The sequence below is a fragment of the Leopardus geoffroyi genome, chromosome D1, assembly GCF_018350155.1.
Source record: "Leopardus geoffroyi isolate Oge1 chromosome D1, O.geoffroyi_Oge1_pat1.0, whole genome shotgun sequence".
NCBI classification, from domain to species: Eukaryota; Metazoa; Chordata; class Mammalia; order Carnivora; family Felidae; genus Leopardus; species Leopardus geoffroyi.
In genome coordinates, this window is record NC_059329.1 from 92,682,022 (window position 1) to 92,754,110 (window position 72,089).

A 72,089-nucleotide genomic window follows, 5' to 3' on the forward strand; every position below is an offset into this window, starting at 1 on the left:
CGTGACCTGGCTGAAGTCGGACGCCTAACCGACTGTGCCACCCAGGCGCCCCATGATTGGCTTATTCTTGATCACGTGTTGCATACCTGGCGAAAAGAGCCAGCTCCTATGAAACTATAGAGACCACTCCCTACAAACTCAGAAGCTATCCAAAAGAGGGAGAGGAAGCTGTTGCATGGAGTATAGCCTGAAAAGTTCACTCTTGAGAACTTTCTCTGAAAAGATCTTCCCCTTTTAAACAACCAGTTAGAAAATTCTCTCCTTTTTTAAGCCTAACATTATTTGCTCACAGATTCTACCCATGAATCTACCTTCTTCTCTTGTGGATCCACAGAACAGATTGTATCCTTGCCTTTGCTATCTGTGGCTGATGTTTATCAATAGGCTATCTTCTCATAGTTTACTTCCTTGAATAGAAAAAAATTTAGCTTCTGGTATTTTTTTTTTTTTGTAAACTTAAATAAGGATATCTCAAGACAATAAACAGAGAACATTAATATTCAATTTATCTGTTGATTTCCAAGGAAACCTAGTGATTTATGAGAACCTATCTTGACATTTTATAAAGAAAAGGCATTTCTCATATAAGTATTAATCAAAATTCATTAAGTATTCTGTAGCTTATAGGACAGATTATAATGAATGTGACTGGTCTCTTTATTTCTGGATGGGGAAAGGTAGACTTTGTTTAACTTCTTTAATGCCAAGTTAATAGGGGCACATTAGAGCAGCTGAAGTCCTTCGACCTTGAGTGGAATTATTTTAAGGCCCTAATTCTTCACAACAGGAAGTCAGAGAAAGTGTTATCAGATCTCTCTTCAGTTCATTGAAAGACCTTCCCATTCTGCAGGAGCTTAGAGATGTAACTAGATGCTTGCTGCTCCCCAGGACCCCAATGGCATTCCTTTTGGATGCCATTAAATCTTTTAAGATTACCCATCATAGTTTAATCATTCTCTTAAAAGGGTTGTGCCTTTCCCACACCAGCTCTTGTCTCATTTTTCATAGAAAGGAACTATCTCCTTTTTTTTTTTTTTTTGATAGTAGGAGGGGGAATGCTACCTTAAAGGATGTAAGAAACAAGCTTAAATCTAGGAATCTTCTTAGGAGTGTTGCTTTGCATTACCCTGGGTATTAACCACGAGAGAGTATTCAGAATTACACTAGTGATTTTTCTTCATCCCAAATCTGACAAATGAGTTGATAAATGTGACACAAAGCGTTTCGTTTCTAGTAAACAGATGGTGTGTTCCAATTAGATGTTAGTACATGTTGAATTGTGATAGGTCTACTAGAAGGGAAATTTGTGGTGCTTCACCCACGAAAATAAAACTATTCTAAATTGTTTTTTGAATGAAATACTCTTTTTTTTATTCCAACTATGGGACGAATCAGTGATCAAAAATGGCCTTTCATGTATGTGCATGCATGTGCACACGCACACACACACACACACACACACACACACACTCTAGATGTTTTCAATTAAATTGCCAAATTATTGTAGGAATGATTCATAGATTCAAAGATCATATTAGTCACGGCACTTACTAAGAACAGCACTGAAAAACCAAATCACTTAACTTATTAGAGAAGGAAGAAACATTACAAACACGAGTTCTAGGTGTTTAAACTGTCATAATGGGGAATATAAGTGGATACCAGATGAACAAGTTAATCTCTGAAAACAGTTCAATTCAGAATATATTGATAATTGCATTAAGTGGACAGCTTATTGTTATCAGGTTAGAATATGATTATTTAAAAGAAAATTGTGTAGCTATCATATGTCTTTTGAATTATATATTTTAAATTATAGTTTAATTTTGAAAAGAATAGGTAGGATGATGTAATCATCTTTTTCCATTAATGATTAATAATTAACTCAAATATTAAAATTTCATAGTCCTAGAAACATTCTCTATCATTTCTTCCTAATAGTGACAGTGAAATATATATATAATGAAATGAAGGTGTCAGACTCCTGGATGAAAATAACATTCTTTATATTTGTGAGTGTTTAACACCCAAAGTACATTATTTAGACATTCCGTAGCCACAAATTAGCATTTCGTCTAAGAACATGGATTAAAAGGTATGTACAAGAAGTCATGTTTTTAGTATCACGAAACTAAAGATATGTTTCCGAGATTTTTAGCTAACCAATATGGAAAAATCGCATTTTGATGTGTGAATTTACTAGGTGTTATGAATTGAATTGTAGGCTCCAAAAAGATATATTGAAGTATTAACCCCTAGTACCTCAGAAAATTATCCTATTTGGAAGGAGGGTTGTTGCAGCTGTAATTAGTTAAAATAAGGTCATAGTGTATAGGGTGGGCTCTTAACCCAATACTACTGATGTCCTTATAAGGAGATGATTTAGAGACACAGGGGAAGAGTATAACAGTGGGGGCAGAGATTGAAGTTCTGCCCTCACAAGCTAAGGAAAGCCAATGATTGCCTGCAACTGCCACAGAGCTAAAAAGAAGGTAGAGAATAAATTCTCCCCTAGAGTCATTGAGAAATCCTGGTCCTGCAAACACACTGATTTCAGACTTCTGGACTCCAGAACTGTGAGAGAATAAATTTCTGTTGTTTTAAGTCACCCAGTTTGTCATACTTAATTATGGCAGCTCTAACAAACTAATACAGATTTTAAAGCAAGAGAAATTTTTTTGCTTCACAGTTGTTGAGCCTGGAATCCCAAAATCAAGGTTTTGTCAGGGTCACACTTCCTCTAAAACCTCTGGAGAAAGATCTTTCTTTTGCCCCCTCTAGCTTATGGTAGCCCCAGCTGTTTCTTGGCTTTTGAAATCATATTGCCAGTCTGCTTCTATCCATATATGACCTTCTTCCCTCTGTATCTCTGTGTCTTCATGGGGCATTTTCCTCCCTGTGTCTCTCTTTTCTTAGGTGGACACCAGGCATATTGGATTATGACCCACTTTAGTTCAGTATAACCTCACCTTAACATGACTACATTTGCAAATATTCTACTTCCATATAAGGCCACATTAACGGATATGGGGGGCAGGACTTCAACATGTCTTTTGGTGGGCCACAATTCAAGCCATAGCACTAAGCAAAGAAATTTAAGATTGAAATATAGTGGAAATATGTTAGGTTCCAATTATCCATATAATTCTAGTGTATGCTCTTCAACACCCCCTTTTAAAGGTAGCATAACCTAAAATCTATATCATACTTCATGGAATATAAGATAAAATTGATCGCTAGACATGTCTTAGTTTACGTACCATTTGAAAGGAAATAAAACCACTACCAATTAAACTACAATACAGTGCCTTCTCAGCATTTAAGCTGCGTACTTATGAAAGCCTTCTTTTGTACTTAATTAGGCATGGAGATCTTTTCATACATGACTTTTGTGCATACATTAAAAGCAAAATAAAAGCAACATAAATTGGTTAATGAATTCTAAAATTTCTACACCCCCAGAGTCTTATTCTTTTGAATCAGCCAACTCAAGAGTCAAAGATGCTTATTTTTTTCCCCACACAAGACCATCCTCTCCATTATCAGTAGCAGTGGCAAGATAATATTACTCGCCTACTTCAGGAATGTTATTAAACATCTAATCACCATCAAACCTCCTCTTCCCACAACAATTTGATTTCTGGGAGGTAATATTTAGGATTATCTTTCAATCTTGTGACAACTATTCTTCGTTTAACGCTGACGATTTCTAATGATTTGAAATACATGGAAAATAATAATTATAATAGTAATTTTAAAATAATATCACATGAATGAGACATTCCAATTTCAGAGATGTGGTAATGTGAAAAGAAAATATTCCTACATAAAAAATAAGGTGTCTGAACATTTTTAGTGACAGAAAATTTGGGTATCTCAAAAAGTAGTCTATTCCGTCAATAATTATTCCTTTTAGGAGCACCTGGGTGGCTTAGTCGGTGAAATGTCCAACTTCAGCTCAGGTCATGATCTCACCTCTTGTGAGTTCAAGCCCAGTGTCCATCTCTATACTGACAGTTCAGAGCCTGGAGCCTGGATCCTGCCTTGGATTCTGTGTCTCCCTCTGTCTCAGTCCCTCCCTTGCTCATGCTCTGACTCAATCTCTCTCTCTCTCAAAAATAAACATTAAAAAAATTAAAAAAAATAATTATCCTTTTAGAAAGCTTTCCCAAGTGTCAAATAAACTCTGGCCCCATAGCTTTAACTTGTCTCTTGCAGTTCTGTCACTTGGTATTTCACCCGAACAACCTTTCTTCTTCTTCTTCTTTTTTTTTTTTTTTTAAATTTTGTTTTAATGTGTATTCATTCTTTGAGAGAGAGAGACAGACAGACACAGAGTGTGAGCAGGGGAGGGACAGAGAGAGAGGGAGACACAGAATCCAAGGCAGGCTCTAGGCTCTGAGCTCTCAGCACAGAGCCCAACGCAGGGCTCAAACTCACAAATCATGAGACCATAATCTGGCTGAGGATGGACACTTAACCGACTGAGCCACCCAGGCGCCCCGGCAACAATCTTTCTCAAAAGTAAACTCTACTCCCAACAAAGGGCTTGAACTCATGACAGCAAGGTCAAGAGTCACATGCTCTACCGACTGAGCCAGCCAGGCACCCCTTTACCCAAACAACTTAATGGATCTTCTAAAAGAAGGCCTTCCAATTATTTTAAACAATTACTTAATTCCTATCCTCCTCTCTCAAGACTCTTCTCTCAAGGTAAGCATGTTCATTTCTTCAAAAATATTTCTCATATCAGTTCTTGAATAAGCACTTGCTAGATGAGTCATATGCAACAAGGACCATGTTAGACACTGGAGAAGCAAGTCTTGACAAAAGATGGTGTGTGTGTGTGTGTGTGTGTGTGTGTCCATGAATGTGTGCATATAAGTGCTTACATGTACATTTCATCCCCTCAGAAGCACTGAGGTCACAGTGCTGATACTAGGAGCAGAGGGAGTAGAATATTCACAGAAAGAGAAGAGCAAGTTCAAAGTCCATGATGCAACAAGGTGTTGGTGTTCACAAGCAAATAGAAGGTCTTCTGGCACATGCTTATAAGTTTAAGGTTTATTTTTTTTTTATTTTTACTTATTTATTTTTTAACGTTTATTTATTTTTGAGACAGAGAGAGACAGAGCATGAACGGGGGAGGGTCAGAGAGAGGGAGACACAGAATCTGAAACAGGCTCCAGGCTCTGAGCTGTTAGCACAGAGCCCGACGTGGGGCTCGAACTCACAGACCGTGAGATCATGACCTGAGCTGAAGTCCACCGCTTAACCGACTGAGCCACCCAGGCGCCCCGTTTTTTTTAACGTTTATTTATTTTTGAGACAGAGAGAGACAGAGCATGAATGGGGGAGGGTCAGAGAGAGGGAGACACAGAATCTGAAACAGAGTTTAAGGTTTAAACCTAACACCAATGAGATGCCAGCCTCCAGTGACTAGGATTAAGAATGTTTTGGGGCACTGGGTGGCTCAATGGGTTAAGCGTCTGACTCTTGATTTCAGCTCAGGTCATGTTCTCACAGTTCATGGGATTGAGCCCCATGTCAGGCTCTATGCTGATGGTGTGAAGTCTGCTTGGGATTCTCTCTCTCTGCCCCACCCCCCATCTCTGTCTCTCAAAATGAATAAACAGTAAAAAAAAAAAAAAAAAAAAAGAATGAAAGTAGCTTGAAGTCACCTGCCTGTCTTGTGTGTACCCTAGGTAAACTCTTTCAATTGTCTTTTTAAATTGTCCTTTTAAAATATGACATCTAAATCTGAATGCAGGAGTGCCAATACTTTTCCCGGACATGGCAAACAGAATGTAACTCTCACTATCTTGCACTTACAATGGTGGAACCGTGAGCTATCTTGTTGTATTTAGTATGTTCTAGTCTGCCAGAGCAGATACTTAAGATCCTTTTGTATTATGATCCTTTTATTCCTTGCAACCACACCCCCCATCAGCTTCCCACCACCTACTGACTTTTCAAATGTTCAGCTCCTTAATTAAAACAATAAAAGTGGAATGGGAGACAGTTAAGTTCAGGTCTTCAATGTCACTCAAAAATTTCTTGTGTTGTAACATTGATCAGCAATTCAGTATTTTGAGGGCAAGGCCATTCAAAAAGTTGTAAATTAATCAATTTACACTACATACAAAGTCATTTATCTTCATCTTTTTTTCAAAGACATCATAAGGAAACTTCACAGAACTTACCATATGGTATAATTACATTGTTTATTTTGTGAATACGTTTTCCCCAATCCTTTCCACTAAAATGTGAGCCTAATGGAAACTTTAAAAGTTTATGATATGATTCATTTTAGGGAAAAAAAATGTGCTATCTCAGGGAATTTCTTTCAGGGAGCTTCCATAAAACTAAAACTTGCTCAGTCTGATGGCACCAGAGTGGAATGTTGACCTGAGGCAGTCGTGGAGGCATGCTTTGAAGATCTCCTTAAGAGAGGCTGAGATTCCTTGGTGTCTCTCATGCACTGAGGTGATGTTCCCCAGCCATTCACCGAGCATGGCAGGGTCTAGAACTGCACTATTTCTGCTCAACATAGGACTCCTCCAATGGGCAATCTTTACTTGGGGACTCCCTATCCATTATGTCCAAAATTCTCTCAGAGCTGCACTACTATCCTAGGCTCTTTCAACACAAACTTTCCTCTTTCCATCATTTATTTATTTCATAGGCTGGGTCCACACTGAGGGCTGAATTTCTCCCTGCCTCCTAATTTGCCAGCTCTCCTCCTAGGTGCTCTTTCGCATGAAACTCCATCCTGCTGTTTGCTTCTCAGAAGATTCAGACTGATGCAAATATCTTCCAAAAGACTCTCAGGATTTAGACCACCGCCTCCCAGATCTGTTGGCTCTAATCAATTGCCTGAAGGCTAAGTTTCTCCTTTATTCAAGTGTCTGCCAGTAGTTTACTCTCATTCTCTTAATGTGACCAAATAATTTATCCATACATTCCTTTCTTGTAAATCCTTTTAAGATGCTCTCTGGTTTCCTAAAACATGATCATCCAACTCTCCTACATCTCAACCAATTCGCAAAATATTACCATTGTCTCTTTAACCAAAGTGTGACTGCAGCCAGGGAGCACTTCCTTCTTGACCCCCACTTCAAACCCTGTTTACTTTTGTACACAAATTGGCAGGATAATCATATTCTTTGTTCACAATTTGTATTTCAGAACACCAAGCTTCTACTTTATTATAACAAAGCAAAAACTAAGAGCAATAAAACAAAACAAAAAAACCCCTGCTCATCTGATATTCACAGAGATCACTAGAGACACCAGCCTCTTCATCTACAGACTTCCCCACCTCACCTCTTGATTTTAATGAGTGACCCCACTGATCCAATGAAAATTTTAGTTCTCAAACTGGTTCATAGTTGTTTTTTTCCCCCCTGTGAACTCCAGTGATTCTTTCTGGAGCCAAAAACTCCTTTGTGAATAGTCCAGTATTCGTATCAGTTTATTTACTTCCTTATCATCAATCATCGATGACCTTTCCTCTCCCCAACACACGACATTTCAGACACTCAATTCCAAGGGCACGTTTCAGAATTTGTCATCACCAAACTAACCAATGCCAAAATTCTGAAAGCACGCATCCCATTCTATCACAACAATTTCCTATCCATCCTCTATACTTACTCAGGTATTTCTGCTTAAATATTTTTGAACATACAGGACCCATACTTTATTCATATCATCAGTTTTTTACTATCAACAACCTCCTGTCTTCATTTCCCATTTTATTCAGGTTAGTCTATGAGTCATTATTTTAATCACACCCAAATAACATAACCTGGCAAATTGAATTCACACTAAAATCATAATTCTGTGTGTCAAATGGACTCTAAACATAACTTGGTAATCTTAGTTCTGTTGTTTTTTTTTTTAATATTTTTTTATGTTTATTTATTTTTGAGAGAGAGAGAGAGAGAGAGAGAGCACATGAGCAGGGCAGGGGCAGAGAAAGAGGGAGACAAAGAATCCGAAGCAGGCTCCAGGCTCTGAGATGTCAGCACAGCTGACTCGAACTCACAAACCATGAGATCATGACTTGAGCTGAAGTCAGAGGCTTAACCAACTGAGCCACCCAGGTGCCCCTCTTAGTACTGTTTCTTAAGAAAATTTACATTTCTTTCCAGATTCCCCAAATCACCCTGCTTTCTACTCCCTGTCACCATATCAGCTGATGATAATAATTCATATTTTGATGACGTTAAAATATATAACAGGCATACCTCTTCTATTTTCTTATCTTTACCTAAAAATTTATCTGTGCACATCCACACCTTCACCCATCTGTTTGTATCCAACAAAGTGCTTTTTATTTTTTTTTTTTATTTTTTTTTCAACGTTTATTTATTTTTGGGACAGAGAGAGAAAGAGCATGAACGGGGGAGGGGCAGAGAGAGAGGGAGACACAGAATCGGAAACAGGCTCCAGGCTCTGAGCCATCAGCCCAGAGCCCCACGCGGGGCTCGAACTCACGGACCGCGAGATCGTGACCAGGCTGAAGTCGGACGCTTAACCGACTGCACCACCCAGGCGCCCCTTATTTTTTAATGTTTATTTACTTTAAGAGAGAGAAGAGAGCACAAGCATGGGAGGGGCAGATAGAGAGGGAGAGACAGAATTGCAGGCAGGCTCCACACTCAGTGCAGAGCCTGACACAGGGCTCAATCCCAGGAACTGTGAGATCAAGACCTGAGCCAAAATCAAGAGTTGGATGCCCAAGAAACTGAGTCAGCCAGGCACCCCTACAAGGTGTTTTTGCAATCAAAGACCAGTTGCTCAATACTGTAATCTTTCTCCTATTCCCTTTTGCCTTTTTAAGAATTTTGAATGTGAATCTGTACCTTGTTAATCTCACAATCCTTTTAAATATTTTTAATGAGTACATAACTGCCTGCTAATGTCTATCACCCTAAAGAAAAACAAATGAAAACAAATTTGGTAAATGCTTCCAGTTGTCCTCCCTCCATCAGTGCCCATGCTTTCAAGAGTTTTATAGAAACTTGATCCACATTCTCATACCCCACTCATCTTTTGACAAGCTGCAGAGCACCTTCTTTTCCGGACGATAAAGTGAAATGGCTCTTCATTTTACCGATGACCCTTAGGTTTACAATGCCAGGTTTCAAGGCAGGATTCTAGGCTACACAGACAAGTATGGTAGCAGATACATCCGGTTCTTCGTCGTGAGCACAGTGGAGTGTTTGGTGTTCTCACTCTAATGCTATAGATGCCATATTTAGTGAGATGATAGCTAGAGCATATCCAGATGGGTCTGGACATTTTTCTGGTTAATCTCCTTAAGGCTCTTACACATCCAGGCTTAATTTCATTATCCTCCCAAAAATACTGTAAATCACATAACACTTTAAATAAATACCTTTGGCTTTAATAAGCAAGAGGAGGGGCGCCTGGGTGGTGCAGTCGGTTAAGCGTCCGACTTCAGCCAGGTCACGATCTCACGGTCTGTGATTTCGAGCCCGGCGTCGGGCTCTGTGCTGACAGCTCAGAGCCTGGAGCCTGTTTCCGATTCTGTGTCTCCCTCTCTCTCTGCCCCTCCCCCGTTCATGCTCTGTCTCTTCTCTGTCCCAAAAATAAATAAACGTTGAAAAAAAAAATTAAAAAAAAAAAAAAAATAAGCAAGAGGAAATTCATTGATCACCACCTGAGAATCCTAAATATTAGAGATCTTACAATACCATACTCTCCTGATTGTTTTCTTAGAAATAGTCATATTTGGTCTCCTTTCAAATCGCCTTCTCTGCCTCCACTAGAACTATAAATGCTTCCCAGTATGATTTTATAGGTACTTTTCCCTGTCCATAACTTTTCTAGGTGATTTTTGGCCTTTATTGCAGCCTTCCTGTCATCTAGATGGTGTCAGATCATTTAGACCAAACTTCTCCGAGTTCCAGGTTGATATAACAACATACTGTCTCAGAATTTTGCTAACGCCCCCAAATCAGGTAAAGTAGGCAATACACATCTCCATAATATAAAGATATGATAGATAATCTTTCGTAGCCAAAGTTCTATTACATACTACCAGACTCTATTTAAAAGAGGGATTAATTAAAGAAGGAAAGGTGAGTTATGATTGCAGGAACAGCAGATGAGTGTCAAAATGTTTCACCTTCTCCATGTTGAAGAGAAGAGAATAGAGTTTTTCCCTCTTCTTGGCAAATACTTGTCAGAAAAGGAGACTAGCTTTGCCCTCTGGCTGGATATATGCTGAACTGTGAAATTATGGGGAATCAATGTCATCACGGTAGAAAACTAGGGATAAGATTGGAGTGAACACTTTTATCACTCATAGACTTTTTTTTTTTTTTTTTTTTGCTTTTTTTTACCCTGTAGCTACTTTCATAAATACTCCAGTTGTGAATAGTTGGCCCGCAGGTATTTTCATTGTAAATGCTTCCATGTCTATAAAGTGGTGATTGTTTAGCTTGCTAATGCAAATGAAGCAGTTGCTTATAAAATGAAGATAAAGAGAATGACTGCTTTAGAGTGTTTTGTGATTTTTTAGATGTGGAAAGGGAAGATAAAGTGATAAATAGACTCACATTGTATTTGGATGTGAATTTTAAGCAAAGCTAATTTTACACATAACAGTTGTTCCAGAAGGATTCTATTTACAGAGTTTCTGTGGTTAGCAAGAAACTGTCTCAACTCTATCAGCTTACTCAATGAAAATGTACAGTTACAGACGTACTTAACAAACTAATATGATCAGTAATATGTAACGTGTTATATTTTTCAAATAAATGGAACTCTTCCTTTTGAATTTTAATTCTGAGGGTGGCCAAGTGGGAAGCCGTGACTGAGTGAAGACTACTAAAAATCAATAATTTGAATTTCTAAATGTGTATGTCAATTAAAACCCTGGTGAGACAGCGAAAGCCTTCGGACTGATGGAGGATTTTTAGTAAAATTGCTTTGCGTGGCATTCTGCAGTGTCCTATTTATGAGATCAGCCTTTCAGGACGCAAGTTAAGAATAGAGATGGGTTGCCTGGAAGCCAAAGGTGTAAGAACAGCAACAACAACTAAAATCTAAAACTGCCGAGATCACGGTAAGGTTGTGTATAGCAGTGGCTTGAAAGGAAGGAGAATCGGTAAGCTGGGTTTTTCTCTGAGCGTTTGGAATACTCTTCAGACTCAATACCGTCTTCTGAATGAATAGTGCATAGCTTAGGTGGTAGCCATGTAACCCAAATCCATTCCTTTGGGTCGGGATGAAACATTTTGCCATCATCACGGAGGTGCGGATATGGGGAGAAAAATCTTCAATGGATAAAAGCAAACTGTTTTTAGATTGTTGATTCATAGGTGAAGAAGCCTAATAAGGACACTGGTGCAGAATTGAGACCCTCACTTAACTGGGGATGGCTGTAAGTAACATTGCTGAATAAATCATTTTCTGCTAAGAAGCAACACATTTCGAGTGATATTACAGTAGGTTCAAATACTCAATGGCATGGAAGGGATCAGCGAGACTATGTAAACTGTATTTATAAAATATGATTTACACATCAAGCCCAGAAAAAATTCTAAACTCCACACTTTGTAAAATACAGCTGGATTATTTTTTACTGCAAATAGGGGAATCGCTTTTCATGAGGAGGTGCCGGGTCTGCAGTTTTGAAAACTCACCAAAGGTAGGACACAGCATTTTTAATGTCAGAGGGGATTTAGTGGGAGATTTTTGATGAGAGAGGAGTCACCCTACTCAAGGTCTCTTTGTGGGAGACCGCCTTGGTAAATAGCAATCAAAAAGTACCACCTCTCAATGGACATTAGGTCACTGATGTGGCATGAATCATTCATCCAAGGTCTCCAAAGTCCCTGCTGCCCTGGGGTTGCCGGATTTCTTGGTGAATAGGAAATGAAATAAGGCTCATGTCTGATTTTTTTCCTCTAATGCCCCCTAGACTTTTTCTTGAGTAGGTTGAAGCAGTATTGGCTGGATGCCGTTAAAGCAAAACAGAAACTGCTGCTACTCGTACCATTGTTTTCTCCATGAAAACAGAGAACATTTCTTTTCTCTTTGTCAATTTTATATCTTTCAAAAGCATAATAATGATATACAAAAAATAAAATATTTTTGCCGGTACAGAAAAGGAAAAGATAATAAATGCAACCAATAAAAAAGAAAACAGTGGCTTTTGGATATTTTTCTTACCTGTTTTTTTTTTTTTTAATGTTTATTTATTTTTGAGAGAGAGAGAGCGCGCGCACAAGTCGGGGAGGGGCAGAGAGAGAGAGGAAGACAGAATCTGAAGCAGGCTCTGGGCTCTGAGCTGCCAGCACAGGCTGGATGAAGGACTTGAACCCATGAACTGTGAGATCATGAACTGAGCTGAAATCAGATGCTTAACCAACTGAGCCACCCTAGGCGCCCCCCCCCCTTTCTTACCCTTTTTGATGAGTCTATTTTTACAACACATGGTGTCATTTGTTTAAATAAATGACTTGATCAAGCTGAGTTACAACCCATAGTTCCTCACCTTTTGCTTGCTAATCGGCTAATCAGATTCAGTACTTTAATATTAGCCTGGAATTCCTGCTAATACTAGGCACCTTTAGACAAAACAGCAATTTCATGGGATCTCCAGTGGGGTATAGAGATCTTTGTGTGTTAAATGTATATTAGGTCAGTGTTATTCACCAGCTGGCCTAGAAGAGCCTAGGGATCAGAGGGGAGTGCATAGGAAAGAAACTGCTCCTTCTTCCAATTTACCCATGACTTAGGGAGCATGAGTCACCCAGCATGAGCAGTACTCCTGAAGCCTGAGCACCAATTACATTTTATAATAACTATTTATCTAACACATCTGAGCAATGCACACGTAACAATTGAAGAAGAGGAAATTTGCCAAGGAAAACAGATGTTAGATTGCATAATTTATAACAAGTTATGTATTCATTATTCTTAATATGGTAACTTCTAAGTGAATGATGTCTCTTTCATTAACACCATCCCTCATATTCCTTTTATTCATAATTCACCAGTCCTGCCTCTCTATATTTCAAACTTTTCTTGGAATATAATAACTTTTATAAAATGACCACATTTCCAATCCACTAAAATAAATCCAAGTTTAAGAAAATGAAGCAAAAATGCCAAATCCTACTGAATGGATGAGGGATTTATATTTAAAAACCAGATTGGGCACGTAGAGTTCTAAATTCAAGTTACGTTTCACATTCAACTCGTGTCTAAATTCAACTCAGGTCTCAGATTAAACAGGTAAATATATTTATTCGATTTTGAATTTTTTATAAAAGACATGAGAGGATTGTCATGGTGATAAGTATTGTGTTTTGTAGAACAGCAAAAACTGGGAAAATAAGAATTTTGGCTACTTTCCCAAAGAACTCCAAAACAGGATGAAAAAGCTGTAGATGGTTTCACTCTTTAACAACTAGAGGATTTTCCCTTAAAGGATTCTTACCTTCAAAATTAGAACTAAATGCCTAATTTCTGGATATAAATAGGATGAGCATGAAATTACAAATCAATTCTGACATTATTCAAAGATAGTGGTATATAAGATAAAACAGATGATGTTGGAACTGAAGTTCTGATATGATCATATTAATACATTATTCAGCTTATAGTAATGAGAACACACACACACACACACACACACACACACACACACACTATCCTATATAGCTTCCAAAGATGTTGACCATAAATGAGGCAAACGCTTGGTTTTTCAATGGTATGCTGCTTGGCTAGAAGTTAATAATCAAAATATCTACCAGAACATTCTCTACACCAAATCCTCCCAAGGTCTGGTCCCCAGATGCACTTTCTGGAAAATGGCAGAAATCAAGTTGCCTCAGAAACAAGCAAGGCCAGATGGCCTCACTTCTCTGAAGATAAATGGTGGATCCCATCATTTCCCAATAATAATGATCTTACATAGGTCCCTGCCATGCATAAACTCAGACTATTCAGCTACAGAACTCAAACTTTTTATGTGTTCCCCACTCCATGAAAGTCTTCCCTCATTCAGTCTGTGAAAAAGGGAGAAACGTGGGAGGTAGAACGGCATCCTTCTCTTTAAGTCCACTCCTGTGATATATTCAGCTATGTCCAGACCTAAACAAACTTTCCATGGGATGCCAAAAGGAGAGAAAGCACTCTACCCTGCTGACCCTTTTGCCTCTGAGTCCAGCCTATACCAAGTAATGTCCTTGTTTTCCCCTTCGAAAAGATCCTCATTAGTTCAAATTCTGAGGGTGTGAATCTCTTTAAAAGGGATTCATGGCACAGAAGAAAAAAAGGAGCACCACGTAAACGTTACATCACGCAAAACTACTCAAAATTAGGAGGCCCATTAGACCCAATAATTATTCTGAAATTGGTTTTAAATAATTAATGTAGAAATAGATATAAGAGAAACATAGAAAGATTGTATTTTTTAAAAAGTAGAAGTTGGAGAAGAAAATTACTTCAATTAAATAAAAATAAACTTGAGGGGTGCCTGGGTGGCCCAATCAGATAAGTATCTGACTCTTGATTTTGGTTCAGGTCATGATCTCACAGTTCATGGGTTCAAGCCATGCATCAGGCTGTGCCCTAATAGCATGGAGTCTGCTTGGGATCCTCTCTCTCCCTCTCTCTCTGCCCCTTCCCTGCTTGTGCTCTCTCTCAAAATAAATAAATAACTTTAAAAATAAATAAATAAGTAAATAAATAAAATTTGAAATATTTAATTTGTTTACTGCATTCATTTAGCCCTATCCATATAACAGAAACTTCTGGTCACTGAAGGTGAAGAACTAGACAATTATGATAATGAGATCCAATCTAGCCACTGCATTTCTTGTTTTAAAGAATATCTGCTATACTAAAATATATACATATGCATATAGCAAGATACAAATTTATATATTTGCTACTAATCTTGAAACATGTATTCAACAAAATGGAAATTAAATACACCAAGGTATTAACAATGGCAACTCTGGAACTATGTATAACTTTTTTTTTTAAGTTTATTTAAAGTGGGTGAAGGGTAAACAGAGAAGGAGAGAGAGAATCCCAGTTAGATCCCACGTTGCCAGCACAGGGCCTGATGCAGGGCTCAAACTCAGAAACCATGAGATCATAACTCTAGCCGAAAATAAGAGGCACTTAACAGACTGAGCTACCCAGGTGCTCCTTGTATAACTCTTAATTCTAGGTGCTTGTTTGTTTTCCAAATTCCTGGTAATAAGCATCTGTTTCTTTCTAATTTAAAATAAACTTTTAAAAACTGTTAAGGAACATAAAGTTTTCTTGTTAGTTAGTTTGTTCATTTATATCTAAATCTGTGAGTGGCTCCTTTGAGTTTGACAATGGCAGGATAGCCTAATGACTGAGTGTAGATTCTTTATTCTTTGCAGTCTGGGTTCAAATCCCATTTCTTCTGATATTAGCCATGCAACTTTGTGAAATTTAAGTTGGCTTCATAGTATCTTTGTTTCCTCATTTGTAAAACAGGAAAAACTAAAGTATCTAAGTATTAGATATACAGCCTTGAGAATAATAATTGACTATAGTTTTCTCATTTGAAAATAAAGGAAATAAAAGTATTTAAAGTAATTGGATTCTAAAGAGGATTAAATGAGTTGATATTCATAAAGCAGTTAGTTATCGTCTGGCACTAATAAGCCTTCCATACATGTTATGTCTCATTTTTATGGACAAATTTTAAGATATAATTTACCTATATTGTATGTAATATTTAGATACATGTGACTTACCATCACACAAAAATATGCAGGAAGTTCTAAAAACCCAGCCAATTCTACCCTAAAATTTGGTATCATAGCTCTCTCATTTGGGTTTAATTGCCAGAAGTGAATTTTAATAGCAGGTTCTCACCCACAGTGCCAGGACGCCATGTGACATCAAAGAAGAGTTGCTGTGATTTGTGGATATGCTTACTTCCGTCTGTGCATGATAGTACCTAAAATAAGAGAGAAATGCTTCCTTACTCCTTACAGTGAAGGAAAACTTTTACTATAAAATTTAGTGATAAATAAAAGCTATCCACTGGCATATGAAAACTGAGGGAGCATGAGGGAAGCTGAGACTGCACAAACCCCTTTCCCCCTCTGGTGGGTATGTGTGACATTCCTCAGGCATTCCTGGATGTCCTAAAGCTAAGAGAAGGTGTGAAAACAAATGGTTAACTGACAGATCACAGTCATGCAGGACATGAGTCTCCAACAGTTGACAACTGTCTTAGTAAGTTACAAGAAAAAGACAATCTTATCAAGAGCCTAACCTCCAGAAACCCACAGACTCAGGTTCCTGAAGCCTGAACATCATCTCCCCTCAATAGTGATGTGGGGAACAAAGACAAGAAGAAAATGGTAGATAAAATTAAATTTCCTTATAACCTGCAGCCCACTGACAAGTACTTAAGGTAGGGGGAGTGTAATATTTCTCTAGGAACTCCCCACTGTCTTAATGTTAATGCCTTACTAGAGGAAAAAACAACCTTAGCTTGACAATAGAATAGCTAGACCTCCAGGATCTTATGAGTCCTTGTTAGCACATGAAAGTCCTTCTGGAAACCTCCCTTTTGCCTTTACCTCTCCCAATTCCATAGTATATAATTGGTTGCTCTTCACCACCCCAGTGCAGCTCGTTCTCCCCACTGTCCTGTCCCTGTGCTTTAATAAAACCACCTTTTTGCACCAAAGACATCTGAAGAATTCTTTCTTGGCCATTGCCTCTGTACACCATCACTCCAAAATGACATCAAAAATGAGTCTTTGCTATATAGAACCTCAATGAATATTTCTAGAGAAGGGAAACAGCGTCTTCACGTTTATATTGCAAGTGTTTGACTTAATAGGAAAGAAAGCTTTGACATAGTAATGCATACTTATCTGTCCCAAATCATATTGTCACCATGTGTCAAAGCCTAAATTTGAACCTCCATTTCTCTGGTTCTAAGTCACATGATTTCTGTGGTTAATAGCCCACCATTTCTCCATACTGAGGCATATTAATTTTATTGGGAAGCAAGAATTTCTGTCTCCTTCAAAGGCTCTTCTGGCTGAACTAAGTATCAAATTAGGAGACAGGAGACAGATTAACAGGAAAAAAATAAAATTTAATAGCACATTTTGGTGGCTCAGGATTTATTTTTGGTGGTTCAATCTCCATGAAATTATGATTCCCTTTTGGAGAATTCTAACTGCATCTCTGTGGACTGCCTGAGTGAGCCTAACACTGGGTTCCTGATCTGCCCCAGTGATGTTATAGCATATGCATATGACCTAGAGAAACCAATCAAATCCCCCCCCACACACACACTGCTGGAAATTTTATTTATTTATTTTTAATTATTTTTTTAATGTTTATTTTTGAAAGAGAGACAGAGCATGAACAGGGGAGGGTCAGAGAGAGAGGAGACACAGAATCTGAAACAGGCTTTGGGCTCTGAGCTGTCAGCACAGAGCCAGATGCGAGGCTCCAACCCACAGACCGAGAGATCATGACCTGGGCCGAAGTCGGACGCTCAACCGACTGAGCCACCCTGGCGCCCCCGGAAATTTTAATCCTAAACAAAGTTCATCTCCAGAAAGAGGCACACAGAGTGCAACAACAATAGTGGGCACCCACCTGCTATTGAGTGGAGAAAGGTCACTGCTACCCATGCACACTGGGAGAATTATGTAATTCAGGGAGAAAAGACCATTCACTCTGTAGTTTATTTATTCTAAGAGCTTTAAAAGATTTGGCAGTCTTCATAATGATGATTGAAATTATCCAGCATATCCTTATCCTTCTGTATGACATGGGGAATGCTTGTAAGTAGTTATAGTGCTGGGGGGTGGGGAGATTGTATTTATGGACATCCCCATAGACTCAGAGACTGAGTCAGCCAATACTGTCTACACATAGCATTGAAGGCCTGGTAAGATAACTAAAGCACAGTCCTTTCCAACCCTCAGTGAACGATGGGGCGGATTCAATTTAAGAGAAGCCCTCTGCTTGGCCAAACTTCAAATTAAGACCAGGTCTTTAATGCAGAATGCAACACTAGTTTCTTATTCCTTCCTTTAAAATAACTTTTATGGGGGCGCCTGGGTGGCGCAGTCGGTTGAGCGTCCGACTTCAGCCAGGTCACGATCTCGCGGTCCGGGAGTTCGAGCCCCGCGTCGGGCTCTGGGCTGATGGCTCGGAGCCTGGAGCCTCTTTCCAATTCTGTGTCTCCCTCTCTCTCTGCACCTCCCCCATTCATGCTCTGTCTCTCTCTGTCCCAAAAATAAATAAACGTTGAAAAAAAAATTAAAAAAAAATAACTTTTATGTAACTATTTTTATGGTCCTTGTTGTGAAAGCCTGAAATGTCGTATTTTAAAAGGATTTTAAAACTGCGCTTTCATCACACAGTGATAAGTGCATTTATCAGAATATTAATGCTAACAAAGTGTCCCTTTCTCAAAAATAATCAATCCTCAAAAAAAGAAAAAGTTAAAGAAAGCAGCTTCAGCATTCATTTGCCTGTCTTCATTCAAAGGTTCTACTTCAGTCACCTTTCTCTTTGCTTCTCATCTGCTTCCCTTTCTCCATATTCCCATCTCACTCCTTTATGTGGCATGAATATATTGTTCTCTTTTTACTCCTAACAGTCTTTGCTCTTCCTCTCCTCTGTGATTACCAGGCTTCATAAACAGGACTGAAATATGAGTGAAAATGACTTAATAAGGATTTCCTATTCAGAAAAATTTGTCTTCAGTGGTGTTTGATGATTTCTCCCGAGAAAAAGGCATTCAAAGTCTCACCCTAGTCATCTCTGAGCAAAACATTTCAAATTGGCAAAGCAGCTGCATAAAGGAGAGCTAGAAACTGACATGAACAAAAAGATTTCCAGCAGCGGTAAACACAATGATGCTTTTATACAGATAACACTCTGAGGGCAATTCCCGCATTTCTAGCAAAGGCCATTTAAAGTGCAGGTTAACAATGGGAAATCTAGCCCTTTTAAGACAGCATGCATGAATAACATGTTGGTTTGCATTCATCAGTTGGCTTTTAAATTTTTCTATTTTTAAAAACAGAAAGAGTCAGTGTAATTTGTGCCATTTGAAATTCCTATGCATTATAATACATCTTGAAAATGATTATTGGTTTTCCAAGGGAATAAAGTTTTATTTCTTACAAAACATTTTAATTGGTGTATCAGAGAAAACAAATGCTCTAGAAACATTTGTCAAATGTTTTATGCATTATTATTCCAGTGAGAAGAAAGAGTATGTAACCCTTCTGGGCTTTAACCAGGTCGCAAGAAATTCCTTTAAATCTTAAAGATTCAGGGGTGCCTGGGTGGCTCAGCTGGTTAAGTGTCTGACTTGATTTCGGCTCAGATCATGATCTCACGTGAGTTTGGGTCCCCGCGCGTCAGTTGGGCTCTGCGCTGACAGTGAGCGGCCTGTTGGGAAATCTCTCTCTCTCTCTCTGCTTCCCACCTTCCTCTTGCACTCCCGCTTTCTCAAAAAAATACACACTTAAAAAACAAATCTTAAAGACTCATGTGACTTTGCATTTGATTCCTAGCAGTATCAACATTTAATTTAAAAATAAAGTTTTAAATAATTTAGCTCAATTTTCTCTCTCATCTGTAAGAAAAAAATATCTGATCAAAAAAGTATTGTTCAACATTTGGTCACTGGCATCCTACTGGGATGCTAACTCACATCCCAGTATAAGAAGTACAGGCCACTTAGGTCTATTGTTTCAGAACTGGAGGTACAATATACACCCTGGTGAGGGCAGTTATCAATTTATTTTGGAAATGCAACACTGACCACAGATTATTTCAACTAAACATCCCTATCATTTGTGCCTGTGCATGCGCGCGCGCACACACACACACACACACACACACACAGAAGTACAAGACAAAGAACATGCTGTTTCAAGTAATCGAAGAAAAGGTCACACTGCTAGTTTAAACAAGATATAGTCTGTTTTCCTTCATATATTAGATCACGAAATGCACCTTAAAAGATACTCATTTCTTCAGTTAGTCAACAATTATTGACTGAGTGCTTGTTATGGGCGCATTTTGTGGGTGAGGCGGGTCAACAGGACAATTAATGGAGTTGCCCTCGGGGTGCTGAGATTTCATGGAAACTGCAGACAATTAACAATGTAGAAAATAAACAAGTCACTCAACCAACCCACAACAAGGTAGTTACAGATTGCAAGAAGACACTGGAGGAAATAAATGCACAAGATGATGAGATAAAATTCTGGGAAGTAGCCAATTTTGATAATATACAGTGAGAAATGTTTTTGAGATCAGCAACTCCTGGTCACATTTTTTATGGGTAAAAAAGGTGGATTTATTTTATTTAAAAAAATTTTTTTTTAATGTTTTATTTATTTTTGAGACAGAGACAGAGCATGAATGGGGGAGGGTCAGAGAGAGGGAGACACAGAATCTGAAGCAGGCTCCAGGCTCTGAGCTGGCAGCACAGAGCCTGACGCGGGGCTCGAACTCACGGACTGTGAGATCATGTCCTGAGCCGAAGTCGGACATTTAACTGACTGAGCCACCCAGGCGCAGTGGATTTAAAGTGAGATACACTTTTTAAGAAATTGATTATTGGGTCTCTTTTACTTCTTTGCTTAGACATTGGCAGGAAGCGGTTCTCAATTGTGACTGCTATGTTCCAGGTATCTATGCACAAAGCTGGGCTTTCTGCAACTTTCATTCTGTAGATATGTCTCACTCTGGAGGAAGGCACTCTGAGATAACATTTCTGTAAACTTTTTAGAATCGTTTAGTACATGATAGATATGAATCCCATTAGCATGGGCTTTATCAGAGGGTTTATATTTCTGAATCTCCTTATACTTGGTTCTAATACATGCAAATCATTATATGTGTTTTCCTAAGAAAAATATAGAAAGAGACAATGTTGTTTTACCATCCAAAGGACAGAATCCTTTTTTAGTCATTTTAACACAGAGCTAAGTGCACACACACACACACACACATAAACATGTTCACTTTTAGCCATTTTCTTCAAATGGAATTTCAATGTTGCCAAAATGTAGTAACAAAAAATTCTGATTAAATCTAAATTTGGAGGCCAGGTTGCCTCCTGAATAGGTCTTTTCCCACCATGCTTCATACTCCCCACTTTCTTTTTTCCACTAGCAAACCTTGAGCATTTTGACAATTGTAATTGTCCACCTGGGCTCTTGGGAGCATGAAATGAAAATAATTTTCTAGAGTGATACAGAGGTCCATATCAACATTTCCTTTCTTACCCCTATAAATTGAAAGGAAATATATAATATCTATGAAATATTATGAAATCCAATCACATTGCTGCCTTGATGGGAATCGAGATTATTAACGCAGTTTTAATTCTGTTAATAATTTAAGCAATTCATTATAGCAGCACTGTACAAATAACACTTTACCTTATATTGGAAAATTATATTTTTCCAATATAGCTCAAATAAAGTTCAAATTCTAATATCCATTAGCTTAGAATACCTGATACAGAAGGTCACCTTTTCAAAATGTTTAATTATTTCTAACCATTCTTTCAAGACAAAAATCATTTCAATCTTCCAATTCTACCATTTGATGTAACCTAATACCTACAAATAAGTCATCATGTTGTCATTAGCAAAGGTATAAATATAGATTTTAAATATTTTTCTAAATTTACAAGTCTTTCAAAGGAAAAGCTTCTTTCAGAAATGTTGTTTAGGGGCACCTGGGTGGCTCAGTTTGTTCAGTGTCCAACTCCAGCTCAGGTGTGATCTCACGGTTCATAGGTTTGAGCCCCACATCCCTCTCACTGCTGTCAGTGCAGAGCCCACTTTGGATCCTGTCTTCCTGCTCTACCCCTCCCCTGCTCTCGCTCTCTCTCTCTCTCTCTCAAAAACAAATAATAAAAAACATTAAACAAAAAGAAGAGTTTTTTAAACAGTTTTGAGTCCATGATTAAATGTTTCATTTAAAGAAGATAAACTCTGTTATTCCTTGTGTGGGGAGCAAGGGCAGGCTGACCCCAGATGGGCCACTTTGGCAGGAAGATAATTTTGAGTTTAAAAGCCATCAAAACCTAGCAGATTCCGGAAAAGCTCCTACCTCCCCTGCAACCACCTAAAAAGAATTTAGATAGAGGACCTACTCCAGGAAAAGAGCTATCACCATAGATAACTACATTATGATATGAACTAGGTGTGATAGGGAGAACTTAGCAAAACCTGTCTGATCAGTCTTCTATGAGCCATTGTTACCAGTGACTCAGCAAACATTTGTTTACCAAACATTTATTCTTCTTCCTCTTCCTATAAATTGCATTCCTGGGGAGCCTGGGTGGCGCAGTCGGTTGAGCATCCGATTTCAGCCAGGTCACGATCTCATGGTCCGTGAGTTCGAGCCCCGCGTCAGGCTCTGGGCTGATGGCTCGGAGCCTGGAGCCTGTTTCCGATTTCTGTGTCTCCCTCTCTCTCTGCCCCTTCCCCGTTCATGCTCTGTCTCTCTCTGTCCCAAAAAGAAATAAACGTTGAAAAAAAAAATTAAAAAAAAAAAAATTGCATTCCTTCCCTTTGAAGTCCCAGAACCCTACCCCCTTCTCCTCAGTTCAGAATGACATATATACCTCATTTTGCCTGACTATCTCTGGAGTTACCATGTCTGTGTGGATTACCAGTAAGTATGAAATTAATTTTGATTTTCTCCTGTTAATCTGTCTCATGCCAACTTGAGTCTTAGTCCAGCAAAGAAGACCTTAAAGGGGACAGGAACTTCTTGCTCCCGGACAGTTGCATTATTGTACAATGTCTGAAATAGTTTTTACTACGTGGTCTAGCCTACCACCTCCTAATAGACTGTTCCATAAGAATACTGCAGTGGGCACTGGCTATTATCTAAGGCAGCACACTGCATTTAGAGGCATTTCCAGGTGCTTCTGAAGCACACTCAAAATTTAGAGCAGCAGACCTAAACCATGGATTGGCTTATGGTTACTGCAATTAGTCTTATGGAGGAAAAATTATAAACATAAACTACATTCAATAAAAGAGTTTACTCAGATATAGTTATGCGACTTTCTACAATAGGAGGGCTGGTGGCCAGCTTAATTGCCACATCAGAACAGTTTTAAATGATGTGGAATTATATAGAAAATAAAAACTGCTTTTTCAAAGCAGTGGATTTTTGGAGGAAAATTGTACACTAAACATGTTAGCAGCTTCTTGATAATAACCTTATGTGCAATCAGATAATTTTCAACCTGTTATTTAAGGCTGATACCTGCACTTGAAGAATGACTATTAGTTTTCTCCCTTTACCAGGTTCTACTTTTATTTATTTTTTTCAATAAAATTATATACATTTTTCTCAGTGTGGAATAAGAAAACTGTGCATATTCCTTGTAAGTGTAAAAGATGTGAGGCTCAAAACTTTTTTAATGAGTAACTTATTTTGAAAACTGTTTTTCTTTGTTTCTGCAGGATATTCTTTATGATTGTTATTCCATGCACTGTGCACTTTTGGTACACACCCAGTACAAGCGAAAAAGTTTATGTACTTTAAAACATTAAAAGTACTTTAAAATACTTTTCCTCCAAATAATTTTTTGACCTGGTACTTTCAGAAGAGAGTTAAAGGAAAGATCATACGAATGCCCATTGCTAGAGAGAGTGGAACAGAGGGAAAGAATTCTGTAGAACAGGTAAATTCAGTGCAGTTTGTATGATTATTCTTGCTTGCTATGATAATCTGAATAAAGATTTTTATATCAACCTAGGATTCCTGGAGTAAGTGAAGCCATTTGTTCAATACAACTGGAGTATTTTCAAATGTGTAGCAGTTGACTTTTGGGAAAGAGATCACAGTTTAACCAGTAAATGAAGATAATTGTCAATTTTTAATAAACACTTGATTTAAAAAATTCAAACAATTTCCATGGTATTTGAGCACCTGCGATTTTAGTGAGAAAATATTTTTCATTGAAAAGCAAAATATGGATCAACAAAAGAACAGAAATTAGTAAACAACTTGGTCTTAGTGTTTTCCCAAGTCCCTTGTTCATTATTCCAGTAGCTAGAAAGAGCAAAAGAGGTACATAAACCTCATACTCCAAAAGCTTGACCGGGATAGATTAATTAAAAGCAAACTTTTTCTTCAAATATTTGGGACCCTCTGCTGACACAAATAGTCACCTTCAAATTTGACTGTTTCAGGAGAATGCTTCCTTGTTGTTTCCAATGCAATTTCAAATATGCTTGTGTAGTCTAAATAAAACAATTCCTGCTTTTTCATGCATTAATAAAAATAAAGGAAGTTAAAGGGAAAGAGGAAGGAAAAAGGAGAGAGGGATAGAGAAAGGGAGGGCAGAGAAAGGAAGTAATTTGAAAGTACTAAGGAGAGATGAGGGTCTCCAGTGAGGGGCTCGCTCATACTTTTGCATATAATCTTGTTATTTATGATAGAAATATACTAGGAATGGATTCCCATCAAGTCTGTTTTTATAGGACTGGTTTTAGGTTCTCTGTCAATGTATAATTCTGATATACTGAATTTTGTTCTTTACAAAACTTTATACCAATTGCCCAGAAAACCATAAACCTGAATTATCTTCTAAAAAATTTTCTTGGTTTATGTAAAACTCTTCTGGGAAATCAAGATCTGGAACAGAGATAGTGGGAAAAAAACAAAAGGCCTCTAACATAAGAAAAGATTAAGGACTAGCCATAAAAAATATTTAAATATTCAAATTGTGTTTCTGTCTACAATGTATCACACAATCTAAATGAAAAGGAACTGGGGCGCCTGGGTGGCTCAGTCAGTTAAGCATCCAACTCTTGATTTCAGCTCAGGTCATGGTCTTATAGTTTGTGAGATAGAGCCCTGTATTGGGCTCTGCACTGCCAGTGTGGAACCTGTTTGAGACTCTCTCCCTCTCTTCCTGCCCCTACCCCCAGGGCTCTCTCTCTCTCTCTCTCTCTCTCTCTTAAAATAAATAAATAAACATTTAAGACAAAACTAGAATGTTATAAAAAAGGCACTGAGGATACAAGCATCTCCTAACTCCCTAAAACTTCCCTGTGATTCTCCAAAAGGCATTATTTAGAACAAGGTGGAAGCTGATTTCATAAGTGAAAAAGAATATGAATGTAAATAAAGATGGCATTTGAATATAATTCTAAAGCCTAGGGCTGAAGCATTACCAACCACCCAACCATACGGAAAGACTAACGATAAAAATATTTCCCTATACTCTGTCCTTCTAAATATTTCAGCTGGAAATTTTAGCCTTTAAATATGTTTTGGGAAGAAAAAGTATAATTTTATAGATACAGCAGAGGCACATTAAAAAAAATTCAAGTTTATTTAAACAAACATTAATTTCAATAGGGCATCATCAAACTGGAAGTCGTTAGAGGCATTCTGCAGACAGAAGGTAATGGAAAACTTTTATAGAGCAGGCACAGAAGCAAAGTAAGGAAATCATTTGACTGGCTATCACTTGGGAAAACCTAGTTGGTTGGTCGTGACTGATTGCTCTTACATTTCATTTTCTTGGATGCAAGTGTGTTTATAACAGACTTTGGCTTAGGTTTCAAGTGGGCTTATGTAGGCTCCCAACGCATTAAAGCCACCTCAGTCTAACGGCCTCCTTGTTTAATTACTTTCACAATTTTCCCTTTTGGTCATCCTCCCATATGTGAGAGACTGCCCCAAAGTTTGGTACGAGAGTCATTCTCAGTCACCCTCAGGGTTAAGTTATTCGTATCTCATTGTGAAACTCAGGTTGGAATGACAAGTTCATGGAATGTTTTTGGGTTTTTTTTTTGTTTTTGTTGCTGTCCATCTTGTTTCTGTTTCTCTAAGTGCAATGAGAACATCTAATGTGCTACTGATGGCTGTGAACACATATTTAAGACACTTGACAGAATACTGTGTGCTAGGGAGCCTGCAAGGTTCATTACCTGGAGGACACTACCAAGAGACTGGAGTATGCTCCTTAGCCAGGGCCCCCATTGATCAAATCAATTGGTATCAAATAATTCAAAGAATGCACCTAAAGAAGCTTTTGTTTTTGCCATGTGGTTTGTTTGTTAATTTCTTGTATTTGAGTTTCTATAATACCAGAGGTGTTGCTCTAGGTACAGTGGGAAATATTTGCTATGGCATGGACTCCTCTTGATTCAGTCAAGTAATCTAAAGCAATTCTATTACCTAAAGCTACCTTATCAAGAGAGCATAGGGACTTCTGTTGTGCAGCTCTGTCCTTCATTTCAGCAATCGTTATCAGATTTAAGGATAAGATTGTAATCATGTTTTCATTTGCACTTACTCCCAGACAAGGAAAGTGGGGCTCTTCAGTGATGCCCATCCAGAGAGGCTTAACATCTGCCGGAAAGCTTCTTTTGGATTGGTGATACACATTTAGAAGAGTGGACCAAGGATGGGTTTCTGGTTTGTTTTGAAGCTATAATGGTGCTGCTAATATTTCTAATCCACATTGGCCCTATACTTGACAACCCTTGAGACAGGTCAAACCATACATATTTATAACCATTACCACCACAGACAAAAACATGTCCTGGAGGAGCACACATTACCCTTGCTAAAGTGGTAATTTATCGCTTCACTATTTTAGGATGCTATTATTTGTGGTTAATAGCCAAGGGTCAGTGGTATAAGGATCACAGGAGGCCAAGCCACCAAAATTCATCTGTCTTTTAAACTTCTTACATGGTAAGGTTTTGAATCATTGAGTGGGCAATTCATATTGATTTTGGCTTAGTATGAGAAACCCAGCAGTTAGGTAAGTTTCCTGCGGTAGCTGTTGCTTGTGAAATCCTAATTATAGCCTTGTCTTTCTGTGCATTCACAGAGAGAAACGGCAAGGGACAAAAAGTTCAATGATATGGAGGTTTCATACTGGAGATTAAATCTTGATCCCTGATCTTTGAGAGCTGTTTACTTTAAGATGCTTCTGGAAAGGAACCCCCCCCCCCCCACCCCGGCCAGGCTAGTCAGTTTTAATTTCAGATCTCCAGCTGGTGTGCAGTGCCAAGATGGTGGAGGAAGAATTTTCAACTGGGAGATGTGAACCCAAGTTTCAAGGACCTGAGGTCTGGCTCTCATCTGGGTAATGACAACGGCCAAGTATTGTCCCTTTCAAAGAGGCTCAGAGGCAGTCTTTGTTCTTTGTGGTTCTAAGTCAGAAGAGTGAGGCAAAATTAGAAACCTTAATTTGGAGAGTTATGGCCAGATATTTGGGGAAACTAGAAAAATTCAGGATATAGTCCAGGGTACAGATATATAACAAGGCTCAAGAACAATAAACAGGACTAAATTCTGATATCCACAAGGGGATATTATAGTTTTCTACTGAAATTTTTTTTTTCTCTACCATCGCCCTAATTTCTAGCAAAGATAATCACAATAAGACTAATTTGTTTGCAGAATAAGTCTAGTTGCATGAAACTTGGCTGATATTTTACATACATGCGGCAAGAATAATAAATAATGATATGTATTTGTTTTTTAAGCCTGCTTTACTAGAACTTTTCGTAAGGAATCTCAGGTTGGACTTTTAAAAACCTCTTGAGGCTAAAAAGCCAAGCAAAGAACTCAGCATCAGACTTTGCCTGGAAATACCTATAGATTTGGCTGAATTATTCTCTTCTTGGGGGTCCCCCAAATATCCTGAGATTTCTGGGCCTGCCTTACACACCTGGCAAGGCTGCCAAATAGCCTATAGGCAAGGTACCAGATGGCTTTTCCAAGGGATTTTATTGACTCCACAAAGTCAACCTTAGTTCCTTAAAACTGTCTGGTTGTATCTGATTCTATGCACATCATTTTCAAATATTATATTCTTGTTAAAGCTTTGATAATACAATAAATGTTTCCAATTACGTCCTGTTAAAAGGAGAACGGATTCTTATTAAAATTATGCAAATAACTATATTGCCGTGAAAATAAAACACTCACTAAGAATTTTCTAAATTCTGGAGAGCTGAGGTAGGAAGAAAGAAAGAGATGTTTCAATTCTACAAAGCTAGAATTTACCAAATTGCTGTAAGTTAAAGATAATTGAAGAAAAACAAGTTTTTTCTTAAATCTGAAAAACAAAACACTAATGAGCTACCAATGTTTCAAACAAAAAAATCTCATAAAAACTTAATTGCCCCATCAGTTCATTCAGTCCCACATAATCAATTCTTGGGTTAGCAGTTTTATGAATTCCATTTTTCCATTAGAGTTTCTAGAAATTCTTACCCATTCAGTGGTATGATTATTAAAGTTACCAGAAAACTATATTTTTCAGAGTCATTCCCACAAACTTCTTGAAGAAAAAGAAATTTTGTAAAAGTATCAGAGTAAAACTACTGTCTGTAAATGACAAAAGGATTTGATAATGGCCATGGTTAAGGATTGGATGAGGGTTCATTATAATGCAATTAGCAAGAAAATTTGATTATTTCTGTGGCACGCATTTAAAGTTAGTAACTAGAATGATGACCAGTAACATCATACCAGGACCTATCAGATCTTTGGGATTTCATACAATGTCTGGAATACTTTTATTAATGACACATGTCCAAACAAATACACCTAAAGGAGGTTTAATATCACTTCATATACAACAATGGTTGCCACACAATTTAATATATCAAATAAGTTTGGTTCAACATCTCTCTTTATATATGAACAGAATAAATTCATTTGAGTTTTTTCAGGGACCCGTGGAAATATCTCAAAGTTGGTGAGAAATCAAAAAGACCTCATTTAGAATTTGATTTGGGGAAGGTTGTCAAAGATATCAAAAGGTTCAAAACACTTGATTAAATAGGATCATGGATCATTATGAAAAAATACTTGGCTATCCCTTTAACCACAGTAGCAGTTAAAGACTTCAAAGACAAATGCAGAAAGTCACAAAGTTGTAAAAAATGAAACAAAACAAAACCTTAGCTCTTATTAAAAAAAAATACAAATGCTTTTATCTCTTTTAACAGAAAAGACTCAGTTCTCCCCAGTAATCAAAAACTGATAAAGGCAACACGGAGCCCAGGAATCTATTTTGGTAGGGTGCAAAATCTTTGCTTTCCAGGCAGATTACCCAAAAGGTAAAGAAAAATCTTTCACGATCTCTTATCAAAAACAGACCAATAGTCCAAGAAAACTTTATCATTTTAACGGATGAAAGAAAATTAAATTTTAGTTTCACATAGGCACGCTCTAAAAGCTTATCTTAAGGACAAAATTATTCTCTTTTCCCTTAAAATGCAGCTCCATACCCTGTCCTTTCTCTTATCAAAAATATTTCCTTCTTTCCTTGCATAGAGTTGTTTTTCTTATTATTTCTAGAACTTTTAAATACATATATTGATGAGAATTCTTACACTTAGAAATTTTGATTTGTAGTGAAAATTACGCCAGAATGTTACACCAGCATTCTGTAGACTAGCGAATTTATGAATGCATTTTATAATATCTGAAGCATATTCTTCCTCATAGTAAATTTTTTAATGTCACACAAGATATGTTTGCTAACAGCCCCAAATATCTTCAGTTCTTCTACAATAAATAGCCACAAGTAGATAAATCTATGTTCAGTAATTATTATTTTTAGTATATAATCTAGATTTTCAATGAACACTTACCATTTAACTTAGTATAACTTTAATGTTTCAAGTTACCAAAAGCTTTTGGAAACTATTTTTGAATCCTACCATTTCTCTTTTATTTATTATCCGTAACAATGTTTACTTTTGAAAATTTCACAAGACCTTAAACAACTAGTTATTATCTTAAATTATTTTTCTTGCTGATAAATTGTGTAATTTAGGTAACATTCCCTTATTTTATTAGTAATCGTAGGTAAAATAAAACTTGGTCTGCATTGTACTTAATGTTTATAATTCTGAAGACATACCTCTTCTAATTACACCAACAAACATAATCTAGCTTTTATTTACCAAAGATTACCCCAGATCATGTGAACTTGAAAAAAAATTGGGTTAGTTTCTGTATTTCTGAGAGAATACTTAATTTATATAAGTGCTTATTTTTCTTTAGGCCAATTAAATAGAACTCTTTTACAAATTAATTTTGGTAATGCCATCTGGAGGCAGAAAGATTACACATCTATAACACAGATATATAGTCATACAAAAACATATAGAGACAGAGATATTGCAGCGTTCATTTAAAAATTTTTAGCCATGAGACAGATACAATAATACAAAACTGAGTAGTTTATAAAGGAACAGTTGGATCAAAATTGTGTTTCTGGTAAAAGGAATAATAAGATTACCTACTCAGATGGCTAACATTTTTTTTTACTAATATTTGTGGAAATTTTTAAAATATTCCATTTGCCTTTTGTAAGACATATTTTAAAGAGGCAACTTTTTTTTTGCTTCATTAACTCTCAGAAACATTTGCATGTCAGTAAAAAAAACTGCAACCCATTGTTTTGGGGCAGTTTAGGACCCCTTTTTCTCTCAGGTTCCTCATAAATGGATAAATTACGTAGATTAGAATTTCCCCAAAGTGGTCACTATAATTCAAAATTGTCTTTGGTAATGTTAACCCATTTGTTCAGCCAAACATATGTTAGTCTGGGCCTGTAATTTTTCTCATATATTTAGCTGGAGTCTTATTTATTTATTTATTTTTTTAATATATTAAAAAAATTTTTAAGTAGGCTCCACACCCAATGCAGGGCTTTGACTCATGATCCTGAAGTCAACAGTTACATACTGTACCAACTGAGCCAGCCAGGTGCCCCTTAGCTGGAGTTTTAGATGGAGGAGTCTCAGGTCCTTTGGACTTGGAGGAAGACATTTTCCATTTTTCTTTTTTATATTACTTATTTAAAAAAAATTAAAGTTTATCATTTATTTTTGAGAGGGAGAGAGAGATAGACAGAGTGTGAGCAGGGGAGGGGCAGAGAGAGAGGGAGACACAGAATCTGAAGTAGGTTCCAGGCTCTGAGCTGTCAGCACAGAGCCCAACACAGGGCTTGAACTCACAAACCACAAGATCATGACCTCAGCCGAAGCCGGAAGCTTAACCAACTGAGCAGCCCAGGAGCCCCTCCCTTTTTCTTTATTAAAACAAAACTCTCCCTACCTAAGGTCTCACATTGAACGCAGGGGTCAGACTTATGACCTCCAGAACTGTAAGATAATTAAGTTATATTGTTTAATCTATCATATTTGTGGTAATTTGTTATAACAGCAATAGAGCATTGCTAATCTCACAACCTTCACAAATGCAACACACACACATGCACACACACACACACACACACACACACACACTCCTCCACTCCTGATGGGGGAAACAAAGGCAAAAGAAAAAATTAAGTTTCCTTACTATTTACAGTCCATAGACAAGTTGTTGAGACAGACAGAGTGACTCTCCTTTAGGAATTCAACTGCCTCGATGTTAATACTTTGCTGAGGGCAGAATGCAATCTTAATATGATCCCAACCTCCAAGCTTCTGTAAGTCTCCTTTAACATATAAAAATTCCTTTGGAAACTTCCTTTGTCTTTACCCACTCCCCAAGATATATGTTAGCAATCATCCTCCAAGCATATGGCCCACTGATAGACATCTGAAGGGTCTCATGACTAAGGGTTTTACTGGACAGTAATAAAGGACCTTTTCCTAATAACAGCTAGCCCCCAAAGGTCCTGGAAATCTTGCTTCCAAAATTCCTTAAAAACTTATGCTGTCCCTAATCCCCACCCAACTTGAAAGTATCTCACCACTCTCACAACCACAAAGCAGCTCTTTCTTGCCCAGAGGTCCCATCTCATGCTTTAATAAAAGCACCTTTTTGCACCGAAGATATCTCAAGAATTCTTTGTTGGCCCTCGGCTCAGCTCCAAACCGCAATGTTTCCACATCAACTCTCACAAATATAATCTTGGATAATGTTTAGAAATGGATGGAACCTAAATATCTAAGGTAGAAAATGGAGTTGCTTCACTTCAGATAAATAGCCTATTATAAAAAATGAAACAAAGCAAATTCTTGAAGGGATAGAGGTTAATCTGTTTTCGTTACTTCTTTATCTTTGGACAAATAATTTCTAAGGAAGAAAATAAATTAAAAGAATAGAAACCCCAGTCCATACTCTTACCATTTCTTCTTTTGCTCAACTATCTTTATGTAGTGAAAGGGCAACCATTTTATGAAATATTCTAATTGTTTTCATATCTTTGTATTTTGGGAGGCCACAAAGTATTAAGAACATGTAAACATTAAAATAGTTAATTCTTTCATGAGAGGGATAATGACCAACTATTGATAGTTTAGCTAGTTTAATTTTGAATCAAGGATGACTTAGTTATGGCTGATTAAAAGTCTGAACTGAGCTTCCTGGAGATCAGAAAATTTCTGGCCTTACTGGAATTGGAAGCCTTCAAAGGAATAGTGTTAAGTAATTGCGCTTAGCAAAACATACCCAAATTTTCATATTGGCATTTGTGTGCACCACAAGTCCCACAATTATGTGTACCCGGTTTGCCTGCTTCTGCTGTTACATAAACTTGCTTTATATCATTATATAGTGTTTTCTCTTCTAGGGGCCTCCATCTAATGACAAACTCATCCTTAATGGAATGGAGCATTTTACGTCTGTTTTGTTCCCCCACACAATAAACATTCAATATACTGTTGACTAATTTCTCAACGTAGCTAAAGTAGAAACCACCTGCTCGGGGACCAGAATCTTCCTTGAAACCTCAAATCCAGTATTACTTCAGCTAATTGCATTCATACGCTACCTTTATTCCCAGGATATGAAGCCAGCCTACATTGCCGTGAGTCACCTTCACACCTGTCTGATACGCAGGCAGAATGTGTCACACACGATAATAATATGGTTGCCTTACTCAGTAACCCAAATAAAACATTCTTGTACAAAATAAAGAGATCTTTCAAGTACAGGGAGGCAGTGGCTCTCCAACCTGAGTGTGCATAGTAATCTTATGGAATATGCAGATTCCCGTGTCTCCAGATTCAGAATACGGTGTTTCACCACAAGTAGTCAGGGGGCCACACCTTAATGCTGAAGACAAAAACCAGCAAAACCAAAACCAAGTGAGTAGGCTCAACCTGGAAAAAAATAGTTGAGTAAGATGGAAATTTTTTTTCTAGAGTTAAGAGGTAGTATCAGATAACTCCAGGGTAACAGGCTTAATCTCTGATGACTGGGTTTTTTGTTTGTCTGTCTGTGTTGCTGTGCTTTAAACACTATAGAAACACCTAAGACAGCTTTAATTTCCTTCAGGAAAAACCATGTGGCAAATGATTCACCATGATGCCTCTGTGTGGACTAGAACGAACTCAGCTCTGAAAACTTTTGAACTACGAGCATGTCTGAAAGAGGACAAGAGCTCCAGTTGGGCCGATATGAACATATTAGAACCACAGGGCCAGGGGACTAACCCACTGCAGAAGCTGACCTGGGAAGAACAGCCAATGGTTCCGAGACCAGGAGTTCATTATCCCAAAGAAAAAAGGAGAAACTGAATTTTCCTGTGTAGAGACAAATGTGTGTGTGTATTTCTAAACATGGCATGGAGCAGAGTATACCAGCAGAGAGGACCATGTGTGACACCAATAACCACTACCACTTTTTTTTTTTTGAAGCATGTGTGTTTCCAGAATTAAGATGAGTTTACAGACCTCAGCGGTCATCTTATCCTGAATCCACCGCTTTCTAGCAATGAAGTATGTAATCGTTAGCAAATTGCTATAAGCATAATTTTCCCTGTTGTACAAATGAAGATGATAATGAATGAGAAACAATTTAACTGGGTGTCTAAACACTGGAAGCATCGCCAAAATGTAATTGTCTTAAAAAGCTTTGTATAAACATAGTCTTATATATTTAAAAAAATCTTAAAGGTAACAGAGTAATACTGTTTTTTCTCTTCAATTTGCTTCAAAGAGTTTATTAATACAAGAATAATTTTAAATATATGAGCATATGTATAATGTATTAAATTAGAACAGTTTTCTCCTTTAGCTGTGCTGATCTCATTTGAGTTTATAGTTACTGCTCATTATGTACAGCATCTGTTATATTGAATAAATCAATAAATCAATTAGGACCATAGAGCATGAGCTAGCAAAAGAGCAACATTCCAAAGCTTAGGGACGTGCATATGAATCCTTCTGGTTAATTCTAATGAAATGTAGTAGAAAGAGTATTAAATTGGGAAACAAGAGACTTGGGTTCTTTAGCCTAACACCTGTTATGGATTTCTTTGGCAAGTTGCTTTCAAGTAAAATATGAAAAAGCAGTGATACACAAACACTTTCCATTAATTTTTATGCAACAGTATCCCTTCTTCTCTTTCCAAAAGAAATCAAACTCATCTCATCTTTATGAATCAGAAAATGCAGGAACCCTCCTTTATTCAGTCTGGGAGCCAAGGAAGTGCTACCTGCTTGTTTCCTTTTTACTACCCTTCTATTTCTCTATAAAACCTCACCAACCAAACTAAAGAAACATCTGAGATAAATCCATGGGTTTCTAAACATTAAAATTTTTTTTGAAAATTATTGTTAATGTCTTAAACATTGTTCATATCTAACTTTGATGATTCTTTGAACATGTAAGCTCAAATATTTGATATACCATCTAGATAAGTTTATTTATATGTCATAATCTAGATTCATAAAATCATGTATTAGCTTATTCCATACACACACACACACACACACACACACCCTTCCTAATTTACAAAACCTCTACAATGGGGGAGGGGAGGCATATGGACTGTGTTCAGCTCAATTCAGATTTCCTTCTTAGCCTTATAGATATAGGCAGCAATAAGATGGAAAGAGAACTCATGGTTGACTCTGACTCAAGTTCTTTAAAGAGTCCTAAGTCAACTCAAAGTCTTGCTGGTGCTAATATGAAGTGGAAGCAATGGCAAGAGGCCTATTAACCATCTTGAAAACATGCCATGACTTAAAGTTGGAAGTCATGAATTATCAAAGGTAGAACAGATAGGAGGAGAACGGGGCCTACGGAAGGTGAAGCAGGCAAACTTCACACCAAGATCAGATAGCCTATTTCTAGACTTCTTTAATTGAAAAATAAATAAAATTTTATTTAAACCACTGATATTAAGACCCAGCCTAACTTAATCCAGATACTAACATTTTCTAGACCAAATATAAAGTATAGATTACAATGACTACCTCTACCTTTTTTTTTAAATTTGAAATACCTTACAATATTGCCAAAAGAGACTTATACTTTGTTTTTTGGGGTTTGTTTTCAATTGTTCTTAGAAAGGGGTGCCTGGGTAGTTAAGTGTCCAAATCTTGGTTTCAGCTCAGGTCATGATCTCATGGTTTGTGAGTGTGAGCCCCACATCAGGCTCTGCACTGTCAGTGAGGAGTCTACTTGGGATTCTCTCTCTCCCCTCTCTCTCTGCCCATAACCCACTTGTGCTCTCTCTATATATAAATACATAAAGTTAAAAAAAAAAAAAGGAAAGTAATGGAAGTGGTTAGGGGTTGTATATTTTACAACATAGTGGTCATTTGACTGCTTTATTCTGAACCTCACTTACTCTATGAGCTTTGGTGTTGCAAGATAAAAGGAGATAATAAGGAGAACTGAGGGGATTCAGTGGATGAAGCTCTTCCAGGGAAGGGGCTGAGGTGAGCAGGTGTGCATTTGAATATAGCCCACTAAGAAGAAAGAACCACATGAAGGGTTCAGGAGAAAGTAAGATATAACCTCAATGTGTTAGGTTCAAAGAGATAAAATAGCTCCCTGGACCAAGATCTTCCCAAAGACTGAGATTAGTTCTATATTGTTCATTAATATGCCCCCAGCAATTAGCACAGGGTTTGGCAGGTAATAAACTATCAATAAATACTTGATGAATGTTCAACAACTTGCCAATTTTCACAATACTAAGTTTAGGTGCCAGGAAGAACCAAAGTCTTCTGAATACAACCCTGGTGCTTTTTTTTTACCCCATCATTTGCACATTGTTTTAGCACCACTGCCTAACACAGTAAACATCTGATAAATGAATGAACAAATTAATGAATAGCCCACTCTGCTTTTGTGAATATGCCACAATACAAAAAGAAGAAAGACAAGAAGATAAAAAAGGAAAAAAGAGAGAGCCATCTCTGTTCCTTTCCTGCCCCCTCATCTCTTCTTTCTCTGCCTTCTCCCACTCCAACACCCACACAGCGGTTCAAATCCAATCCAAAAAAAATGTAAATCAGAGCAAGATGTGCGGGAATAAGAATGAGGCATTTGGCCTTGGTATTTTTATTTTAATATATGTACTTGCAAAGGACAAAAGAAAGGTCAGAAAGCAAACAATGCATGGAAGCAGTTGAAAAAATAATAATTGTAGGGGAAAGCAGGGTTCTCTCTGACAGTAGTGACTAAGGATGAACAAATGTTGAGCAGCTGTTGTCAAGGGGATTCATCTGAACTACAATTTGGAGGAGAGGAGTTGTTTTGTTGCTTAATCCATTAAATATGCATAGAAAAGGAGGAGAGTAAATCATGCCTCATTGTAGGAGTCCTAATATGTGCCAGCAGGTGCTGCCTGAGTCAGACATACTCCAAAAACCACCTAGAAAATGTTTCAGGAAGGCAAAGAAGTTGGATGATTCCCATGTCTGATTGGGTGGGAATCATTTGTTAGGGGGACAGGTTTTTTAGCTGAAACACATCTATGTGGGAGTTCTGTGCAAAACGATCTTGCAAAGGAGTGGAAAAAAAATAGGAAAGAAAAGGACAGCTTTTAGAGAGAAGGCAAACCAATTCAGAACAAAGATGAGGCCGTTTCAAGCACGAGCTGCTGGGAAAGTGCAGATTTTCTCCCAAGAATAGCCACCCCCCCAACCCTCTGTGGTGTGTGTTCAGTCTCCAGCAGGCTCCCAGTCCACTGCAGTGGCTCACCAAATGTTTGAAGCTCTACTATAAAAGACTACATTAAAAAAGTGAGGATGAGTGAAGATTCAGGAAACTCCAAGCTTAGTTTCTCTCTCCAATTATTAATAAACTCTAGCTGGCCTTGCTTTGCCATAGCTTTATCATTTATTTAAATAATATAACTTGTATTGTTTTTGTTATTACTAAAACAATGAATATTTATAGAAAGGCAAAATAGAGTAGTACCAAAACCTAGTCAGCCTAAATTACTACCGTGATTATTTAATATCTTGGTGATCTTGAGCCTAACATTTAACCACTCTTAGTCTGTTTCTTCAGCTGCAAACCAAGGCTATTAACAGTACCTAACTCATAGGATTGCATGAGGACTAAATGAGTTAATTTGTGATAATAATTTATAACGTGACCTGGCACATATTAAGTGCTTTGTGTCAGTAATTATTGCACAAAACAAAATACCAAAGATTCTAATAATATTAACATAATAATAGAGATATGTAAAAAAATTATCCAAGATCTCATTCCAACTAGAGATAGCCACTGTAAAATTCTGGCATATTGTCTTACTTGTATTTTGCTGCTTTACATATTTTGTAAGTCCTTTTTTCTTATGTTGATTGTACTAATACTATTAATTATAATAATGATAACACACATATTATTTTACACCATGTTTGGAGTTCAAGTTCTTTCTTATTTAATGGCTATATAATTCCAATTAACTTGGTACATTATTAGCTCAGTTTTACAAATAAACACATTAAGCATTAGTGTACTTGGTGGGCAGAATTTTAAGACAATTCCCAATGATTCACACTCTCTTTATAACCCTTTCTCATTAAGTGTGGGCAGGAATATGATGGGATTTCATGTCTGTGGTTACTTTCCATGGCAAAGGTGAGGGAATTTTGCACATATAACCAATGTTCCAAATCAGTTGATTTTGAGGAAATCGCAAGGTAGGTTATCATAGGTGGGCCTAACCTGTACAGCTAAGACTCTCACTTGGGCTTGAAGAAACAAAATGCTATGTTGTGGAGAGGGTCCCATGGAAGGGAATGATAGGCAACCTCTAGTTGCTGAGGGCTTCAGTCCTCCAAGCACAAGAAACTAAGTTCTACCAACTACCAATGAGCCTGAAAGAAGACTTCAAACCTCAGATGAAATTACAACCTTGTGAGACACTGAACAAAAGATTCAGCTAAACTCTATGAACTTCTGGCCTGTTTTAAGCCACTAAGTTTATGATGCACAGCATACTAACAGTCTTAAAAAACACAGGAAAATGAAAATATAATTAAATAGCTCAATATGAGTAAGAAAGAGAACCAACCTTTGAATCCAGTTGTAACTAATGTCAAGTGGCTTAAGAGCTACTGTACAGGCTCTCCCTTAGACAGGTACGACGTGTATTTCTTAAATTACCACATAAACATTATTTGCTAAGTTTTATTCCACTGCTTAGGTATATGTTTATATAGTGAATCAATCACCTATGTTGGTTATTTAGCATGTTTTTTCTATTTGGAAACAGTGCTACAAAAGATATATCTCAAGATAAATCTTTTCTTGCATCTCCTTAGCAAATTCTGTAGGATCCTATTCTTCACAGTGGAAAGACCGAGTTAAAGAGAATGTGCACCTTAAAACCTTTTATCTTTTTTCTAATACTGATATGATGAACAACCCCACTGGGATCCACGTAAGTGTTGAGTTTATTTCCTCTCTAGACTATGTTAGGTACTAAAATACATATTATATCAAAACTCATAAAACCTGTAAAATAAATTTATGAGAATCATAAAAATATAACTATGATTAAGTCTGCACAAAAATTTCTTTAAGGCCTTTCCATGGGGAATATTGAGAAACCAAAAACATATTACATTATCTGCTAAGGCACATGTGCCAATCCCAGAGCAAAGTGTGGCAGGCAGTTAATGACTGTTGGTAATTGTTGGAATGTTCCTCCAGGCAGAAAGAAAATTTATACACATTCTGAAAATCCTATCAGAACAAAGAATTCTAACCTTTATTCCATAAGACATTTGAGAAGTTGTTAACAGATTTTTCTAACACTTTTTCCTCTCCCCCCCCCCTTATTTGTCCCTATCCCTGACTGGTGCAATACAATTAAAAAGAGGGAAGTTTGGGGTGCCTGGTGGCTCAGCCAATTAAGCATCTGACTGTTGTTTTGGCACAGGTCATGGTCTCATAGTTCGTGAGATGGAGCCTCATGTTGGGCTCTGCACTGACAGCACAAGCCTGCTTGGGATTCTCTCTCTTCCTTTCTTTTTGCTCCTCCCCTGCTCATGCAAGTGCTTGCTCTCTCTCTCTCTCTCTCTCTCTCTCAAAATAAATAAATAAACATTTAAAAAATACAGGGAAGATCAAGGAGAGAACAGAATGAATTAATGAAAAACATAAAGAACCTTCAAATTATCAGTACACCCTACACCAAAAATCAAATCTATCATGTATTAATAAGAAATAGTTTAGGTAAGAGAAATAGAACCTGTGGAAATTCAGTATGTTCCAAAAAAAAAAAAAAAAAAAAAGAAGAAGAAGAAGAAGTGGGGTTGTTGGAATGATGGTGAGAATCCAATGGCAAGGCATCTAACATTTATGAAGAACCAAAAATATTACTTTTCTTTATCTCAGGTCTTCTGCAGCACATTATCTCGCCTTATCTACCCTCTCTGAAGACTTGCCGTCCTAGTTTGGTGTGTTATAATTATCCTTGACCCAGCACTCCATGATCACAGATTTGCCTGACATGGGCCAACTATAATTTCTGTGACACCAATTCGGTTCCTGAGAGTATTATATTGATGTGTTAAGGCAAAAAACTACTTCCATTCTTACCAATCTGGTCTGGGGGTTGAAGGTCACATTTTATCCTCCACTGGACAGAGGAGCAGATACTCTAAGGAGAAGCAGAGATTCTCCTTAAGCAGAAATTAAGTTATCAATTAATTTATACAATTAATATTTCCTAAAAAAGAAAACATAAACCATACATTTTAGAGTTTTTAAAAATCTCCTTAAAGTATTTTTGGTGAAAGCGAAGAGGAAGATTTTTTTCAGATTTTTATTTAAAAATAATTATAGATTCATAGGAGATTGCAAAGTACTATACAGAAAATCCTATGTACACCTTTTCCCAGCCTCCTCTAATGCTAACATCTTACACAACTTAGTATAATATCAAAAACAAAAAATTGGCACAGGCAAATCTATAGAATTTATTCAAGATCTGTTCATTACACACACACTCATTTGTGTTTATGTATTCATATAGCTCTATGAAACTTAGCATGAGAGTATCCTTGTATAACTACCATCCAAATCAAGATTTTCAACTGTACTATCACTGCATAATTCTTTCTTATTACCCCCTTCAGCTGAACTCACTCCCACTCCTATCCTAGCCTTAACAACCAATAGTATCTTCTCCATCATTTTAATCGTGTTATTTAATGAGTGTCATAAGCATGGAAATGTGTTGTATATATCTTTTTTGAAATAGGCTTTTTAAAATTCAGCATACTTTCTTTAACATTGATCTAAAATCATCGCATGTATCAATAGTTTGGTCCTTAATACTTCTGAGTGGTAGGTCATAGTATGAATGTACCAAAAGTTTGTTTACCCATTCACTCATTGAAGAACATTTAAGCATTTTCCAGTTTAAGGATACATGATTATATAAAGCTGCTATGTACATTCATGTTGGAAGTTCTCGTGTGAAAATAAGTCTTGCGTGAAAATATTTTCTCTGGAATAAATGCCCAAGAGTGTAATTTTGTGTCATGTTGTAAGATTATTTTTAGCTTTAAAATTAACTTCCAAACTATTTTCTAAAGTGGCTGTACCATTTTACATTCTCACCAGCAAAGTATGAATGAGCCAACACTTCCACGTTTCTGCTAGCATTTCGTGTTATCACAATTTTTTATTTCATACATTCTGACATGTGTGTGGTAATATGAAACTGTGGTTTTAATTTATATTTGTCTAATGAATAATGATGTTAAACATCTTTTCCTATGTTTATTTTGCATCTGTTTATCCTTTTTGATGAAATATCTGTGCATGTCTTTTGCCCATACTAAAATCGGATTGTTATTCTTTTACAGGTGAGTTTTCAGAGTGCTTTATATATTCTAAAGAAAAGGGCTTTGTTGAATATGTGCTTTGCAATATATCTCTATAAGTCTGTAGCTTGTCTTCGTGTCCTTTTCACATAAGATGTTTCACAGATGAAAGTTTTTATTTTTGATGAGGTCTAATTTATGAATTTTTACTTTTATGGATTATGCTTTGATTTCTAAGAACTCTCTGCCTAGGCAAAGACTCTGGAGATTTTTTTCCTATGTTCTTCAACCTCATAAAGAGTACCCATAGAATAACTACACATAAAATCATATTTAATGGTCAAATGTTTTCCCCTTAAACTTAAAAAGGATTAAACTTAAATTTAAACTTAAAACTTAAACTTAAAAAGGATTAAAAAAGGATTCTTCTCACACAACTCGTATTTAACATAGTACTGGATGTCCTAGTCACTGCAGCAAGTGAAGAAAAAGAAATGAAATGAATACACATTTTTAAAAAAATGAAATAAAATTTCCTCTATTTGCAGATGATATGATTGTCAAAACAAAACATTAGGAAATTTTATTCTAAAATGTATATGGAAACCAAAAGATCCAAGAATAGCCCAAACAGTTTTGAAACGGAAGAATCAAGCATTAGTAGGCATTCCTTCCAGTGTTAAGATTTACTATATAGCAATAGTAATCAAGATAGTGAGATGCAGGTGAATGGATATATGCAGATTAGAACAGATTAGAAAGTCCAGAAATAGATCCACACAAATATGCCCAATTAATTTTAGACAGAGGAGCAAAAGCATTTCAGTGGAGAGGAATAGCTTTTTCAATAAGTGCAAGATCAATTGGACATCCATTGACAAAAAAAGGAAGAAAGAAAGAAAAAAGTCCCTTAATTGAAACTTCACACATAATACAAATTCAATCCAAAATGTATCATAAACTTAAATGTAAAGTGGAAAACTATAAATATTCTAGATGATTTGTTTTTAATCATTAAAATCTAAAGTTGCCTGCATGCAGATGATGTTAAGAAATAAGAATACTTTGCTTTGAATAGAATCAGAGTATTTTAAGCTTCTTTGAACAGGTGCATCAGCATTTAAACATTACAGAGAATGTTAGTAAACCCCTCTGTAAAAGAGGAAACATGTAATAAGCTCATTCTTTGGTACATCAATATTCTAATCAGGGAAACATTCCTGATTATGACTCAGTGATAATTTTCCCTTATTTTTTCATAATTCTTCTTGGAAATATCCAGTATATGATGAATAGACCAGAACTATGTCATGGAAATTGTTTGCTTTGCCACAACTAGACAACTAATCTATACAGATAGATATGGGATAATAGTTACCATGATAGAAAAGCATTAACAGATCAAACAGTAACACTTGCCAAGACTGGAAATTTATGTGTTTCAAAACACTGGTTATAGCCAGGATGAATAGGGTGAGAGCCACTATTCTGTATAAGTTCTGTGTAAACTAAAATTCAATAGATTTTTAGTTTCTGTAGGCACAAAATAAAGAAACAGGGAGAGTATGCTTGGAGTGAGTGGTTTACATTCAGTTGTGCTACATAGGCACTCTGTAGCCTTTGGCAAATCATTAAACTGTGTGAGTCTCATTTTAGTCATTTAAAAAATAGGAATATAACATCTACCTCAAACACTGGTAAGGATTAGTGAGATGTGTAAAGAGCTGGCCCAGGGTTGGTACTCAATGAAGGGTAGTTACAGGTATAGATAATATGGTCACTGGAATCCAAAGAAAATGATTTTAAATCTCTGGCCATAAAGAATCTATTAAGAAGTTACCAAAGGGCTGATTTTAATTGCCACCTTTTCTCTCTTGCCCTCTAGCTGAGGGCTCATTACCCATATGCCTATATTAAGTTCAATTTTGAGACTTAAATTTCTCTCCTTTCTAAAATGTCTCACTTCTCAAGGTGTAACAACTGACAAAGTTTTGACCTCTCCTGGCCGTCATAATTCCCTGATGCCGTTTTCAGCTTTTTCTGAAATTAACACATATCAGCTTTATAAAGCACTGGAGTGCAAGCTTCCAAAAGACTTTGCTCTTATTACCACAAAATGCCAACTCCCAATGACAGCCTGGTATCCTCTCCTTCATGCCACTGCTATTCACTTGCTAACACTTTTCCTTTTAAATAGAACAAAATTCTGACATATCTTTTGACATATCTGTTGACCCACGAATTTGATGTTTTTAAGTTACTCAATTGGAATAACAAATCCATCTGTCTATTTAGGAAGCTGAAAAACATGGATTATTGTAAGTTTGTTTCCTTCAATTTGTTTCCTTCATCATTTTTTACATAGATAAGAAAAGAGATAAGAGTATCTCATGTATCTAATTCATTCATTCATTTTATCAATATTAATTGCGAATTATTAACTGAGAATCAATTTATCCAGAAATCGGGATGTATATAGTAGAGATAACAATGAGCAATACTTGAAGATCTCTGGTTTCTTTAAGTATGCATGACTTATCTATGTCACAATATTTCCACACACTTAGCTCCTTGAGTAACACACATTGATTGTTTCAGTTGGTGTGGGTAAGGAATCTGGACAAGGCTTTGCTTGGTGCTCTGTTTCAGGGTCTCATCTGAAGCTAATGCCAAGGTGTGGTTGTAGTGTCTCCTCAAAGCTTCAGTGGAAAGGATCCACTTCCAAGGTAATGTGGCATTGGAAAAATTCAGTTTCTCACAGGCTATAAGACTGAGGATTTTAGTTTCTTATTCGCTGTTGGCAGTGTCTACTCAGAGTTCATTGTCACATAGGTCTCTCTATAAGGAAACTCACAATATAGTAGTTTATTTCAGTGAAAGAAAGATATTGCTGGGAAGATAGAAGTTATAATTTTATATAGACTAATCATAGAAGTGACACCTATGACCTTTATGATTTTCTATTGGATAGAACAACTCATGAGTCTTGCCTATGCTCAGTGGAAGAGGATTATTCCAGGTGGAAGGAAATACCAGATCACATGAAAAATTGAAGGCCATTTTAGAATCTGTCCAGCACAGAATATAAAATCTAATAGAAGTTCATAAAGGCAAACAGGCCATTACAATGTAGCTTCATGCACACCTTATTTAAAAATTTTACTTACCTTCATATCTTGGTATTATTATCTCATTTAACAGATGAGGCTACTAAGCCTCAAGGTTCTATCTAAAGCACCTAGCAGTCAATAAAACCAGTATTTGAACTTAGGTTAGGTTTATTTAGATCTATAGCTATGCTCTAAAAATAATGGTAGTAAAAAAGTGCACCCCTAGAAATCCTGTAGAAATTCAAAAGATAATAACAAATAACATAAATATGTTTAACAATAAATTCAATGTTACATAAAACAAAATTTACTAAAAAATAAACAAGAAAACATAGAAAAGCTAAGTACCCTGTATCTGTTGAAGATATTGAATTTATATTTAAAAAACTCCCACAAAGAGAATTATAGGTCCACATGATTTCACTAGTGAACTCTATCACATATTAAGATAATAATATCAGTCTCAGACAACTATTTTTCAGGAAATACAAACGAGAGGACCCTTCCAAACTCATTTTATTAGGACAGAATACCCCAGATAATGTACTCTTAAAAGTATATCTTACAAGGCAATCTTACAGAGAGGGAATATTAGAAACCAATATCTTCCAGGGGCACCTGGGTGGCTCAGCCAGTTAAGAGTCTAGCTCTTGGTTTCGGTTCAGATCATTATCTCATAGTTTCTGAGTTTGAGCCTTGCTTTGGGGTCAACACTGACAGCATGAAGCCTGCTTGGGATTCTCTTTCTTCCCCTCTCTCTGCTCCTCCCGTGCTCATGCACACATTCTCTCTCACTCAAAATAAATAAATAAACCAGAAGAAAGAAAGAAAGAAAGAAAGAAAGAAAGAAAGAAAGAAAGCAAGCAAGCCACTATCCTCCAGGAACAAAGTCACAAAAATTTATAATAAAACATTAGTAAATTAAATCCCATAATATGCAAAAAGATAATACATAATAATCATAAACAAGCAGAGTTTATCTCAAGAATGCAATGTTTGTTTAACATTTGAAAACCAACTAATGAAATTAACCACATTAACAGAATAAAACAATCCATATATTCATGTTAATAGACACAGAAAAAGCAGTTGACAAAATTCAATAATAATGATAAAAGTCTTGATAAACTAAAAATGAAAGGGGTTATCCACTATTTGACAAAGGGCATCTACAAAAAAAATCTTCAATTAACTTTATGTTAATGGAAAAATATAAAACAATATCCTATTAAGATTTAGAACAAAACAAGCATGTCAGTTCTGAGCACTTTTATTTAACATTATACAGTGTGTCCTACCCAGCTCAATAAGGCAAGAGATAAGCATAAAGTTTGGAAAAGAAGAAGCAAAATTATCTTATTTTCTATTGACATCATTGCGAAGGTAAAAGCAAAACAAAACAAACAAACAAACAAAAAATCTCCTGAAGAATTAGTAGAACCTATAAAGAAATTTAGCAAAATATTAGAATTCATTCTATATACAAAGATCTATTCTGTACTTCCATACTATCAATGAATGATTAAAAAATAAGATTTCTAAAATGACACGTAAAATACCAAAATTTTTAACAAAAAATTGTGCAAGCTTGCACATTGGAAATTACAAAATAACATAGGAATTAAAGAAGACCTAAGTAAATGGAGAGATATATCATGTTTATGTATTAGAAGATTCAATATTTTCCAGACATTAGTCATTAAAACTTGATAAATAGAAACAATAGAAAATTGATATATCAAGGTTTTTACTTTTAAATTTTGGTAGAAATTATCAAGTTGATTCTAAGATTTGTATTGAAAAATCAAAGGACCGAAAATGGCCAATACGATTTAAAAAAAATTTTTTTTTCCACGTTTGTTTATTTTGGGGACAGAGAGAGACAGAGCATGAACGGGGGAGGGGCAGAGAGAGAGGGAGACACAGAATCGGAAACAGGCTCCAGGCTCTGAGCCATCAGCCCAGAGCCTGACGCGGGGCTCGAACTCACGGACGGCGAGATTGTGACCTGGCTGAAGTCGGACGCTCAACCGACTGTGCCACCCAGGCGCCCCTGTCAATATGATTTTTAAAGAGAAGATCAAAGTTGAGGATTTTAGCTACCTAATAACAAATGTCAGTAATTAGGACAGTGTTGTATAGGCATAAAGATAGATATAAAGAGCAGTAGAATAGAATAGAGAGTCCAGAAATAAAACCACACTTATGAAGATAAATGATTTTTGACTAGGGCACAACCAAAAAAGGAAATGTTTTCAACAAATGATGCTGAATCAACTGAATAAGTTTATTCATAAAATAAAATTTAATCCACTGCTCATATCACACACAGAAATTTGTGAGGCAGGTGCAATGTATACATAAAAGCTAATACTGCAAAGCTTATAGAATAAAATAAAGGGGACCTTGCAAATTTGTGTTTGCAAATAATAGTATACAGAAATCACTAAACTAGTAATAAAAGTATTTAAAAATAAATTTTATCAAAATAAATCTTTAATTCATCTAATAAAGACATTAAAATATGAAAAGGCAAGCCATAGTTGGAGAGAAATTAATCATGGTGTATATTTCTGACCAAGGACTTGTTCCAGAATATATAAATACTCTAACACTCTTAGAAATCAATATACAAAATAGATAACCCTATTTGAAAAAAAAAATTCCTTAGGCAAGAGATATAAATTGTCCTTAAGTATAGAAACAGGTGCTCAAATCATTAGTTGTTAGAGAAATGAAAATAAAACCATAAGATGACATTTCACAATTAATGGAATGGCTAAAATTTTGTAAAAAGTGGTAACAAGTATTGGCAAAAATGTGTATGGCCAAATATGCAGAGCAAGTAGAATCCTCATACATTGTTGGTTAGAGTGTAAAATAATTCAAACATTTTGGAAAGCTGGTGGGCAGTACCTTATGGTGGTTGGCAGCCTCAAAGATAATTCTCAATCATCTCCATCCCCTTGAATTCATGCCCTATGCAGTCCCTCATCTTGAGTGTAGACTGGAACTACTGACTCACTTCTAAAGAATAGAATACAGCAGGGGCGCCTGGGTGGCTCATTCAGTTGAGCGACCGACTTCGGCTCAGGTCATGATCTCATGGTTTGAGTTCAAGCCCCGCGTCCTGCTCTGTGCTGACAGCTCGGAGCCTGGAGCCTGCTTCTGATTCTGTGTCTCCCTCTCTCTCTCCCCTCCTCCATTCATGTTCTGTCTCTCTCTGTCTCAGAAATAAATAAACGTTAAAAAAAATTAAAAAAAAAAGAATAGAATACAGCAAACGTAGCTGCACTTGTGATGAACATAGCATAAGGTATAACTTGTTGAATCACTATGCGTACACCTGAAATTAACATAACATTGTGTGTTAACTATACTCAAAAAGAAAGGGAGAAAAAAAAGACTAGTACTAAACCAAATTCAACAGCACGTTGGAAGAATTACATGCACACACACACACACACACACACACACACACAGAATAAAATACAGCAGAAGGGATGAGATGTCATTTCCAAGATTTGGAAGTCTTCCCAAAAGACTTGAGTTCTGTCCTGCTCATCACCTCTACCTTTCTTTTTCTTAGCGTCCTCACTGTGAGGGAAGCAAGCTGTTTATGGAGAGACCCTGTATCAAGGAATTGAGTTTTATAACCTGCATCCAGCAAGGACAAAGTACTGTCAACAATCATGTGAGTGAGCTTGTACATGGGTCCTCCTTATCCCAAACCTTGAGATGACTAAAGCCCCAGCTAACTCCATAATTTCAACCTTTTAGAAATATTAAGTCAGAGGGCCCAGCTAAATCATGGCTAGATTCCTTGACCACAGAAACTGTAAGATAATAAATGATTGTCATTTTAAAACATTAAATTTGGGGGTAATTAGTTACACAATCATAGATAACTATAATATGCTTATAAAGTTAAATATATACCTATCCAAGAACTCAGTAATTTCTCTTCTAAGTATTTACCCAAAGAAAATATATACATGGATGTACTCTCCCTCCACCACCACCCCAACACACGGATATACAAATAAAAGCAAAAATCCTTGTGTAAAAATACCAATAGTGGACAGGGGCTTGATTCATAAAAGTCTTAAGGGGTGGCAGGTACAAAAAATAAAATCATAAATGCTCACTAAGAGGAGAATAAATTGTGGCATTTATAGGTATAATACAACTCAACTGTAAAACTAAATGATTACAGATTGATGTAATAACATAGATTGACTTAAAATACATATTAAGCAAAAGAAGTCAGACAAAAAGAGTCCATACTATATTTACTTACCTGAAGTTTAAGAATAGCAAAATAACCTATGGTAATAGAAAGCTAAATAATGGCTGCCAATGATTGGGTGGGAATTAACAAAGAGTGGGCATAAGGGCATTTTCCAAGGGTATTAAAAATACTGCATATCTTGGTTGGGTTAGTGGTTACTACATAGGTATTTACTTATTAAAAATATGAAGTGTACATTTAAGATATGCACATTTCACTGCAATATAAATCTCAATTAAAAAATAAGACAAATATTTTTAAGCAAAAAAAAAAAACCAGACATAAGAGTGCATTAGCATATGCTTCCATTTATATGAAATTGAAAAACAAATAAAATTAATCTATGATGATAGAAAGAAGAAACTATGAGCATTGGAGATGATAGGAAGGAGCGGTAGGACATGGGTCATGAAATTTTAATTACATTGGTCAAAATTCACCAAATTTTAAGATTAGGATCTTTATGCTTAACACTTCATATTTTTTGTCAATAAAGAAATAATAACCATAAACTAAATTTATTGAATATATTTGAAAGACACTTGGTTTTCTCAAGGAAAAAAAAAACAGTAGAGAGGCAATCACAGTTCTTCAGACCCTAGGTACTGGAACTGAAATTTAATTCCTACCAAATACCTTCTCTTTCTATCATTATCACTGTGTTTTTACAATTAGCTTCTGCTTCATCTTTGGCAAATGTATTTTAGATTCACCTTCAATTTTGTTGAGAGGCAAGATAGCTACATCTTTCTCCCATAATCAGTTTTAGAATCTTGAGGAAATACTCTTACTGGATCAAGTTGGGACATAACTGCTCTTTTTGACTTGCTATTATTGGTCCAAGAAAGTCCTCCAAAGAATTAGATCTTTCTGGGAAGCAACAAAAATCAGATAAATTTCCCCTGTAATACTATGTTAGATAAGTAATTATGGCACCTCCTACATTCAAACTCATTTCCAGCTAACACCCTTGAACAGTTGTCCACACATCCTTTCATTTATTTTTGTTTATTTTTTTTATTTTAAATAAGTGGTCACTTTTTGGAACACCAATGTACTCCTCATTCAAGGATTGTTCCTACAAACCTAAAAACGACTCATGGAAAGGCCTCATACAGAAGGCTCTACACAATAGAGTTACAGTAACTAGCTACACTAATCATATTTCTCTGGAATCTGGACTGAAGAATGGAGACATGATTGAATAGTAAGGAGTAAAAAAAAAATAAACAAATTTATATATGAGAGTGAGTATCTAATTTAAGTTTCTGCTAATATCAGTATCATACATATCACATTGGGAATCTTTTAAAATGAAGATTTAGGGGTGCCTGGGCGGCTCGGTTGAGCGTCCGACATTGGCTCAGGTCATGATCTCATGGTTCATGAGTTTGAGCCCCGCGTCAGGTTCTGTGCTGACAGCTCAGAGCCTGGAGCCTGCTTAGGATTCTGTGGCTCCCTGTCTGTGTGCCTCTTCCCCACTTGTGCTCTATCTCTGTCTCTCTGTCTCTCTGTCTGTCTCTCTCTCAAAAATAAATAAACATTAAAAAATAATAAATAATTAAAACGAAGATTTAGATTTAGTAGGACAAGGTTGGGGCCTAAGATTCTGCATTGATAACAAGGTTCCAAGTCAAGACCTAACCCCTGAGGGCTGTAGGTCTTTTGAGCTTCCGCTGATCCCCAGGGCTTTCAAATTTCAGTTCTAATCTACATACATCCCACCCCAGTTTCTTAAGGTATTCTAAACCTACTTTTGCAATTTAAGCAGCCTGCTTATCACAGAAAATCAACACATAATAAGTTTTATTAAAAGTCATTTCTATCAGTTCATTATCATCATTGAGAGCCTAATAACTGTCTGTTCATCACTTCTTTTTTTGTAGCAACTTCCTTTTGAAGCCACCCCTTGCTAAATATCTCTACGCGAATTCTCGTGTATTTTAATTTTGGAAAATATTTGGCAGCTACAACAAAGTTCTGGAGCCTATAAGCACGAAGTTTCACATTTCTCTTGTTTGTTGTCACTTAAAATTTCCCTTCGACTAAGATATGTTCCCTAGGTAATATCTGCCATAGAGGTAGCTGGAGAACTAAGTAGATGGTAGAATTTCTTTACTTTTGTCCAAGCTCCCATATTGTCTTTCAGGGTGCAACCTCTGCAAAGTACTTAACTTTTTCTGACATGAGTTGTAATACCTAGTAATTGTAGATTAATATGTCAATCAAATGAAGATGTTTACAAGCAAATTAAGGATTGCATGGCCAAGAATTTTCTCTATTCCAATTTCTGCCAGTACTGAAGTCAGAAAATGGGAAATGAAGTTATTATAATATAAAACCTCACCCTAATAATTAACCTATATCTGGCCTTAAGCAGCCAGATTCACTGAGGAGCCATAATCATCACATCAAAACAAATCAAGAAGAAGGAAAAATAAGAAAAATCTAGTAATGCTATATACATTTATTTCTTTTCTGCTCTCATCCTCATTTATATCTGCACTCATCTCTGTTTAATTGCCCTTCAACTCTGACTTTGTACCTGTGTCTGGTCTTTGAACATGGTGTTTGGGGAACTACCTGCCATTGGAATTGTCCCTTTATTTCTGGACTATGACTTATATCCTCAAGTTCTCAGCAAACTTGTTGCCAATTCTAGGAAGAAACCTCAAGCCAGATATAAGTGTATCTCAAATATTGCGTGACACAAATCTACACTAAGAAAAAACACCTATTTTTCATTTATCATGAATCAAACTTAACCCGATGTCCTCTCTTTTTGTTAGTTAAGCCTGATGGGACTTGGCATCATGGGGAGACCAACACTAACAATATGAGGCTGAACTTGCACTTGACATCAAGAAACAGCCGTCCCTCTGTGCCCCCATACACTATACATAAGTGGACCACAGGATAAGTAAAATGAGTTAGTCCATATTCCACTGATCCTTTGTACCCCAAGCAAATAGAAGTGTTCAGAAACAGCACAGCAGAGACTATATAAATACATAAATCCAGGGGTGCCTGGGGGGCTCAGTCAGTTGAGCATCTGACTTTGGCTCAGGTCATGATATCACGGTTCGTGGGTTCGGACCCCACGTCGGGCTCTGTGCTGACAGCTCAGAGCCTGGAGCCTGCTTTGGATTCTGTGTCTCCCTCTCTCTCTGCTCCTCCCCTGCTCACGCTCTCTCTCTCCCTCTCTCTCAAAAATAAATAAAAACATTAAAAAAATTAAAAAAAATAAATACATAAATCCAACAATGACAGGAAAATATACCCACTATATGGCATTGAAAATATCTTAGCAATGCTCTGTTATCAAATGGCCCTGAGGAGTGGTCCCCAAGAAATGGAGGTAAGAGGGACAGAGTTGTTTTGAGAATATTGCGAATTAGGTGAACACTATACAAGACTATAAATAGGCCAGACATTGTGTGCCACATATGTGTTGATATATATTTTAACTCATATGCAAATGTTGTAATGAATGCTCAATAAAATCATTAAAAGTTATTACTGAATTCACAGTAGAATTTTTTGCTCTTTGAGGTTGCTTTAGAAATTATTACGTCATTCCTCTATTTGTTCATTTCTTTAAGAGCTTCTGAAAATCAAATAGGTTAAGAAACATTTGCCACAAGTTTTTCAAAGAGGTAAATGTACATGTTCAGCTCCATAAATATCATCTTCTAAGGATTAGGTCCGACCAAGACACTGACTGTCGAGGAAAAGGGGAAAAGTAAGGCTTCATCTGTGCTTCTGAGAAATGATGTATAAAGTGATATTTGTTTTCAAAGGAATATAAAACAGCTATTTAAGCATGGGAGGCACAGGATGGCATTACATCTGCTTCCCATTGCTCTTTCCTTTTATAAGAAGCTCTGCTGCAGCACACACAGAATGGGGACAGCGAAGGAAGAAACAAGAGGGCGTTTGGCTCTAAAGCTCTGCCCAGCACACTCTTACTTTAAAAAAGGAACAGGGGCAGACAGCAATCATAATAAAGAGAGAGCAAAATAAAAAGCAACCTTCTTTTTCAAAAAGAACTGCACTCCACTGGAAAAATAGAGATGAAATCAATTCCGAGCAGCAGCCGAATTCACATTACACAATACCCTATTCAAGGCAAGATCTGTCAATCATATTTGATAGCACAGAGACAGAGAGGGAGAGAGAAAGAGAGAGAGAAATGATTATTTTACAAAAAAAAAACCTGCCTGCTCCCCACTCTGATTTCATCAAGAGCATCTAAATTTCTAAGCTGGGAGACAGAGGAGTTTTCTGGTTGTTTATGTCCTGGTGGTAATTCTAAATGAGTCTCCAATGTCTCCCTGTGCGTCTAAATTTTCTCTTCTAAGGACACCAGTCAGATTGGATTAGGGCTCACCCAAAAGGCTTCACTTTTACTTAATCACCTCTTTAAAGGCCCTATATTCAAGCATAGTAATATTGTTTCTAACCTGGATGCCTTTTATTTCATTTTCTTGCCTAACTGCCCCACGTAAAGCCTCCAGTACAGGGAGGAATAGAACTGGCAACAGTGAATATTCTTACCTTTCTCCTGATGTCAGAGAGAAATCATCCAGTCTTTCATCATAATGTATGATGTTAATTGTGGGCTTTTCAGAGAGGCCCTTTATCAAATTGAAGCTCCTTTGTACAGACATTTTGTTGAATGTTTTTTATCAAGAAATGGTGTTGATTTTTGTTTGTTTTTCCTGCTTCTATTGAGATTGTGTGTGTGTGTTTTCTGTTAATAAGGTATATTATACTAACTCATCTTCTGATGTTAAAAAAAACCTTCTAATCCTGGGATATCCCACTTCGTTATGATGTATAACTTTTAAAAACATAATGCTGGCTTCAGTGTACCAGAATTTTGTGTAGGATTTTTGTGTCCATATTAATAAGTGTTAGTCTGTAGTTTTTTGTTTTTTTTTTTCTTGAAATGTTTTTATCTGGATTTTTGTCAGGATAATACTGACCTCAAAAAATGATTTGGCCAGTGTCCCCTCTTATTTGATTGAGAAAAGATAACATTAATTGATTTTTAAATGTTTGGTAAAATTCACCTGTGAAGCCACTAGAGCCCGGGGCTAACTTTTTGGATAGTTGTTGATTCGTTTTCATTTATTTCTGCAAAGTTGGATAGTAAACCCCTTTTTTCATTTCTAATTCTGGTCATTTGAATTATCTCTCTTGCTTCTTGGCCTCTTTAACTAAAACTTTTTTTCCAGTTGTATTGAACTCTTCAAAGAACCAGCTGTTGGTTTTGTTTATTCTCATTTATTGTTTTTATAATTTCTATTTCATTAATTTATGCTCTCATCTTTATTATTTCCTCATATCTATTTCTTTAATTTTAGTTTGCTCTTTTTTTTTCCCCTGAAGGTGGAAGGTTAGGTTGAGATCTTTCTTCTTTATTAAGATAGGCATTTAGCATAAATTTCTCTCTGACACTGCCTTAGCTGCAGCCCATCACTTTGGCATGCCATTTTTTCATTTCCAGTCATTTCACACTATTTTCTAATTTCTCTTTTGATTTGTTCCTTGACCCATTTGACTACTGGAAACTGGGAATTTTAGAAAATATATCTTATCAACTCTGTTTCTCTTCCAAAATTCTTGTTAATAGTATTTGCTTGTTAAAACCGGATGGATTACTTCAGTGTAGTCTACACTCCACTCATCTCTACCAACACAATGTGAAGCCTCTGATGTGGCTCATTGGCAGTCACATTCTTCGGTATGCTCATAGTCACCCCGGAGTTATAGTAGTTTGTGCATATTGGGTTGTTAAACTCTACCAATTGCTAGCTTGTTGCTCTATTGTTGCCTACAGTACCCTGGGCCATAAATTGCTTCACAGGCTAATTCAATCAAATTTGAGATTTTCCCCAAGGTCATTGTTTGAGATTTGTTCTGACCCAGGAGGGTTCTTCCCAGCTGTTCCCTGTCCCACTTCTGTCTGGTGAACTAGCCAGCCTACAATTTAAACTATATCTCCAGTGCATCCATCAATCTCTGTGTGTGAATCTATATATAAATTTTCACCAATTTTGCTTGAGAGAAGGTCCATGGAGCTCCTCGTGCTCTCATGCTTGAAGCTGACCCTCTTGCATAGTTTTTACTTTAGATTTTTCAAAGTGAATTCACACTTATTCCTATGAAGATAGCACTGAATAAGAGTAGTAATAATTGGAGAACATATTCTTGAGTACTGTGTATGTGAAAACGCTATGCATATATTATGCACTGCACTGTCAGGAAAATATTTTTATCCATATTTTACAAATAAGAAAACCAAATATGAGAAAGTATTTTACTAAAGACATTCAAGAGTCCTGGCCAAATCGTGCAATCTACTCAAGTCTCTCGCTTAAACATCATTGTTTAAAACCAATGTTCTGACTTATAGGCAAATGTTAGAATGAAAAACTTGAATAATAGAGAAGACAGCTAGCTATCTAATAAAGTTACCAGAAATTAAATAATAAAATTAGAATTTGCAACCAGTCTTTGCATCATTTGCTCAGAGCACTCTCACTTAAATTGTAATTATATATTTATTATGACACATTCCTGAAGAACCAAGAGCATTTTGGCACAACTCCGGGGAGTAGGATTATCCTGTTACTAACTTATATTATCTTTAGTTGAAATCAGAGAAACTATGCTTCACTCAATGCCTTGAATTTGCTATGTACTATGCTGGGATAGTTCAAATACACCATCCTATTTATTTTTCCCAGTAAGATAAGCCTTGTGGTCCCCATTTTTTTAGATGAGAGGTTAGACTCCCTGAAGTATGAGGTTAGAGAATGTTTCCTGTAAGACTGACATTGCTATGAAGAAAGGCCTGAGTGTGTCTTATTCAAGCTTTTTCCTACTTATTTAACAAAACGTTTTACTCATGATAATTGTATGGGAGGAAAACTTTCCCTCCCTTCCTATGTTCTCTGGATGATCTAACAAACACACCAACACGAGACAGGATAAAACTCACATTTTAATTTTGTACGTATGGGAGTTCATAGAAATATGAGATTCAAACTGACCAAAGCAGGCACCCTTTAGATCTTTTATATAAACAAATTTGTGAGGATTGACAAGACAAAGAAGTTTGGGTTTCGGATAGAAAACTAGTGAACAAGTAACACGTTTGTTTACACAGGCTTCTCAGCCCTAAATTCTCTATCTCTGTGATAAAGATGTTTCTCTACCTCCTGGTACAGGAGGATACCTGTCACATGAGAGATTCATTTCCTGCCTTTAGGAGGACAAAGGAGGGTCAGAGTGTCTTTGCTCTGGCTATTTCTTAAGTAACTTTAATTAAAAATAATCAATATGCCGAAGTAGCATATTTTGGGGTGCCCTCCATCAACCCCACTATAATTATTCAATACATGTTTGTTGAAGTGAAAGAAATGAATCAAATAAAACATGTGTTTGATTCTAAAAGTTAAGCTTTAGAGCCTATAAAACTTAATATCATATATAAATATTGTCTTTTCTGTTTTGACCTTAAGAGTGAAAATCAATCTAAAAGAACAGTTAAGAAACAAATTCCTAACAAACTAAATGCATAATCAGACTTACCAAGGATTTCAAATTAAAATGACAGTGAAACAACCAACAAAAGGGGGGAAAACCCACAAAACAAAACCAAGGGAGGAATCAAAATAGACCTTAAAGGTTAGAAACAAGCAAGAACAATAGAACTTGGACTAGACATGGAGAAAAAAGCAACAAGATGTTTCCGAATATGGTGCGATTGATATTCAAATGAGGTTGGAAAAAAGCTGATATTTAGATTCATTCATTCATTCAGCAAATATTTATACAGTGTTGATTACGTGGCAGATATTAGAAAGACAACGGTCCCTCCTTAAGAAGCTTATCTTTCCATGGAGGAGAAAGACACAATTAATAGTGTATATAATATTCATAGGCGAGAACTCTGGTACATGTATAATATTATGGGAAGAACAAGAAAAAGCAGAGACAGGGAGCCCAATGATGTGGAAGGAGTTACACAAGAAGGATCAGCAGTAGAAATGCTGCTCAAGGTGATGAGAAATGGTTAGCCAGAGAACAGAGGGCATTCCCAGTCTGAGAGAACGTATTTTAAAAAGGTCTAAGGACCTAGGAGAGAACGACATATTCAGATTTTCATAAGTTGTTAGCTTTCTGTGGATGAATCACCAAGCTAAATAGAGTTGCGAGATTGGAGATAAAGGCTGAAGAGGTAGGAAGAGCATCCAGCATACCAGTCTGAAGACGTGGAAATCTGAGCCATTTTGAGGAATGAGCTCAAAGCAGGGGCAAGAGCGCCATCTATTGAATCTCAGCAACTACGTGCTACAACCTGTCTGAATCTTTTACTTTGTATACAGTCCGACTTTCCCATTTTTTTACAAGCCAAACAGCCCCCAATTTTATGAACTGAAGGTAAGTACTTTTCTTATGCCATTCCTGATGGGCCATATTCAAGAAGCTGTTGTTCAAACACTCCCTTCAGAATGGCAGGTGTAACACAGTTGAAATCCCCCCACCCCCCACCCCAAGTTCACATCAATAGATTTGCATACCTTTTTAAAGAGAAGCCTGCTTGATTTTCTTGTTTTCTTTTGACGGTGACACAAAAACCCTGTCTACAAAAATTATGAATATTTTTTTACAATGCCTGCTCACTTTGTAAGTGGGCTCAGGTTGGACTTTTAAACGTGTCTGAGACTACCCACTTCTCTGGTACAGTTCCCTTTTCCTTGATATCATTACAAAGCCGTTTGGGGTTTGCTCTCATAATTGTTTGAAACTAAGAATGTTTTTGTTATACCTTACTTAGTTCCTTCTATGAAAGATTTGGAGAGAGAAAGAGAGAAGATTTTTTTTTTTTTTACTATAATCAGAAACCTCAGACCATTCTTCTCTCCTCTCATCTTCCAGTGGTCTGCATTCTCTACCACAGCAATGATATCCATGGCACATGAATTCAATGTGGTTTCAGTTGGCATCCAGCAGTATTTCACCCTATTTCTCATAGGTTATTGATTTTTGCCCCAGGAATCAGGCTGAAATGTATCTTTGTAAAACAATATTTGCTTGAAAATACGTAGGAAGAGAATCTAAGCTGCCTTTATTCATATTATTGTTGTTAATTGTATCATTGTTATTATTATAGGGATAGTAGCACTAATTATGGGATAGTGAAGCTGGTAGTTTTGGGATGAAATTACACATCCTGAAGGATGCATCCATACAGGAGAAATGTAACAAGGTGGAAAGCCACAGGAAAGCTCTTATCAATTTGCCACTGTTATGAACAGTTTTCTGCTGGATAGTCTGGAAGCACTGACCTAAACAAAAGGATATATCTGACATGTTAAAAGAAACATAATGCTCTTCTCAAAGCCTCTTTTAAAAGAAGTAAAATTGTTTTATAGTGTGCTGAAAGCATAAAAAAAGAAAGAGTCAGTAGAGTGTGCTTCTAAAAGTTTGGAAATGATTAGGGCCCTATTCTACTTCTTTACGAAAGCAATTGAACATTTGATTCTGGTATTTTTATTCCATTGAGTTTCAAACTTGTCTGTAGAATACCCTTTGCTGGTGATATGTCAAAATGAAACAGCCCCCGAAAATTCAGAAGACTTAACAGAAGAAAATTACATTTTTGTCTTAAACTATTAATTCAAAATAGGCACTTTGGAATAATTATCTCAAAATTTTTATGTATTTGGGTTACCTCAATGGCTTCCTTATTACCTATATAATAAATTCTAAAATCCTTAGCAAACTGCATAAGCAACTCCACTAGTATCTGACTAGCACTAAGCACAGGTTCACCCTGGTTTCTAGTGACTCATCTCTATGAACCTACAATGTCTGATCAGGATGGTGTTTTCAGTGTGACTTCGTGGGATGTTTTCACCTCAAAACCTGGCGTTCATTGCTTCGCCGCTTTGAAGAATGGAGAGGTGTCCATAAAATGATCAGCAGGCAAAAGTTTATTAGAGTATAAGATCAAAAAGTAAGAATAGTAGGAAAGCTCTCTTTACAGAGAGAGAGGGCATTCGAATGTAAACACCTGTGACTATAGGCAAGGGTCCTTGTTTTATAAGGTTGTGGTCAGCCCTCCCCCTTCAATTCCCCCTAAATCCTTCTCGGGTTTTACCGGAGTCAATGGCTTGACTCCATGTGTGAGGAGTTACTTGTCATACTGTCCCTCATATACATTTTATGTTCACTTTTTTTAGTTAGGTATTTTGATTGTCAAATTTCTGAGGGGAACCTGAGGGGGGAGTAGGTTGTACCTGTTATATTCTTAAGAGTGACTTTACCCCTAAGGGGGTTTGCTGTAGTCAAACGCTCCCAGCATTGTTCCAAAATAGATGTTTTACCCCACTCAGGAACCTCAGGTTCTAACCTTTCCCTCTCTGCCTATTTTATCCTATCTTTCTCTATTATATTATTATGTTCACTCTTATTTGTATTTCTTTACTACTATCCAAACTGGTATTCTTCCATACTTCTCTAATTGTGTGGGCCTTGCTATATCCATGTATCTATCTATCATCTATTTATCTATCTAGTATCTATCTGACATGCTCAACCAAACCTTACCTTCTCTTTGAGTCCTTTTTCACTGATCATTTTTTCAAAGGCAATCTCTTCTCTCTGAACAACCATAGCATTATTGTTGGTTTTCTATTGATTCCCGCCTAGAGGCCTTCATTCAAAGGTTCAAAACTACTACTAATAAGTTAGCTCCCATAGGTAACAGGTCTTGAATATATAGATGAAATGTGTGTGGACTATGCTCTTGTTCCAGAGGGTGGTATCCTGATGGCAGTAATTGGTTCTTATAGTGTGTATAGTATTTGGCACAAAACTTTATATATATATATATATATATATATATATACATATATATATATATATGTATATAAAAAACAGCAAATATGTAAACTAAAAAACCCTATCTTTCCTCTTCATTTTATATTCATTAATGAAATCTGAATGTGAAACCTTGCAAAGTAATATTGCATGATGAATTCTACTATTTCTTCTATAAAAGGCCAATTAATCTACTCCTAACCAAGTGACTAATTATGGTAGGCTATGGTAGCAACAACAGCAAACTCAAAATATATTACAGTTCAACTCAACTGACATTGATTCTGCACCCCTGTAACATTCTGAATTGGATATTCCTGCCCAGCAGGAATAGAGGGCAAGGGGTAGTTCTGCTCCATGTGTACACTTAAGCACCTAGTCTTATTGAGGGTTTATCACTTCATCACATGCTTATCTCATCTCAGTCACCTGGAAGAGGAGAAATAAATGAGGAGCTCAAGTGGGAAATATGTATGAGCCTGGCCCCAAAGTGGCACATATTATTTCCATTCACAGTTCCTTGATCAGAACTCAATCACATGGCAACACATGACAGCAAAGGAGATGCAGTCTGGTTGTGTGCTCAGGAAGAAAAGAAAATTCATTTGGGGGAAACACTTAAACATATGTTAGGGATTTATAGAAATTATCTGTTATCATCCATTCTATACCACTTACATACCACTGGTATTATAATACTATCTTTACATTAGGAAGGAAAAGAAGACCAGATGGATCCTTAAAGAAAACTCTTGAACATATTTATGGATAATATTAAATAGCATTCTATCTGGGAATTAACAAAGACACAGTATTAATCAGGGTTTTCCAGAGAAGAGATTTATTTTAAGCAACTGGCTTGCACAATTATGAAGGAAGACAAGTACCGAGATCTGCAGGGTGAGTCAGCAAGTTGGAGTCCCAGGAGAGCCAACAGTGTAGCTCCAGTCTAAAGGCTGGCAGGCTCTAGAGCCAAGAAGAACCAATATTTCAGTTCAAATATGAAGTCAGGAAAAAGCTAATATCCTAGTTGAAGGCAGTCAAGCAGGAGAAATCTTCCCTTTCTCATCAGAGGGTCAGCCTTTTTGTTGTGTTCAAGCCTCCAACTGGTTGAATGAAGCCTGTCCACATTAAAGAGGTCAATCGGCTTTACTCAGTCTACCAATTCAAATGTTAATCTCATCCAAAAACACCCTCACAGAAACACTCACAATAATGGGTGGCTGACCATCTGGATACCTGTTGCCCAGTCAAACTGACACATAAAATTAGCCATCCCAGACACTAAAAATGGACACTGCTTTACACATATCCTAGTGTCATTAACTTTCTCAAGACAGTGTGGGTTCAATCCTCTTTCATGTCTTAGTATGGATTTAAAGCAATTCTTTCATATCATCATCATCAACTCCTTCAGCATCTTCATCACTGTGACCATGCTAGGTAGATACCAAAATAAAAATGCTTGAACTCTAAAGCTGTTTTGAAAATTAAAGCCAGGAATTATCTTTCATATCACTGTGTCCTAATTGCTAACTAACAAAGTAGGAAAAGAGGATGAAAACTAGTTTCAAGTAATTAATCAAGATTGAAAAGTCATCACTAAGATTAAAAAAAAAAAAGAATTGAACTATTTGCAGTGAAATATTCTGAAAAACACATAACTGAAGTTGTGAAATGAAATAATTTAACTGTAAATCTGGTAGAAAAGTTATAAATATTCTCTTTGATTTTTTAAATTTAAGTGAAGATTGTCTTGTTCAACTTGCATTTTAGTTAAGGGCATGATATTTTTTTCTCTATGAGAAAAGTGCTTGTAAGTGTAAATGGAACATGGCTGATATTCATAACACATTTTAAATGCAATTATTTGCCAACAGGGTTGGAAGAAAGTAGATATTTTTCAAGTCAAGTGATCATTTTTATCAAGTAAGATATTACCCACAATCAAGAAAGGACTCCTTATTTTTATTTTCATTTTTGTAGCCAAGAATCCTCTTTAACAATCAAATGAACTGGAAATTTCTATGTGTGGCTTCCATTAACACTTGGTGAAATTCTCATTGCAGTAACTAGCAATGTCTCTTGATGAATCCAAGTGGAAAGATACTTTTTTCTTCATAGGATTAGAGCAGTGATCAGAAAATTGATGTTCTGAGATGAAATAAAAAAGGATTAATACCAAATCCTGTATGTGGCTTCAAAAAAGAAATTTCATATAAAAAGAATGGAGGAAATGTTTAATTGCAGTGGATCATATCAAAAACCACTTAAGAATGTACATGACTACAAGCTTGTTATGACCCCAAGCCAAAGTATAGCTGCTTTAAAAATGAAAATATTGTATAATATATAAACTTGTTGAATCACTATGTTGTATACCTGAAACTAATGTAACACAGTGTCAACTATAGTCAAATAAAATAATTTTAAAACCCTAAAATAAGTATTGTTATAGACAGAAGATCGAATCTTTGCAATGTGGATTTAGACGAAGATTTGTTATCCAAAAATTCAATAATATATCTCATGAAATAATTTGTTACCATCTGCCAAAGAGTTCAGTAGGAGAATATGATAATTTGACAGGAATAGTAATATTTGTAGAAATCTTGCTTTGGGTATATAGTTAAAATACATTTAAAGTAGTTTAACTCTAATATTCTAAAATTTGATGATACCACTATTTGTCCCTTTGCATTTTTGTATACCTTGCAAATGAGATACTTATTCCCCTTTGCTTCAGACTGTCTTTCAAATATTTTTGTATACCCAACAGTTTTAGAAAACAAAATTACCATTTTTCTCCAGAGAAAAGGTTAAACATGCCTACTATCCAGCATAATGAAGATAGTATTTTTCCTCAGAATAAACAAAAAACATACTACCTGTTATAAAAGATTCAGGTCCCCTAAACTCAGGGTCCTCTTTTCTACTGCAGTTCTGTTCAGATACGGGCTTCTGGGAACTAATATGAAAATGATTGTCTTTTGGGGCACCTGGGTGGCTCAATTGGTTAAGCATCTCACTCTTGGTTTCAGATCAGGTTATGATCTCACGGTTTGTGGGTTTGAGCCCCATGTCGGGCTCTGCGCTGACAGTGCAGAGTCTGCTTGGGATTCTCTCTCTCTCTCTCTCTCTCTCTGCCCCTCCCCCTCCTGTGCTCTCTTTCAAAATAAATAAATAAACTTTAAAATAAAGAAAATGATTATCTTCTGCTATTAATATTGCTTTCAATAATAAGATGCTATTCACCTGTGACTCAGGAGTCAAGTGTCTTATATCTGTATCCATGAAACTATGTTGAACTAGCCTCTTAGCTTGCAAGATAGCGTCAGAGTTTTTTGTGCTTACCTTGACCAAAATTATATAGAGCAGTCAAAACTCACTATTTTAAAATCAATGCCTATTGAGGTATAATTCATGGTAATTGAAGCACATATATTGACTAAAAGCCCAAAGTTACTATTTCTGTGATTTTCCTGACTCTATGGAGTCAGTCTTCAAAGATTAATTCACCATAGTATTTTTTGCTTATACAAGGTAAAATATTTGTTATCTTGTATGCCTCTCAAAATGGCCTAGAAGTTATAACAGTAACCTAAATATATTCCCTCAGTTAACATAGACATAATAGAATTGACATAGATTAAGAGCAAACAGGGATGATTCAGGAGGAGGGAAATAGTAAGATCTGTTACAATAGAGGTCAACGGAGGCAGTGCCTTCAGTGGGTAACAAATCAAATCCAAATCAGTCCATGGCAAAAACCCCAGTTCTTGAGCTATTCTCTGCAGTGTAGGTTCCATACTGGGAAGAGAGATGTCCTCTCTAGGAGCCTTTATTAGTGTGCCAGTAGGAACAAAGGAAAAGAAAAGAAAACCCACTGAGGGCATAAACTGCTCTCTTCAAGGTCTCAGATTACTACTGAAAATCTAAGGAAGCTTCAATCCAGAGAGGGAGGACAAAATAAGGAGATTGTTTTTATCTACCTGCTTTTTTACAAGATTGCGATATATTTTCAAAGCAAGAATTCATTCTCATAATATTCTGGTTGGCTATGCTCCCATTTTTTCTAGAAATTGGTAGGTCATGAGACATAATTTGATTAATCATTCAAGTATATTACTACAATACCTCTGCGACAGGTAGAGTCAGATGTAAGACTAACAGAGATTATGTTCTTAAGTTTGTCATCACAGTGCCTACTTGGTGCCTGGTACAGAACAGCCACTCAATATTTGCCTATTTAGATGACTGAGTTAATTTATCTTTGCTGTGAAGAAAGGAATTTCCCATTTCAATGAGTGGAAATTGCTCCGGTTATATTAATCCTGTCTAGAGCTTGATGTACCTTATTCATAATATAGATGCACATTTTACTATTGTAAGAGAAAACATTGGCTTCTATGCAAAGCAACATGAAACTGCTAAGTGATATTGTCAGCTGAACTCACATATAACTTGATTTCCTAAAAGAAACAACCTTTCATGTTTATAGTGAGATATTAGCAGATGTATATCAGAACTCTAGTAAGACAATCTCTTTGAATATTTACAATTTTTATCTACTGTTGACATTTTATACTAACCTATTTTTTTTTTTTTTTTTTGCAAAATCCATTAGCTTGCCATGTTATCTGGGAAAAAATACGCTTTCAACATTAAAAATTTTTGCACTATTAAGATAGATATCATTGTAGTAAGAAATAAAAACTGAAGAAAGTGACATTAGAGAATATTGCCTACAAGAAAGTCAGACTCTGTGAAGACTTTATACTCTGCATGCATAAATATTTGGTTATGTCTCTAGCAATGTAATCCCTATCTATATATCATCTATCTATCTATCTATCACCTATCTAGATATGGATATCTCACACAAGACATCTTTCCATCTTATGGTTATGTTCTCCAAGATGAAGATACCCATCATTGTTTATTTCTTTGATTAAGTTAAATTCTTATGAAAGATAATGTACATAAAGATCTCTTAATAGAGAGTAAAAAGATTAGATGTTTCTTTACTTCTCAGACCTTCTTGCAGGACTATACTTTTCTCAGTTTAAATACATACAGGCCTTTTATTTTATAAGTTTGAAAATAAAAATAAAGAAAACAACAGTGTTTTCTATTGGTATAAAGCCATACTGTGAGCTCTCTTGATTCATCCTTAGGTGCATCCTACAGGACACTGGGATCAACTATAATATGGAGACACTAACCACAGGATAATTAACAAGGTATACATCTGAAGACCATGCATCATAAGATGGGCTAAATTAAGTATTTTACCTCATTTTATTGTGACCACTAACCTTACACTGTAAGCACATTAATCCCCATTTCACAAAAGAATAAATGAAGCATTTAAGAGGTTAAATACATTATGTAAGATTCTATGTACAAATGATAAAAGCTGTCATTTTAAAACCAAGACTCAAGTTCCTCACTAGAGCAGAATACTTCTGTGAAGCTGTCCATGGACACTAACTATATACCTAACAAGGGCGTATAGGTTCAGAGTCTTCAGTCAGACTGCATAATTGGCCTTGCTACATCTAAATTGCTAGGTTTTAAAAATCATATTCATAAGAATAATGCTAAATAAACATCATGTGTCATTGAACATTTTACTGAATTGACACAAATATTAAATTCGTTTTGGACTTCTCAGTATCCCATGTGTTCACAAGGAATTTTGGGGGCCATGTGGTCTTATTTGACTCTTGCAGAATAGAGTATTCTAGTTGAGAGTTGTGTCAATTATTTTTATTTTTAAAATCTGTTTATGTATTTATTTTTATTTTTCCCATGTTATCTTATAAAACCTTATATCCCACTTTTTTCCCTACACACACAGACTTCCACCCGTGTGCCACAGGTGAAATTCCTTGCTTTTCTCTTAGAGTGGGCATGCTTATTTTTAATGCTTATCTCAAGTATATCTCCATTGATGGAACACTATCTTTTTTGCAAGGCTTGACCTTAGACAAATCATTTTCCCCTTCTGCTTAAGGCAAATGTTAATTGGTACTCTAGCCAACTTACAGAATTGTTGTGAGTACCACGTGGAGATTTAATTGTATGATATTACAATGAAGTCATATTGATTTTATCATCTTGGGAAAGTAGTGAAAAGCTTTGAATTGAAAACCTGATAGAACCCTAGTTTGGCTGGAATGTTCTAACCAAGGTGGTAAGCAACTGTAAACTAGGTTGATTGCAGCCTGAGTCTTAATTCAGAGTGTCAATCTTCAGAACGATTACTCATTATTCACAGAAACCACATGTTCTCATTGTTCCATCTCATCAAGGGTTTTGAACATGGTAGATATTGAAAAATATATTAAACAGGAAAAGCTCTTTACTTTTGAGGGTCTCAAAAAACACAGACTCTTCATGCCCAAAAGAAATGCTTTGGAATGTGGGGAGGATTTGAACAGCAAAAGCCTTTAGGTCAGAATCAAACTGATCAACATGTCAGAGCAGATAAATGAATACAATAGATTATTATAAGTGAAGTCACATTCCCTAACATGACTAAACACCCCCATTGTTGGGTTCTAAATTATGGTTATAAAATTACACAAGAAATAGCACCATCTTCACATGGTGCCCAAAGAATATTTTACAATATGAAATAATGCATTTTAATCTTAAAATTGTGTGTATGTGTGTGTGCATATCTAGACATAATACGTGAAAAGCATACCAGTTCTTTACCTTGGCAACTACATGGTCACTGAACACTAGAATTGCAATATTTTGTATGAACTTTTAGAACATCACTTAATTAAATTAAAAAATAAAAACATTCCAATTTCTTTTAAATAATATAAAAGATTATTGAGGGCAAATGTACGGTAACGATGATAACATGATCGGTAAGGAAAAATGTATACAAGATAAATTTTGGCCAAAATCCAAAAACACTCTTTGGTTATGAATGGCACAAAGTTTGAATTTTTTACTGGAGACAGAATCTCAGTTATGCCAATAATGATGACATTCTTTGGAACAATTAAAAGTTTCTGTATAAGATCTTCTGGATATCTCTAAAGAGGGAATGTATTTATAGGACACATTTCAAATGTGATGTGATGGGAATGCTGACTAAATGTTCTCTTTAACTCAACTAGGTGAAATTTAGACAATAAGATGTGCAAGAAAAATGCAACAAAACAAAGATTCTCCAAATAAAAAGAAATCATGGTTAGCAGACAAATTAAAATTAATTTTGAATTATCCCTATCCACAGAACTGTTTTTACTATTAAAAAGGTTGGCAAATGCTTAACAACAACAACAAAAAAAACTCTCAAATATAAATTTGATTATGCCACTTTTAAGGGATTTACAAATATTTAGGAAAAACAGCTTTTCAAATAAAAAGAAATGCAAAAACGAAACAAAAAATATTTCAATTTAAATGTTAGAGAATCAGAGCAATAAGGGGTGCCTGAGTGGCCTAGTCAGTTAAGCATCCAACTCTTGATTTCAGCTCAGGTCATGATCTCAGGGTTTGTGAGATCAAGCCCCATGTCGGGGTCTGCACTGGCAGCATGGAACGTGCTTGGGATTCTCTCTCTCTCTCTGCCCCTCCCCCACTTGCGTTTGGACTCTCTCTCTCAAAATAAATAAACTTTAAAAAAAAAGAAAGAGGGGCGCCTGGGTGGCTCAGTAGGTTGGGCAGCCGACTTCAGCTCAGGTCACGATCTCGTGGTCCGTGAGTTCGAGCCCCGCATCGGGTTCTGTGCTGACAGCTCGGAGCCCGGAACCTGTTTCAGATTCTGTGTCTCCCTCTCTCTCTGACCCTCCCCTGTTAATGCTCTGTCTCTCTCTGTCTCAAAAATAAATAAGCATTAAAAAAAATTAAAAAAAAATAAAAAAAAATAAAGAAAGGGGCACCTGGGTGGCTCAGTCGGTTGAGCGTCCGACTTTGGCTCAGGTCATGATCTCGTGGTTTGTGAGTTTGGGCCCCGCTTCGGGCTCTGTGCTGACAGCTTAGAGCCTGGAGTCTGCTTCAGATTCTGTGCCTCTCCATCTCTCGTCCCCTCCCCTGCTCACCCTCTGTGTCTCTCTGTGTCTCAATAATAAACAAAAGTTAAAAAAAAATTTTTTAATAAAGAAAAGAAAAGAAAGGAAAGAAAGAAAGGGGTGCCTGGGTGGCTCAGGGGGTTAAGTGTGCAACTTCAGCTCAGGTCATGATCTACAGGTTCATGAGTTCAAGCCCCACATCAGGCTCTGTGCTGACAGCTCATTGCCTGGAGCCCCCTTCAGATTCTGTGTCTCCCTCTCTCTCTGCCCCTCCCCTGCTCATGCTGTATCTCTCACTCTGTCTCTCAAAAATAAAAAAAATTAGCATTAAAAAATTAAAAAAAAAAGAAAATCTGAGCAATGAAATAAAAACATTTGCATAACTCTGAATTAGACTTACAAAAAATACTGAAATTAATTTCTATGGACACCATATTCTGGGCAATATATACCATAGCAGGCTCTCAATCAAATAGAGAATTGAAATGTTAAATAACTTTCTCCTGTTTTTATTTTTTATTATAACATATTAACATTAAATTTTCAAAAGACAAATAACTTAAAATACACTGTATCTAAATAATGGCTTAAGAACTGTTGAAATTACAATATATTCATGATAGCAATGTATACAATAAATTGAAATATTTTATAAAATTTGCACAATAATGCTAGCTTATTATATGCTATCCATTATAACACTTAAATTTGTTATTAAATAATAAAATTTATTGTTCATTTATAAATCTATTCCATTAAGAAAATTTCAGTTGATAATTTCTCTACATTAAGATTTTTTTTTTTTTTTTTAGAGAGAGTGCATGTGTGTGTGAATGGGCAAGGGGCAGAGAGACCTTAGTTTAAGAGAATATACAATTTTATGGCTTGTCAAAACGATATCAGATCTGGACATTTTCCTGTTTCCTGTCTCTCTTATATCGACCATTTCTTTGCTATGCAGCAGAAATGATTACGCCTACTTTCTGACTTATGTGTATATTTTATTTGTTACATTGGCCTTAAAATATATAGCTAGTGATCTTGCTTGAAATCTGCAATCAACATGTACAATCAAACCTGACACACTCAGGAGACAGACCTCCCTTGACTGTTCTTTCATTTCATTTTGTTCTGGAGCAGTTACCTTTGATTATCAGAAATCATAATTTAATCTTGCCTAGAGCTACTACATACCTGTAAGCATATCCCTGTAACCATAAATTGGACTTAAAAGAATAAAAATGTAGAAATCCACATTTTTTATAGTACCTTATGGCTTACAAAATACTTTCATCCATTCTCCATACTGACCCATATAATTATCTAATGGGATAGGCAGCAGAGGCCATTTTCTAGATCAGCATGATAGGTATTAAAGATGCTAACCAGCTTGTTTAGCATCACTCCAAGCAAGAAATAAATGAAGGAAACTTAAGGTCTTTGCTTTCAATAAGAAGAGTTCTACTTATACATTTTCTAAAAGAAGGAAAATAAAATAGCTTTCATCAACATGCAGCTTTTGATAGTACTCTGTCATTTGCTTATTTTGCTCACTTTAAATATAAATTCCAATTACTGATTTTGAGAGTATATGTTTTATTCAATATCCATGAATATCTTGGCATTAGAAAATAATCACCAAAATCCTGAGGTTATATAAACCCAGTGAATGAAATTAAAGGACTGGATGTGTGCATCTAACATGAATGAACAAAAGAAAAACTGAACACTGATGAACACAAATAAAACAAAAAATTTTACGATAACACTGACATCACTTGATGTTGGCCTTTTTAGTTAGAATTCTTCACAAGTTTGATATAGATGGAGATGTAGATACAAATAGAGATTACGTGGTGGATATGGATATAGATTTCTCTCCCCAGGGCTTCTGTGGTGAACAAGAAGACCTGTTACAGTTGGTCTTACAGCTTTTCAAATGCCAATTTTGCAAAGAAATGCTGGTTCATACTCACAGTACTATTATGTACTCAACTAGCTCAGGATTTCTTGGCATTGACATGCTTATTCTCCATGGTTCATCCATATAGAGTCGAAATGTCTCATGAACCTCACCCACAACTCTAAGTAGATAAACTGTGCAGAAAAACAATGCAGTGGAATTAAACCAGATGAAGAAAACAAGGAGGAAAACAAGGCTCATGGGGTGCCTGGGTGGCTCATTCGGTTGGGCATCTGACTTCAGCCCAGGCCATGATCTCGCAGTCATTGGGTTCCAGCCCTGTGTCAGGATCTGTGCTCACAGCTCGGAGCCTGGAGCTTGCTTTGGATTCTGTCTCCCTCTTTCTCTGCCCCTCCCCACCTCACGCTCTGTTCTGTCTCTCAAAAAATGAATAAACGTTAAAACAAAAATTAAAGGAAGAAAGCAAGGCCCAAGATCAAATAATTTATAAACCTCAGACCTGGTACTATAATCCACGTTGATTTCTCTATCCTTATTGGAGTATAATTTTTTCCTTCTGCTTTTGTGGACTGTGTCTTTTGGGTAAACTACCTAGAGTCCCAAACCATAATTTGGATGCATTATATCAAGGGTTGTTTGGAATGCACACCTCAAATAAAAACCTGGCATTCAGCCTTACCTTCAGAGGAAAGAGAACTAAGGGAATACTCAAAAAGCAACTGAGAATTCACATAATCCATGTCAATTTAAACAGCCAAGTAATACCTGAGTATCAGAGTAGCCACTAGACTGATTTGTCACACTTCGATAACTTTGTTGGTAAGGATACAATAAGCTCAAGATAAGCTGTTACTCACGGCACAACATGAAGCAAAAGCTTTATTGTTCCTCTACCCTACACGTTCCAATGGCAGGTGATGCAGAGGTAACCCAGGTGGATGCTGTCCTCAAGTGTATCTGTTTCACCGCTAAGGGATACTGAGCTTTGACAAAAGGCTGCTGGTAAAGCTGCTTTACATTTGTTTGGAGGAAGAGGTTGTCATCACTCAGTAACGTAGGCAGATCTCTAGAAAGGAGGAAGACTTTACCATTATGGAGTAAATATAAATCTGCTCTCTGACCCAGATGTAACCCCTATGACTACTCTTTGCTTAGAAACGATCAGAAATGCCAGAATTATCTCCCCAAATCCATGTAGCTAAAATGTAGGTAACATAATTCCTGAGCCATTCCAGATACAGCTTTATGATTTTCAAAGACTAGGTGATTGCCGACATTTCTTTGATCTGTTACAGTGATGAAACAAATTAATTAGATTGTTTTCAACAGCTCTTAGTAGATGTTCAAAAATGTGATAAATGTAATTAATGTAATTTAGTACTATTGACAGTCAAGAGAACAAAATTTAAAATAGGAATTCCATAGGATAAAGGAAGAGAATCTACAAAAGGGACTCAATAGGACAAGGGAGTTAAGGGAAAAAGTAGTGAAGTTTATTGGGCACCTGTTTCTTATCAGCCATTATGCCTTATATTTGACTTTTTTTTTCTTTCACAAGAACTATTTGAACTATAATCCACTGCCCCATCTGATAGATCAAAAAGACAAACAAACCAATACACAAAAATCTGAGCTCAAAGTAAGTTACAGCTATGTACGTTACTCAAGTTTACCAAGCTGGCAAAGAGCAAAATCCAAGGTATTTTCACTCTCAGATCCTTATTTATCCTAGGCTATCTTACCTGTGAAACTTGTATCTGTTGAGTTATTTGAATTAATTTGCTAAAATGCACTACAGAAAACATTATACTTCTGAATATAAAGGAAAGAGGAATTCTAAAGTCTTCAACCTCCAATAGAATGGCAAAAGACTATCATCTGACGTTGAAATAAAAAGACTAAAATAGAACTGAATTTTGTAGCTTTGGACATTTTACTTCACTTTAGGTCAGTGACTTTAGGAATGACTTTGGATCTAAAATTGTTTTTTCAAATACATGTTGCATTTTGGAATTAGGAAATGTATTTGAAACTGAAAAAGGCATTGCTTTATATTTCATCAGGTATATAATAATTAATATGCAATAGACTTACAGCACTAAGAATGTGATAAGGTGTTAAGGGGAATAAAAGAGAATAAAAGGTTTAAGTCCCTGAGGTAGAGGGGAAGAAATAGTTCATGTTAAAAAAAGAAAATGTGCCACCAAAATAACCTTATTAGTGTTAATGATAGTGTTAAACAAATAACCCTAGATTGAATTCAAATTGTAAAAACAAATAAAAACCTAGGCTATAATTAAAGGTGTTTTGTTATAGTATTCTGTACCCAAATAAAATCAGTCATAACTAGAAAGAAGCAACCTATTTAAATACCATTAATCATGTGGAGTAATATCATATTTAAACTATGGAAAATTGACATGGAGTTATTGATGCTTTTTTTTAAAACTTGAAACTGATCAACGATTTTAAATGCTGTCAATTTAAAACAGCAGACCTTTTGGTTTTATTAGATATATTACTCTCTTTCTAAATATCTGATTTATAATTGAGTTGCCAATGGATGATGTACATTTCGAAAACCGTTAAATCATTTCTGGTATATAGATTATTCTAAATTTACTTTTAGCTAAGGCATATGATAATGAAGAAAGAGCCACAAGTCTTTTATACAGTTTTCAAGAAGGAGGAAGATGCAGTCAAGCAAACTGTGGAAAAGAT